Source organism: Strongylocentrotus purpuratus, unplaced genomic scaffold (genome assembly GCF_000002235.5).
Source record: "Strongylocentrotus purpuratus isolate Spur 01 unplaced genomic scaffold, Spur_5.0 spur5_scaffold_12, whole genome shotgun sequence".
NCBI lineage: Eukaryota > Metazoa > Echinodermata > Echinoidea > Camarodonta > Strongylocentrotidae > Strongylocentrotus > Strongylocentrotus purpuratus.
The window spans coordinates 18,348,898-18,409,845 of NW_022145597.1; the positions used below are offsets into that span (position 1 = coordinate 18,348,898).

The following is a 60,948-nucleotide window of genomic DNA, read 5'->3' on the forward strand; positions in this document are numbered from 1 at the left end:
ATCAAATTCACAATTATGCCACAAGCGGTGCTTCTGCATTCCACTTACCCCATGCAAGGACAAAGTTTACTCTCGACACTTTAGTTTGCACTGGACCAGGGTTTTGGAACATTCTTAGTCTTGACTCAAGCATTAGCCATTCTGTCAGTACTGTCTTCAAACGTAAACTGAAGTTGTACTTATTGAATAATTCAGATTCAGATCAGATTCAGATCAATTTTATTGGTCCATTTGGAAATTCAGTTGTTGGCATTACATAAGCACATGAACAACATACAATAGACAATAATATACACAAATAGATAATACACAGTAGCAAATGTACACTGACATATTCATATGGAAACACGGATATAAATCGTTTTTACATAGTGGAATGATATAAGAAAATAGAATAAATAAATTGACTTCCAATACTATTGAAAATGTACGATTTCGTAGAATTTGGAAATAGTTTTGTTATTATATTTTATTATTATTATTTTTATCATTATTATCATTATCATTATTATCGTTACCATAATTATTATTGTTACTATTATTATTATTATTATTATTATTGTAATCATCATTATCAACAGTATTTTTACATGTATCATTCTTTGCCACGGTTTTATAGCTGAAAGCTTTCTTCGTTTTTTTTTTTCCTTTATAAATTAAATTACTTAGTTGATTCTTAATATATGCTGTCGTGATTTATATTTGAACTTAATACATTCCTCAATTTACTACTGTATAGCAACTGCCGACTTACATTTTCCTTTTCCGTTCTCGTTTTCTCGCATGTAGCTAGCTTTCAGCTTACAGTGAAAGTATGTCCACTTTTCTCTCCCCCCCCCCCCCCCTCTCTCTCTCTCTCTCTCTCTAATAATAATGATAATAACAATAATATTCAAGCTTTATATAGCGATTATTACAAATGTCTCTAAGCGCCTTACAAATATACTTTTATCCCGGTCATTGGATTCAGTGCTTGCCCGCACACACGTTGTGCAAAATCTCCACTCCATGGGGAGCATTCCAGCCAGGTGTTACTTGACGCTCAAAAACTGTGAGACCAACAATGACGGTCGCATCCTACCGGTACCCATTTAACACCTGTGTGGATAGGAGCAACTGCAGGTTAATATCTTGCCAAAGGATTAGTGCCATGTCGGAATTCGAACCCTCGACCTTCGCATCTCCAGTCAAGCGCCTTAAACCACTCGACCACGACACCCCCCCCCCCCCCCCCCTCTCTCTCTCTCTCTCTCTCTCTCTCTCTCTCTCTCCTCTCCCGCCCCCTCTCTCCATTTCTATATCCCACGTTTATTATCACTCTTATCGCCCCTTTTGTACATAGTCTCTTCTCTCCACCTTTTTTATTACTCAGTTTAACCATGGACCTAACATGTTCAGTGGCGAGTCCGGGAATTTCTTACCGGAGGGGGGGGGGGGCACAAAATCGCTTGGGGTGAAATACATGAAAAATAAATGGGCGAAGCGACAGGGCGAGGCGTCACCAGGGCCCGGGAGCGGAGCGACCAAGCGGGGGTGGGTCTGGGAAGCATTTGCAATTTTAGAACCAAATTAGGCGCATTTTCAGGCACTTCCTGGAGTAATATGACGTAAATTGCTTTCTCCTCCCCTCTCCAAGAGTAGGGATCTATTGCAATTTGAGAACCACATTTGGTAGAATAATGTCCACCGCCACCTCCTGGAAAAAAAAACTCTCTCGAAGCGCGGAAGCTTTCACGTTTCATTAAATTATTAGAAAGAAAGAAGACGATTTGTTGTACCGTTCTCACTTAATCCTTGTCTGAATTAAGTTATCTCCCCCTCCCCCCTCCCGCGCGAAGCGCGGAGGCTTTCACGTTTCATTTGATTATTAGAGAAAGAAGACGATCCGTTGTACTGTTTTCGTTTCTTAATCCTTGTCTGAATTCAGTTTTTCACCTCACCCCACCCCCACACCCCCCCCCCCCCCTTTAGCGACGCCCCTGGTTGTTATCCCATTATTCTTTTAAAAGAAATGCACTTCCTCATGTTCTCGCACCTCTCTTCTATCGTTGTTTAATTCTCTTTCAGGAAGATCTTTTTTTTGGGGGGGGGGGCGGGCTACACGCCTGGCAAGAGAGACCCCATATAATGCACAATGCAAAATTGCGTGCCCCCCGCCCCTTTCCCGGTAAAAAAAACACCTTCTAATAATATCATCCCCCTTTGCCTTGTCCGCTTTTTCTCTGCTCTCTCTTCCGCTTTCTTCCTTTCCCCTCCCTTTTCTCTCCTCCCTCTTTTCTTCCTCTTCTCTTTTCTTCCTCTTCTCTTTTCTTTCTTTTCTCCGGCCTTTTTCTTTCCCCCTCCTTTTTCTCCCTTTTTCTTTTACCCCCTTCCCCATTTTTTTTTTACCGGGGGGGGGGGGCACGTGCCCCCTATGCCCCCTAAATCCGCCACTGGTTTTTATAATCACATGGTTATAGTTGATAGTTATTTGTCTTAATACTTTTTAGCGCCTTTGGCAAACATTTCTTTTATTATTCTATTATATAACCAGGCTGTTTTTGTTGTTGCTGTCTATATGTTATTGTTTTGAGGGACCTGACCTCTACAAGCTAAGCTTTAAGTAGGTCTCCTCGTCTTTGCTTCTTTTGTTTCCTCACTTAAATGCAATATTTGAACTTGATCCTCATAAGTGTTCCTTTCATAATTATACTCTACATGTTATAAATAAATTTGTTAAATTGTATTACATTCATGTTGGAAGAAAGACAAATAAACTTGTACTTGAACATGAGCAATATTTTGTTGGACAGCGCGTTATTCAATACCCCTAAAAGGCCTTGTGGAGCCACGATTTTGGGCGGGAGTCAAGATAAGTCTGTAGGTAAAAAAATCTGTACTTGTTCTTCTCTTGCTTATCTAGAACAGAAAGGTCAAATATGATTTTAATGAGTCGTAAGGAGTAAGAATGGAGAATTCTTGGCGCGTTTCACAATTTTTTTTCTAGATAACGAGTCATTTTAATTAAATTATGAAATATGATTTCAGACCACTCCTCTTTTGTTAGCATTGTTTCCAGTCTTTCTGTCAGTTTGACTTTATACTCCTCCTCTTTCACACACTCTCAATCCCACCTCTCTCTCTTTCTCTCTCTTTCTCTCTCTCTCTCTCTCCCTCTCTCTTAATAGATATCTGTTTCACCCTTTCCCGGCCGCGTTATTTTCTTCTGCGGCAAACATTGGGGTTTAAAAAAAAAAAAAGAGGGCTTGATTTAACCCTCACCCTAAACCTAAACTTTCCCATAGGCTCAACACGCACCTAACCCCAATCTGTGCCTCAGAAAAAAATAACGCTTCCCGGCCATAATTATTTCACCCTAATTCCCCTCACATTCATTTTCACACACCCACGTACACCGAACGTTTTATATCCACGCTCTCTTTTTTTCTTCTTCTTTTCGCGCTCTCCTTTTGTTTTCCTTCTTTCTCTCTCGGTCACCTTTTCTTCACTTTCTTTTCCCTCTCTTTCGCACACACCGTTTCTACGTCACTTCTTATTTTCTCCCACCCCCTCCCTCCTCTCTCTCTATTTTACTTGCACATGTAATCTTTTTTCTACTTTTCTCTAATCTCAAGAAGAAAAAAAACCCAAGACAGGCATCACAAAATCTTATTTTTGCATGTTTTATTTCACTGATAACCTGTGGTGTGCAATACTTTATTCTCATCGTCTAAATGCACAATATAGATAATAAACACTTATTAAGAGCATATTATATAAATTCTCACGAAATTTCAGGCTCCTCCAGTGTAGATAACTTACAAGAAATTAAAGAACTTCATCTAGCATTTTAAATATGATCGCAGAAAAAACAAGACGAGTTAAAAATATAAAAGGTAAATAAAATACTATAGTATTCATAAGAAATTAGGAGGATTCTTAATTGACTTGTATGTCACTTATCCATTTACAAGAGAGTAGATATAGTAGTGAATAATGGCGGGAGCATTTCTTATTTTTGTTTCTTCACTGTGTTTGTGAACCACCAAAAGTATATGGCTCGTATTCATCTGTCCCTTGAAAAGGACGTTTTTAAACCGAGTCCCTGTGGGAGAGGACCTTGTATGATCCGTCACAAAGTTGCCAATTTGTGTTTAATCGATTGCAACTTCAAAACATCCTAACTTTCTTATATATATTCGGATCTGGCTCAAACTTTTACTGATCTGTTTCTCATACTTTTCTGCTTCTATTAAAACCAGGTTTGTATCAGGGTTTCCTTCCCCTTTAAACCTACAGGAATAAGAGAATACAGCAGTTAGAGGGGTAACGATGAAATTTTCTTAACTTCCTCAGATGCTGCACAACATTTAAAGCACAATATCCATCCCAGTTTTTACGTTTTTGCTGTCTCAAAGAATCGTACATAATACCTCATATAATTATGTAGAAAAATATCTAGCGTAGATTATCTTAACCAACTCCTTGAAATTGAGAAGCTTTTGAAGTATCAGTAATATTTCATGCTCATATGAAGCCAATTTGCGTCCGAAAATGATTAACTGAGCCACACAACTTCCAGTTGTAAGAAAACTTGACCACAAATGTGAAATAGAAGTAACGACTACGAAGAAAGATCTAACACAAAAGAAAATTCCCATTTCTGAACAAAAAGTATGTATGAAATATTAATCTTCACATACATACATGATACAAAAGTATACCCTTAAAAATGTCACGAATAAATCAATCTAAGTTTATATAAGTGTAGGAGCTGAAATTTAATGTTCTATATACATATCATATTATTATGTCACAAGAATTAACATTCCAGTACTATGCATCTTGCCCAATGAGGCCCTGTTCAGACCCAGCACGGTAAACCATCTTTAAAAAAAAAGAAGTGAGAATGGGGGGGGGGGAAGAGGGGGGGGGGGGGGGGTGATCATATACTCTCATGACACTAGTCTACTGCTTCTCATATATCTCTTTATTTTAAAAGAGATGAAGGTACAACAATTGGGGCTTTGTTGCATGCTTATTAAGTGTACATACGTTTGATCTTGTTAACCCAGGCAAGCAACATGATTGGTATAATTTTCCTGCAGGCTCTGCAATTATCATTACCTCAGCTATTAATCGCCAGGCGCCCATTTCACACATGGGTGGAGAGTGGCAAATTAGGATTAATGCCTTGCTACAGGACATAAGTGCCGGGCTGGGTTTTGAACCCTCAACCCTTAGATTAAGGGTCAAGTGAATGAACCACTATACCATGGCACCCCCACATCAGTTTCTTCACCCAACTAGTCATTCATTTTCACAGATTAATTTATACGTTTTGAGATGGTTTACTGCGCCAGGTCGAACAGGGCTCAAGATTAAATTTCTTAAAGGTTAGTGTTCTAAAACACAATGCTTTGTAGTATCTATTAATATAAAAAAATTACTATTTTCCTTTTCTCTTTATACAAACCATTGGTGGGCATGCTAATATTTTACAGGCCCACTCTTTTCCCTCGTTGCGAGAGAAACGTACAAAATGACGTAAATATAGTACAGTACAACTGAACAAGTCTTGCTGATAAGTGAAGAATGGTTGAGCGTTTCGCTGTTCTGCACAGATGTAACATGTCATGTCCAACACATTTGAAATCAATCATATTATAAACTTTATATATTCTAAGTATCTTAATAAAGAACAATTGAAATCAGAAACTGTCTTTTACCAACAAGTACCCTTAGAGTCTGTATAAATACAAAATATATCTCATAAAATTAAGAAAAATTATGACTGAGTTACAAAGAGCATCCAGGCTTTAGGGCAACTTTCCTGCAAAACGTAGCTACGATCTGGCCTCCATAAAATACGGCACTTTCTGTGTAATCAATTTTGTTTTAAGAAAAAGACAAAGACGTCTTAACTGTACATGTACATCTTTCAAACTTGTTAATCATTAATAACATAGAACAGTTTTTCTTTTTTGGTGGCCATTTGACTATTATTCAGTCTTGTTTAGTAACACTATTTGTAAAGAAAAGGCTTTTGATTCGTCGGTTTTGAAGAAGAAAATGCTTGAGTAACCAAGGAACCTACGGCTTAAGATCCTATCAGAGGGATAGAAAGGGAGGAGGAATATAATTATAGTGCTTGACAAGGCAGACTCATACTGAACACAGATACTGCATAAATGGCATAGCAAAGAGAGAATTTGGCAATTGTTAACTATTATTCATCAAGTAAATATGGAAATATATCTAGCATTTCGGTAAGATGCACTTTCTCGTTTCAAAATCGTCTCTCTTTGTCTATCTTGTTTCAAATTGTCTCTTTGCCTATGTCCATTCAGAGGAGTTTCTACAAGTCTGCACGAGTGCACTCTCTCACAAAAAACTTTGTTAGTATTGTGAGGCGGGACTTTACAAAAAAAATTGATGTTTGCCTTGAAGAGTATAACAATATTAAAATAACAAAGAAAATGAAAAAGAATAAAGATATTCCAATAGATCCCTGGTTTGCTCAATTAGAAAATGACAAATTGGAAAAATTTGGGTTGCTTATTAGAGACAGGTCGATGTGTTGGACCCTTCTAAACTGAAAAACTGTGGTTGGAAAAGCATTTTTCGCTGCTAGGCTTCCAATATTAGTCTGCCGATAGCCAGAGTCGGCAGGGCAACTACCACGTACGTGTATCCTTTCAGACAGAGTTAACAACTTTTCGCATCTGAATGGATAAAAATGATGCTCATTGAGCTTCATGTGACCTTTGAAAATTAAAATGTTGCACATAAGCTTGGGTACGCCAAGTAATTCTGTTCATGTCATGTTGTCTGCTGAGAGCCAGAAGGGCGTTAACTCCATGAAAGGCCAATGCCCTTCTGTTCCCGACCAGACGATATATAAATGCATCAACAATTCACGGAATTGCAGGCTTATATCAGACAGCTAACAAAATATTGTGAACATTATAAACAAGTGTGTGACGCATTAAATACAGTTTCCCTATTTTTCCTTGCACGTGAGTAAAATTAAAGAAAGTGCACATTAACTTAGAGTGGCAAATATGATAAGCAAGTAGTTTCCGAGCTGCTACGAGTATTATACAAAACATTCATGTGTATTGTCTGTTGTGAGTCGTCACTAAATAACATGAACAATGGCGGTTTGATGTGTACAAGACGAAAACGTAAGAAGAAGACCGCACCAAAGCACAAAACGAAAGGAATCAGAGAAATGTTGAAGACTACACATGTCTCGTCATATTTTATAGAGTCCCGATCAAAGCCTTGAACGATGGATTTCGATGAATCATTGGATTGTCTCGTCGAACTTGTCGTATTTTGCGATTGAGTGTCTTACGAACATCTCTAAAAGAGTTAATTTGATGTGTACGCAGACAACAAAAAACGGTATCAAATCAAAGTGGAAGGAGATCAAAGATGCACCATTAACCGCTCGTGTCAAAAGTTTGTTGAGTAAAACTTGCCGTACTTTGCGCTGGAGTGTCTTTGGATGTCTTGAGCATTGGAGAACTGATATGATGATGCGAAATTAAAGTAGACCGTATCAACCACACGTGAAGGAGATTGGACAAATGTTAAAGGTCGCCCTCATCGTAATTCTGTCTTGTCTATAAACTTGCCATATTTCGCGGTGGAGTGTTTTTTTCGAACGTCAAGCAATAACGTGATGTGTACATGAAAAGAAAAAAAAAATAGATGGTATAGATGAAACATAAGGGAAGGAGATCAGAGACACGTCACAGACTGCCCATGTCATAAGTTCGTCTCCTCCTTGTCGTATTTTGCGATGGAGTGCCTAACGGAAGTCTCGAGCCGCCGCCGGGCTTTGCGCTCATCGTCCAGATCGCATTTGAGTCGTTTGGTTTCATCCATGAGGTCCTTGACTTGGTCTCGGAGGGCGTAGACGGTATCTACAAGGGTTCTGGGGTGAAAAAGATGAGAACAAAATGGTGAATGATTGCTCCTAGGAAACTATCCTGTACTATCCGAATTCCTAAATTTAACCCTGGACCAAACACTAAACCTAGCTGCGACACCACACCTAGCTAATCAAGCTAGTATCTCACTGGGCTGCGACAGCTTGGGACTAGTCGCAGACTCAAAGTTTCAGGGGAAATGTGAATTAGTGACAATTTTCACTAGGAATCACACTGAATTGCAAAAACTCCCGGCAAAAATTGCCTGGGGCTCGCATATACAGACCAGTTTTGCCCCTTCTAAATCAATCTGCAACTGGTATGGCATAGCTACATTATGAATGCTACAAAGTCTAAACATTTATTGAGTAATTATAAACATATGTTAGAGAAAGAATAGTCTAAATAATAATATGTTCATTTATAGCTTACATTCATACATTTATCTTCATACTGATTTCTAGTTGTTTTTTAAACATAATCTGTGTATAATCTCAACCATGCTTCAGCCTAATAACTCCTATGCAATACATTCATAACTTTAATTGTTCAAAATGCAAGATATCAAAACAGTCATGATGCCGAGCTGAAACAAGGGACATGCTTTAACAGGATGATAAATAGAAATTTGCTTGTAAAAGAATTTGCAAGCAAGACAAATAATTAACATATTCACTAGAAAATGAAAGTTGCATATGAGGCAAATGATAAACATTGGATGAAAAGAAATTGCATGCAGATGCAGTTTCAGAAGTCTAGTAAACATATCCATATGATGTGATAAACAGAATAAAATGATACAAGTACTAAGATCATGAAGTGATGCAATAAAATTCAGCACATAATTACTTTCATTAGGAGGTTTTGAAAACGACAAGTCCAGGAAATTTGTTGGCAGGACATGTGCATTTTCTCTTTTCTTTACTTATATTAGTAAAATGTACATTTACATATTATTTCTGGCTTTTATAGGTCCATAATGCATAAATCCATCCTATCATTACAACAATGAAATGTACCTAAGTATAGCAAAGATTGATTAGTGTGCTAAAATAAGGTGCTGGAATAAAATGTTATTACTTTGTTTTGTTTTTTGTTCACATTTAAAAAAAGTTTTCTTTATGTACAGTGTAGGTAATTTGTTTTGCTGGGGGGGGGGGGGGGGGGGGGGGAGAAGGGGTGTTATTGTGTTATCTTATCATTCATAACATCTATTTGTAACATTCATTCAAGCAGTACTGTATGTGTAAATCTAAAGTAGTGTCAGTAGATCACCCTGCCTTTAAAGTCCCTCTGCACTAGTTTGGCCAGGAGGGATTAAATCTCCCTGCATGGCCACGGACAGGTGGTTATCTCATCAAATCAGCTCTCAATTAACATAAGAAAAAGGGGGTCATGGGGTACCGCTTAGGCATTGTTTGCTATATAGAGGGCGCAAGTAGCTATAAGTAGTGCAGTGGGGCTCTAAAGTGGAAAACAAATAGCAGGGCATTGAGGTTCTAGACATCAATTAGAGAATGTTAAATTGGTTGAGAAGCATGGGAACATTAGACAGGAAACATGACTGTTCTCAAGTTCAGCCAATCAATTACAGTGAAACCTGTATGTACAGACCACACAAGGGCGATATTTGTTAACAAGTGGTAGTTATGAGAAGGTAGTCTGTATGTACATGTAAGATTACCTTCGCACAGGTATTAATGAAAAACACTTTTCAAGGGAGCAAGCAATCTGGTCTTGTAAATCAAGTGGAGTAAAACCTTTTTATAAAGATCACTACTTCTACTCCTACTACTACGACTACTAGTAGTACTACTACTGCTACTAATGATAATGATAATTAATAGAATAAGAATAATCAGAAGAACAAACAAAAATATGAACAAATAAATTAATTACTTCATAAATGAATTCAAATTTCAATGCTTGCATTCGACATTGTAGAGTTGCCAATTTTTAGTATGACATATCAAGGATTCTCTTAATTAGATTTGGACTAATTGAATTCACAATCAGATTAGATTTTGAGCTTCAAAATGTATTATTGCAAACTTGAAAAACTATTATTTCACAATAATTTTGTTTTTTTTTTGGGGGGGGGCAGTATATCCTATTTAAGGTCATGCCACATATATCTTACAGCTACACAGGACGTTGAATTATCTTACATTTCCGAGTGCAAATCTTTTAGAATCTCTTGAACATAGCAATGTTTGGTTATTTCATGAATGTCTGGGAGGAAAACCCATATTTGGGAAAAATCAACAGAAGGGAAATTAATGATTGGAGGGGAGAGGGTAAATTTTTTTCTCCCTAAATTTAAAGTGTAGCAATCACCTACAAAATAGTTTGTGGTTTGTATTTTATTATCATTTAAATTCATTTATTCTTAGTTTTCCAGCTACATTGCTTTATTTGCTTTCCTCAAGAAAACTGTCCTGGCTCTCAGAGAACACAATATACAAAATATATTTGCATACAAGCAAAAAAGGTGTAAGCAGGACTTCTTGGCTGGTCACTTAAATCATTTCACCTCACTATTTTTTCTATACTCCAAGATTCTGCAATTATTGTAGTACAAATTAGAATCTGAAGGACTAATGCAGCGGAAAGCCAAAAGAGTTGGAACAATCAAAACAGCTGGAAAAAGCAAAGTACTGGGAAGAACGTCTAGAATGGATAAAAATAAATCTGGCTTGTTTGTCTCAGAGCGAGCAAATAAAGGTCAACGATGTCAATGTACAGCTATTCTTGAATGCTTGCCTGTTTTGGTCATTTTTTATAAGAAGGCAGTTTGCTCAGAAACTGACATGCATACAATATACAAGCAAACTAAAAGAGTTCTTAATTTACTCAGAGGCAAATTGGGGGTGGGGGAGGGGGATCTGGACCATCTCTCCCCAATTTGGGGGGGCTTGTCAAGACATTAGGGCAATTTTTTCTTAGGAAAGTCAAGTACCGGTAGATAACCAAGTATATTACAAGCACACTTAATGACTTTTTAACTGATACTGGTCTACAAGAGTATCGTATCGCATAAGTGTACTCAGGGGCATACTGGGGGGGGGGGGGGGGGTGTTCATGGGGGTCTGGACCCTCTCCCCTATTTTTGTATTTTTGTAGTTGTTGCTTCATATTAATGATAGGAAATTCTGGATATTTGAGTACATTATATGAAAACACTTCCATGCTGTAACATGTAGTTTAAGGTTCTACCAACCTTAACATTTAGAAGGCGAGCTTTAAGGTTTGTAGAAGCTTAAACTACATGTTATAATTATCCCAACCAATGAAAGTTTTCTGTATTACTTCTACGCTGTCTAAGTGTCTATAAAGGTGTGACTCATCTACAGGACTATTACCTCATAATTAAGGTATAATCCAGGAGATCACTAGGGTCAATACACCCCCCCCCCCTTTTTTTTTGGGGGGGGGGTACTTATTAAATTTTCTTTTTGGATGTGCCCCTGTGTACTGGATATAAACAATTTGATGGAATACATTAAGCAAAATTATGAACAGAAAATGGAAAAGGCTGTCACTTTCGATTGGTTTAATGTAATGATAAATCAAGGCATTGTCCTATTATCCAAGACCCTTGCATTAATCGTATATCAAAACTAAATTAAATAGGTTCTATAAAAAAGAAATCACAGGAAAAACTTGTTGAAAGTGCATTAAATACAAAGAACAATAACATGCAGAAGATAAGGCTATTTACATGACATTGAGTGGGGAAAAGTGGGCATATTTCCAGGCTACTTTTGCTTTCTATAAACAATGCAAATAAATAAGCAATTAAAGGGCCTTCTAGACAAGGCAACTTGAGTAAGAAGATTCCAACTCCATCAAATAGATTTTGAGTCATTTACAAAGAGAAAAAGAACGATATTTAAAGAAAGGATGTTTTAATCTCTAGGAAGCCTTTTATAATATACACTTTTATTCTTTATAACTCACAAAGTATTTTGATGGGGTTGGGCTCTTTTCCCTCTTATGTTCATGAATTCAACATAAATTCATGTCACACAGCATATTGTCTACTGAGAGCGGAATTGATGTCAACTTGATATAAAGAAGATGATCCTTTACTCGCAGATGTGAATGCAAGGATGCAATACTGGTCCTTCGGTAAGCATGCAAACAATCTTTACAAAATTTATCACACGATGCGAGTGTTTGCGACTTGCAGTGAAAGCATGCAAAAAGAATAGTCAACAAACAATCTTGCACAACTAAGTGACAGGTTATCCCATAGATACTGATGTGAACATGAGAGAATGCACCAACGCTAACCCTGACCATAACCTGAACAATGCAGCGTATGAACTGGTGATATTCTCGAAAGCGAACTAACTAGTCCATGGTTTAATCCTCCAACTAAGTATGGAATGCCAAGTGTCCATATGAATATATTTTTGAATAATTTGATATGTCCCTAAATTATCATGATAACATAATTATATCAGTTATATTTTTGTTTATTGAATATAATATTACCAGTACATTTTATTTTAATTTAGTGACAGTTTAAATTATTCAAAAACATACTCATATGGACACTTGGCATTCCAATACTTAGTCGGTGGATTAAACCATGGACTAAAGTTAGTCTGCTTTCAAGAATACCACCCAAGGACATCGATGTAACATGCTTCTCTCCGTTATACATCAGAATCTACAGGATCACCAAACGACAAGGCATTCACAAAACAGCGAGCAAGGAGGAGACAAAACGCACTTCGTCATTCTGCACAAGGAAAGGATAGGGAGTGGGGGAGCCATACAACGAGTCGAGCAAGCCTTACCGAAGAAAGGGAGGGGGCGCTACACTCTCAGCACCCCGTTCAACGCACTCAGCCCCCCACTCAGCTTATAGGCCGTCATTTTTTTCATCTGGTGAATGGGCCACAGTTTCGGGGGTCTACGCCACATCAAACCATACCATACGATCAAAGGGCAAATTGATTTTTTTTTATTTATTTATTTTTTTTTTTGGGGGGGGGGGGGTCACAGATGGAGGAAGGGCAGATGATATAGTTTTGTTCCGGTGATGGGGGGGGGGGGGGGGAGGGGGCACGGTGCAGAAAAAAGAGATGACAGAAAGCCAAAAAGGGGGAGAGAGATAAATCAAGTTAATTAATCATACAGAGAGACAATACACAGAGGAGATATAGATGATATTATGATCAAATATGAACATAGGATTGAGTAAGTACATACATACATGTATACATTTATTATACAGCCACACAACATTCTGCAAGTTGGTTTTGTTAGAACATGACATGATGTTGCCATAGGATATGTTATGCATCCTTTATTAACACATAAACACTTTTTTTTTCTTCTTTACATTACATTAACAATGATTTAACTTGGCCCCTCTAATTTGAACTGTTTAACGATCATGTAAATCAAAGGAATCTAGAAAGCAATGTAGAACTGTTAAGCTGCCATTTTTGTCAAGATTTTCTTTGTGAACAATTTGGGACTATGAACCATTGACCATGTTCTGAGATTTCTCAGCCTTTTAGAGTTAAAAAAATAACATCGCTCAGCAATGGTTGGTTTTTGAAAAGATACGAGTGGCATTAGTAATAAAACACAAGCTGTTAAAATTGCGAAAGTAGCATTTTTTTAAAACACATGTAACAAAGAAAGTATAACTTTTCGGCATCAGGGATTAGCTTTTGAAAGTTTGTTAGTAGCATTGCTGTGGCAGCTGGGCAATAGTGGGTTAATAAAGCAATACTAGTTTGTAATAAAAGACTTTGTCAGGAGTGGGGGGAGGCAGATGTGACATATACATGTTTACGAATACAAAACAACACACCAAGGATCGTTATAGCAATGATATAATGTACGTACAGGTACATTTATAAAATACATACAATCATGAGAACATTGAGATCACAAATGTTATTGAATATATAGTGTAAAACGTTCTCTCAGAAATTTTGTTTAATTTTCCACATTTTCAGTCTTTGAATACAAAATTAATTAGAAATGTTCTAGCCATGTCATTAAATTGACCTGTTAACAATTTTTGCTGCATATTTATACAAAAATAAAAATGTTTCATTCATTAATATTTTGCAAACATGATGCATACATGTAGCCTTTTTCCTCCACTTCAAAGCAAATAATACGAATTTGAATAATACAAATTTGAATTTATTCATTTTAGAAGTATATTGGAATATTGAAGAAAAGGCGAATATTTTGCATACAGTACATGATGAAACGATAACCATAAATATCACAATGATCTTGATAATGTTCATGATATTGGGTATATGCATGAGTGATGATAACAAATGAAGAAATAACAATGATAAGTCAGAGAACATAAAGAGAAATTACACTACCGTAGAAAATAATACCAAGGAAAAGAGGAGGGGGGGGGATGTCTGCTACTTGTGCGTCATGAATAATTTCACATGAATATGAATATGAATATTAGCTATTAAAAAGAGAGAATTGAAGTGCATATAAGAATACAAAAATGATTCTGAAATTGATTTTCTAAAATGAAATGGTTTTGTTGCAAAGTGAGAAAGAGCATGGAAATCTAAATGTAAAAAGGGGGAGTCTGGGGAAGAAAAAGAAGACATTTTTTTTTCATTCTTAATATGATTTTCAAGAATAAAATTTTATTTACTTCAAAGATTAGAGGTAAATAGCTACCACCAAATATAAGAATATGAGATGGGGAAGGAAAAGGTGAAGATAATTGTGTTACGGCTTAGGAAGTGAAGGTGCAAATCAGAAAGCAAAAGGTGGTTTTGAAGTTGATTAAAAAACTAACTAAAAGATAAGAATATTAGAAGGGGTCAAAAATGATGTGAAGATTTAAAAAAAAAAAAGAGATCGTCGGGACTCACTTTTCTTCTACTACCGTCTCGCTTCCTTTTGTCTCCTCCACCATTATCTTCTCATCCTCGGCCAGAAACACGTGAGGCGCCGCCTCCAAGGGAACTATTGCCATGGTAACAGGGTGGTGGAGGAGAAGAGAAAATCGAAAATAAATTGAAAATAAAAAAAAATAATGAATAAACAGAAAACTTGAAGGGGGAAGGAGTCGGTGGGTGGGTGTGACAATGTTAGAATGCTTTCCGTTCAAAATTTAAGAAAGATCACTTCAAAAGTGCTTGAAAAGAATCGTGTCTTTTGATAAAAAAGAAAATCTATCAAAACCTTAAGTTTATCACATGACAAAAAGTCACTTGGTATGAAAAAGCATTTTCTATGAATCGAACGGTAAACAGGGAGAGAAAAAGAACTGAAATATGACCCTGCTTTTCAGTAAATTCACGTTAGTAATTGAAATCATGAAAGGAACTTTAATACCCCATCACCTTTGCTACAGAATGCCTATCAAAACAAAAAAAGATGAAAGTCAGACAGTATAACAAATAAAAAACTGTGACATTTTCCATGATTCCAGCAACTGAAGCTATATCATACAGCTCTTTTACATACACCATGTAATTTCATATAGAAAATACCCCCTTTGCGTATTAGCAGCAGTAATACTTATTTTATGCCCTTTCCTAAAATATCACTCCAAGTAAATACATGTACCTGCATTTTAACCCTCAACCAAGTAACGCAGAGTTACAATAATTTTTTATAGATATAAGAGCGTATATATTTCTGATCTTCTTTTCTTAACTTGTGAAACAGATAGGAAATAGGAGAGAAGGAAATGATTAAACCATCACATAAAACTATAACAAAAAATGACAGCAAAGCCATGCCTTGAGAGCTGGCACAGACATGTACACATGTTTGTCAATAGAGGGGGTTGTTTATAATGGTTTGAGCATGGAAAAGGGGGAGCAGGTAATTAAGGTTAGTGATAATCCATGAATGAGAAGGGAAAAGAATGGTTAACTTGTGATTACTGAGGAAACACAGAATGAAGCAAAGCAAGGGGGGGGGGGTGTTAATATCACATCAAATCACTTTCTTCATGCCACAATTGTACTCTAATACCAACCACTATTCACACAAAAACCTGTATTAATTAGTGACAAGTAAATATCCATTTATCTAATATGTCTTGACCTAAATTGCCATTAAATTTATACACTTAATGTTTACAAAATGACAATTAATTGATAACATTTCTTATAATGCGAACATTAGCTAATGATTATGCACAGACATTTGCGAGGAGGCATACTTTAACAAGTTATGATTGTGTGCCATGTCATCTGGTTTGAGCCGAAATAATGTTAACTCATAACGCACAGAGATAATGCCCTTCTGGCTCCGAACAGACAATACAAGCATTTCTATGTTGAGAAATTTTTCAGTTTGAGTGAATGTTAATATTTTTACAAAGTTTTACTTGCAATTTAATGATCGAAATAACGATTAAGAACCACTAACTGATTAAATGGAGTACTCTAGATTCAAAACAATTCGTCTTCCAGGACTTAAGATTAACACCAATAATGTCTGCATTTACATCAAATACTTCTCCATCCCAAGGGTGCTTGAGGTGCCTACAAAGGCCTACTACAGTTAAACCTGTCTATAGCAACCGCCCAAGGGAGACACAAAAAGCGGTCCGAGTAGACAGGTGGTCTTTGTAGACAGGTTTCTTTAGTACATGTTTCAATGAGAAACCATTTTCAACGGAAACAAAAAATGTGGTCTTTGTAGACAGGTGGTCACTAAAGCAGGTTTGACTGTATGTTACTACTGGGCCCTGGCATTAGCCAAGCTGCCCACAGGCGAGGCACTGTAGCCATTCAAGTTTTGCTTCCTATCACCTACACCTGGATGGTGAGTGGCAAATGCAGATTAATGTCTTGGCAAAGGACATCCGTGCTGAAGAAGGACTTGAATCACAAACCTTCTGATCCTCAATCCCGACATGCTAAAAGGCTATATTTCACTCAATTGGTTAAAGGGATAGTTGAGTTCTGTTTTCAGACCGCAAATGCCTTCAAAGTGCATGGTTATTGCTCTTATACTTATTTATGACATTTATAGTGCCCTTTTAGAACCTGAAACTGCTATAAAGTTAATTTTAGACCCCAAAATGTGTGAAATTAAGCTAATACGATCATACCAGAGTCAGCTCCACTTTAAAAAAAACATGGTGACCGTAAATTAATTATTTAATTAAAAATAACGATACATGAGCCGGCTAATTGTGGGTAATATAAGCAACACGAAAATGCCAACAAAAAAGCCAACATCGGCATTGGCTTAAAATACGACGTAAAAGGCGTTATTTCGTTGTTTTCAACGGTTATTTCCAATTTTTCAAAATATCTAATATTTGTGGTGGTACAAAAGTATTAGAAATCGTTATATTTCAGCCGTCTCTGAACCGATTTTGATCAAACAAAGATGATTTTGTCATTTAAATATTATGTTCTTTCAAATTTGACACTCAGTTTTTCATTACCTCACAAAAAATTATTTTGTGTAGCGCCCTCTGCAACAGAACTCAACTATCCCTTTAAACAAATTCCAGCTGGAGAAGCCTGCTTGTATGTTTTGTGAAATGAAACCATGCCAAATTGAAAAGTGATATTAATCTGTGCACTTGCCATGCAAAATAGCAGGAAATAGGCACTTGAATTTAATCTGAAAACCATAAACAAACCATTAATGGTTTCATCCCTGCTCTACAGCAACATTCATGAATTACGACATGTTCTAATGAATTAAATATCAGGAGATGATTAACATTTTCCCCATCCTGTCATATCCTATTTTGTTCTTGAATCTACTTCAAACTTAAAATTGATATGGTAATCAACGCGGTTATAAATCTGATTTATGAGTCAACCAAATGACGAAAAGATATATCCAGCTTATGTTATCCAGCAGTAATAATGAACAAGTCATATATAACAAGGAAATAGTTGCTCTGATTAATTGGGGTTCCATTTTGGTATACTACTTTCAAGATATGAGCTCCAAATCAAATTAATTTTTAAAAGAAATATTGCAAGGTTTAAAGCCTATCTGCACTAGTTTGGCCAGGGGATTAGACCTCCCTACAAGGTTACCGACAGGTGGTTATCTCATCAAATCAGCTCTCAATTAACATAAGCAAAAGGGGACCATGGGAACCAACAGGCGCAAGTAGCTTATACATGTAAGTAGTGGAGTGGGGCTTTAAATTAACTCTCAAATAATAAAAGCAACTGGTGATGACCATGTATGTGCTCGCTCAGAAAAAGGCCTGTACACAAACTTAAGTCCAACTTGGGTTCTGTGCGCGAACGTACTCCTTATTTTATTCATATTAATTAAAACGGGTGACATTTTTAAAGTTGATTTTACACATTGTAGCTGTGAAGTTATTTGTTAAGGTAATTAATTTGTACACTTTAAATAAGGAAGTAGGGGAAGGCGGTTACAACCTAATGTTGTCTACTTGGAAAAAGAAAGGTTCTAATCTGTGTCTATAATATCAACTTAAAATCATACTTGTTTACATTGAACTGTATTACATGTATAGAGAATGCAGCTTAGTTACATAGGGACTCTAACTACATAACTGATACCAGCTTCGTACAATCTGCTGACAGTTAGAAGGGCATACATGTAAATACAGTTTCAAATACATGAGTTAGCACTTTTCTGCCTCTCGCTTCAGAGACAATATGATTAGTGTTCTCAAAGGAGGGACTGATTGCAACCCTAACGTTAGATCTTTGACGGAATGAATGTCACCCTTCTACTACCAGAAAACCTGAAAACCTACAAAATAATAATAATAATATTTAGCTTTTATATAGTGCTTAATACAAATGTCTCTAAGCGCTTTAAAAATATACTATTACCCCGGTCATTGGATTCAGTGCTCACTCGCACACACTGTGTGCACAATCTCCACTCCCTGGGGAGCATTCCAGCCAGGCGTTACTTGACGCTCAAAAACTGTTTGACCAACAAAGACGGTCGCATCCTACCGGGTACCCATTTGACACCTGGGTGAAGAGTAGCAAGTGCAGGTTAATATCTTGCCAAAGGATATTAGTGCCGTGTCGGGATTCGAACCCTCGACCTTCGCATTTCCAGTCAAGCGCCTTAAACCACTCGACCACGACACAAAAACCTGTACGAACCCTGCACCACAGAGCATCCAGGTCGGGGATAGGCTCTTCTTGAGTTGCTGACATTACGGGAGCCGGCACTAGTGAAGCAGGCCTCGATCACTTTCAATATTCTGTCATCTATCTCCAACACCAGACTGGCGATTTTCTAAATCTAACCTAAAACCTAATCACACTCTAACCTAGGCCATTAAACAAAATGAGGCCCGGAGAAAACATCACCATTCATCACACAACCAGAAAACCTGAAAACTTACAGAACCTGCATCAACCCCGCACCCAAGAGCTTCAACACACAAAAAAGGGGGGAAATAAGGATAGAAGAAGGTGGGGGTCTACCTGAGTTGCTGGCATTACGGGAGCCGGCGCTTGTGCAGTAGGCCTCGATCACTTTCAATATTCTGTTATCCTCCTCCAACACTTGGCTGTCCAGTTTCTGGATGATAGCCGCTTCGACATTCTTGTCGCCTTTTCCCTTGTCTGTGGGTAAAAAGAATAGGGATTTGAAGAAAAAAAACGGATTAATGAACGAGCCTTACCTCTATTGGCAAACAGAAATTGTATTCGCGTTGGTAATACAGTCAAACCTGTATATCAAGACCACCGATGGGACACTTTTTAGACAGGTTTTACAACACACATTTCTCTCAAGGACAAGGGGGGACAAAATGCATGACCACTATAGAAAGGTGGCCTTTATGGAGAGGTTTTCACTAAGACAGGTTTGACTGAATTTGAGATAGCCAGATAAGATTCAGTTGACACCAATACTTCAGTCACACTGTCAGACCAACTCAAAGCTTACTCCAAAGCAACTGATGTTTGGTCATTAGGAGTAATGTGATTTTTTGGTTCAGACCTTAGTTGGTCTGGAGTCTTTGTCGTTGATATGAATGGGGTATAAACCAGCTGGTAACAAAGCCTAGCTTCACCTAATAAGAGTGTTATTTTTCGTGCACATTGTTCCATTAGTTTCTGTTTATATTTCCAGATTTTGGCATTTTGTTCAAACTTGCAGTTTTTTCTGAGTGCAAGAAGAAGCACGTCTGTTTTCCATGCTGGTTATCTTTTACTGGTAGTGTTCCCCCCCCCCCCCCAAATAAAATTAACTAACTGGACATCATGTCAAAGACGGAAAGTTGATGCTAAACATGGACATTTAAAGTGACTGTGCTTTTAAGGTCAACTTAAAGGGATGTGGTAACTTTGTCTTAGATCCTTTAGAAATAATCCTTGATTTAGCTCATGCTGCAATGATAATTATAAACCTTTAGGTCAGTCAGAAATTCCATGACTTTTACAAGCTGATCGCCTGTCTGATTATCAAGATATTAATGATTGGAATTACAAATTTTGAAAACCGTTCGCCAAACGGTTTTCATAACACTACAGTCTATTGGGAAAAACGAGTATGGTAAAACCGGTCACTCAAAGATTTTTACTTTGTTGAGGCTCTTCTTGATCATTTTGAAGCGCTATTTTTTTTAGGGCTTCAATATTACACCATATCATGGACACGGGTAACATGTAGGACCGTGTATCTCAGATTTAACATTGCTAAGCGATCCCTTTAAGTTGGACTTGAACTATGGCAGGCCATTTATGCCACTGGTTGCTCTCATCATTAGTCTCTCAATCATGATCTTTAGATAATATTTTCCCTTCAATAATAAACTATAAACAAATGTAAATTGTGAAGATTTGTGACCATGATTTGTACGTCCCTTGAGAAACCAATGCAACGAATGGTCAGAGAAACTAGTGGCATCAATGGTCTACCATAGTTAAGTCCACTTTAAGTTGATCTTAGTCTTTGTGAAACACGCCCCTGGTCAGTTAGTCTTATCAGACAGACCTTCCCCCTCACCTTTCTTCTTCGTCAGATTGCGCCTCTTCCCCCTGGGGCTCTTCCCGCTGCCCTCCTTGCGAGCCCAGATGGTCATGGGGTTGATGGGCGGGGCCGGGCGGAGGCAGGTGATGACGTTGCCGTGCCTCATCGCCATGGGGACTGGGGAGGCAAGGTCGCGGCAATTTGCTAGGATGGGGCTGTTGGAGGTGATGTGGTTGGAGTCCGGGAGGGAGTTTGGCGCTCCTGGTTTGCCTGCAGCCTGAAGAGAGATAGAGCAAAAAGTATAAAGGAACATGTTCAAAAGGCAATGATATAAAAATATGAATGATAATATTCTGGGTTTATACAGTGCGTAATACATGCACAATGTCTATAAGTATTTTACAGCTCAGGGGGAGTGTTTCACAAAGACGAGATTGACTTTAAGTTGGACTCAACTAGTGCTGTAGTCAAACGTTTAACCGTCCGGTATCCGACCGCCCATGGCGGATTCCGTTTTCAATTGGACGGTTTCGTTTTCCCGTTTTTTTTTTTTTTTAATAATTTTTTTTTTTTTTAATTTTTTTTTTTTTTTTTTTTTTTTTTTTTTTAAAGTTTTGATTTATGCCCCTCCACCTGGCAATGTCTCCCAGCTCAGTAATCGGTGTGATGACTTACCACTTGGAAACTAGAACAACACTCCAATTTGTCTGTCATCTTGGTTTGAAAGTAGTCTTTGTAATAGATCTCAATATATATTCATCCAAGTTTAACACATGGTGTACCACAAGGTTCTATCCTAGGTCCTCTACTGTTTTTAATTTACTTTAATGATCTTACACATTATGCTAAAACGACATTGTTAATATTATTTGTGACTAGTTCACAAGCACAAATCGCCGCCTTCAGTTAAATCACCTTCCTGCTTTTTCACACGGCCAAAAAAAAAAAAAAAAAAAAAAAAAAAAAATGATTTTTTTTTTTTTTTTTTTTTTAATTTATTTTTTTATTTTTATTTTTTTAATAATAAATCGTTTAACCGAAAACCGTCCGGTTTTGACAGGCGGTTAAACGGAATTGGAGATATCCGTGATGTTACAGCACTAGACTCAACTATGGCAGGCGATTCATGCCACGGTTTGCTCTCGCCATTTACAGGCATTGGTCTCTCAAGGGACGTACAAATCATGGTCACAAATCTACAGAATTTAATTTTGTTGACAATTCATTATTGAAGGAAAAAATAGTATCTAAAGATCATACTGGTGAGAGCGACTAGTGGCATGAACAGCCTGCCATATAGTTAAGTCCAACTTAAAGTCGATCTTAGTCTTTGTGAAACACCCCCCTTGTATATCATTATCCCAGTCATCAGATTCAGGATTGCCCACGCATAATGAATGCACATTCTCCACTCTATAGGAAGCATTCAAAGTTTTTTTCAGTCTCCCTCCCTCCCCTTTCGAACCGATCAAGCGAGCCAATAAAAAGGTTTTAAAAAAATAAATAATAACTGTAAGTCTCATCTAAATCTCACAAGAATCAATTAATATAAAACATTTGTCTTTTTGGTACAAAATCATTTTTGTTCCGATATTTATAAGTGGTCTTTTGTTGTAGTGGCCATAGCTGCTCGAGAAAGATAGTTACCCAGCCGGAAGTTGCTTGATTGGTCAGACATATCATGAAGCTCCAGAATATTTCCTTCTCATAGACATTGTACGTGAGAGGGGACTATCTGGAGCGAGATGATTTAACCTATGACCCATCTTACGTGCACGTACATGGTAGTGGTCATCTACACAGGTTGGAAAATCATCACTTCCTCTATGCCACTAAACAATAGGATTGTTGAGGAACAACCAGGGCCCGTTGCACAAAACTTACCATTGATGATAACTTTTCCATCAATGGTAACTACCATGGAAACCTTGATTTTGATTGGCTGTCGAGCCATGTTACCATCAACGGTAAGTTTTTATGCAACAGGCCCATGTCATGCCGACCTGCATATTCAAGTCCAATTTTACAAGTACCAACTTTCTTTACAGAACATTTTTTTTTCTTGAATAAAGATAAGATTTAAGCTTGTTCAGATATGGCACGGTAAACCACCACAAAATGGCCACTGCTGGTTTTTTTACGCGTCTATGAATGGCAACTGCGTGCAACAAGAACTTGCACGTACTAACTGAGCTCTGTGTTATACAATACAGAAATGTTGAAGCGTATTACACTTCACATCATCATTTAAAAAAAGCATGCTGCAGTTTTGCCGCGTCATGTCTGAACATGCCTAAATGATTAACCCAATGGACTTCATGGGAAGTTTGCCATCATCGCAGGGTTGACAATCAAAGGACAGGGACCCTTTTCACAAATCCTTTTTTCTATGACAAATGACAAAAACCAGTGACAAATATGCTGACAACCAATCAGAAGCAAGGATTTCAGTAGCTTATAACAAAAACTGTCATTTGTCACTGATGACAAGTTTGTGAAACGCCCCCCACTTCAAAGAACTTGAAATTCTACAGACAAGAACACTTACCGGAGGCACAGGTGGGGGTGACCCACACAGCCCGGGCGACGGCATCGGCGTTGAGTTCTTCTGCGGAACTCGAGAGGGTGCCACCTCGATGGCGTCGAACAGCTGCTCTCGATCCAGGACCGCCGGGCAGATTATCTTGGTCTTCTCGAGGCCCTGTGCGCTCAGCTCAAAGGCCCCCTGCTCCTTCTCCGTGTCCGGTAACCTGTTGACCCTCACCGATGTGACAGGATACCTTCCCTGCAAGTGGTAGTAGTAAAAAAAAAAATAAAGAAAACATTGAGATACTTTGGACATATCAACAGAATGAATAAAAAAAGATACCCCCACATCTTTCTCGAACGGAAATGTCCATGGCAAACGCTCGAGGGGAAGACCAGCCAAGAGATAGACAGACTGCATCAAGGCGGACTGCAACAACAGACACCTTGACTCCCTGACTAAAGCCACTAGGCTGACAGAAGATAGGAAGGTGTGGCAAGCCATAGTGAAACAGAAGCCATCATACATCCCAGTGATGGTGTGTAAGGCTTAAGTCAAGTAAGTCAAGTGGTAGTCAGAGACGAGGAGGAGAACAAATGTTCAGAATTCAGTGAAAAGTAGGTGACATGCAAAGTATGTAAAAACCATATTGTTGTCCCACATATAGAGATTCATCGGTGCTTCAGAGTCCCATCAGTTTCACTCTAAGTATGCCACACAAATGATTTCCCTGTTCAGTATTGTATTTTTCCTGGGATAGACTTACCAAAAAGTTCAAGATTATTCAATTGTTTCCAGAGCACGATTAATTTATACCAGTGTTAAAAGGGTTGTCATGGAGCTAGACCAGAAATGGGTAATTTTGTAAGACTATTGTGTTGGAAAAAGCAATCTTTCCGTCATTGGCGCCTTTGTTTCGTGCAAAATTGCACGTGTTGCCAACGAGTGACCGTTCAGAGAGGCGAAGAACGCAAGTGTTAAGAAAGTCAGACTCTGGTTTTAAAACTATATGTAATGACTCAGGTTCACTTATCATCATAGGTGACTGGCCTTAAAAGATACTATGTCCCTTTTGCAGCCAACATCAGATTTTATAGAACTTTGCAGGAATTATGAATTTGTCACGTATATCCTATCTGTGAAATTTAAACATTAGCAGTGTTTTAGTATTCAAATTATGCAAGGAAACCTGTTTACCTTCTAGACTTCACTGTCAGACACTATTGAGTGACTGACTGGCTTTTTTTCTTCTTTGGCAATAACATACATGAAAAGAGTTGTAAAGGGTACATGAGCATTTGTCTAAATCAATAACCCACTTCTTGTGAAGGCCAAGATTAAACAGATTGAATGTTTGCGCGGCATAAAACGTATGACCATTCGGTACAATTGTCTGAAAATCAAGACTATTACTTTCGGGCTCTATAGCCCTAAAGTCGATTTGACAACTAATTATATAATATTGACTGGCCTTGAGGGGTATATCAGAAATATTGACCAAGCTCAGATCATATTGCCCCGAGTCGAAAGACGAGGGCAATATGGTCTTAGCGCGGTCAATATTTCTGATATCCCCCGAAAGTAAAGCCAGTCAATATTTTTATTGTTATCCAAATCAGACATCTAGAGCAAATACAGACATCCACCATGACATTCTCAAGAACTGAACAAACTTTGTCAAACCAACACTGAGCATCCAGTGCTTGACAAAATTTCCGATACACTACAAACAGTGTGTATTTGGTGTGATTATTACGTCACAATAGAGTGCGCGCAAAGTGCGCAGGTTCTCGTACGCATAATATTAATAGATGCGCAATGAAAATGCGAGACAGTGGAAAATACCAAGGTATATTTTCACTCGTCTCTCCACGCAAAGTCAATACGCGCAGGGAGACCAAGGAAAATACAAAGAATATACCCCTCCGTTCCCACTGCTAGTGAAAACTAGGGCAATACGGTTTTGTAAATGACCAGCTCAGATGTCTGATACGGGTAATAATAGTCGTTATTTTCCACTTGAAGACATTTTCAAGCCCCACCTTTTATAGGGAAGTTCTAAATTAGTATTATCTTTCAAATGCAGTTGGAATTTAACTTTTTCATATTTTTGGCCTGCAAATGGGACATAGTACTTTTAAAAGATACTATGTCCCTTTTGCAGCCAACATCAAATTTTATAGAACTTTGCAGGAATTATGAATATGTCATGTATATCCTATCTGTGAAATTTAAACATTAGCAGTGTTTTAGTATTCAAATTATGCAAGGAAACCTGTTTACCTTCTAGACTTCACATTCAGACACTATTAAATGACTGACTGACACCTTTCTTTCTTTGGTAATAACATACATAAAATGAGCTGTAACAGGTACATGAGCATTTGTCTACACCAATAACCCACTACTTGTAATGGTCAAAATTAAACTGATTGAATCTTTGTGCACCACAAAACGTACAACCATTTGGTAAAAGGGTCTGAAAATCAGACTATTACTTCGGCGACTGCAATCATTTAAGTCACTTCGACAACTAATGGTCGTTATTTTCCCACTAAAAGCCATTTTCAAGCCCTTTCGTTTTGAGGGAAGTTCTAAATTAGTATTTGTCTTTCAAATGCCGTTGGAATTTGACCTTTTCATTTTCTGGCCTGCAAATGTGACAAAGTACCTCAGTCTGGGCTTGTAAAATGTTTGAAACTACCTTGAGGTGTGAGGTCTTACCAAGAAGATGAATCCGTTCATTCCGGACGTTGGAGAGAGCATGATGAAACATTGATGGAAGACCAGGAAGAACCGTTCACATTTGGCTCCATCGATGTAAACGGCACCCTGCGTCATCTCTATCACCTCACCAAGATGATGGATTTCCTGGACAGAGGATAAAGAGGATAAAGATGGTAAAGGTGATGAAATAGATACATGTAGTGCGCCTTAAATTTAGAAATATTCTTTGGTTATTATTATTGATTTGGCGTCACCTGTGCCTGGGAGTCGAAAGGCAAACAGAATCACTGTAACCCTCAGGTATCTCCTCCCCCATTTAACTGATTTGGGGAGGGGGGGGGGGGTGCAGGTGGACCACAACACCGGAGTTTCCCCCTACTCTTATACGAATAGCGCAGAGGGTTCTTAATGTGCAAAGGTGGTGATTCTACTCCCACCCCCCCCCCACTCAGTGTTATTTAGGGTACGCGTATGCATGTTCCCTTCCTTTGAAAGCAACCCCCTAAGTCCGGTGGGTAAAGTCAATACAGGCCTTTGCGTGGAAAGTACCCTTTTACCAGAAATTTGGGGAACCTGAATGCGGTCCCTCCGTTCATATATCTGTTCTACACGGGGGCTCCATTTAACGTCCTACCTGAGGAATACAGTGTTTTCCACTTAACATAGCCCCTGTACATGAAACAACGGGAGGGGCACGTTAACATACAATGCAGGCTAATCCTGCTGAGGAAGGTGCTTGAATTAACTATAGAATACTGAAAGAACTTGGGCGGAATAAAGCTAGAGAGATGAGAATATTTCAGGAGTTGACTTGAGTGAAAACTCTAGTGTCACAGTACATCAAAGCGTCTCAATATTACTATCATCAATTTTATGATTTCCTACAGTTTCACAGGTTACAGTGGTATGCGTAAGCGAGTGTAAATGGATGCTAACAATGAACCTAGAGTACCAGATTTGTACTCAAAGAAAATGAAAATGTAATTTTACAAACATATTCAACATTATGGAGGACAAGTGTTGAAAAGTATCACCCTGGAAAAAAATGTTGATTATGTTTTTTTTTTTAAAGTATAATTAATTTTGTGATATAAGTACAACTCACATGTTTTTTCTTTGTTATGAACATAATTATATGGATTATTCAGTTAATAAATGATGGGAAAAAAGAAGAAAATAAGAAGAAAAAGATTTGTACTTACATCTCCCTCCCAGCCCTGGATAGGACCAGTCATGATATCAAGCTCTATCTCCTTCCGTTTCCTCATTGCTTGGCAATATGTCTGTACAAGAGTGATATATAGATACATAATTACAATGATAATAATGATAATGATAATAACAATATTATAGTGCTTAAAGATAAAGACCAGTTTTGGTCATGCGATTGCATTGTGAAAGAAACATTGTGGAATCGATCAGAAAAGGGTGATCATCTAGCATATAAGTATTGGTGTGTACTGCAAGGTTCTGGAATTATCAAAATGATAAGAAATTTGGCCCAGTCTTGGTAAAGTTTCAAGCACTGTACACAGAAAGATGTATATGGGACAACGCGACACGTGCATGACACGTGCGCAATATCTATCAGGTCCAAATAGATATAATAATTAACCAAATATATCAATTAGTGGGCGGTTTCTCAGCAAAATTTGTATCATCACGTATTAGTCGAAACATATTCTTTCACATGATTGGTAATAAGAGCTTCCATTTCATTTTTTGAGAGGGGGCGTTTCCAAAACGGGTCTTCACCTTTAATACTGATGCTTCGAAGTGCTGTACTATTATATCAAAATATGAGCAAACTAAAGTACTTTATCATGAGCTAACAACGCCCCCCTCCCCCAACCCCAAAAGAAAAAGAAAGAAAGACAAATTAATACGAACTAACCCAGCGTACTACAAACTCTCAAAACTAGAATCTCAAAACAACTTAAGCACACAGAGTGAGAGATAGGGAGAGGTGGGGGGGGGGGGAAGAAAGAGAGATACTCATGTAGCAATATATTACTATTGTTGATTTACTATTATAGCTAAAATATGAGCAATCTACAGTACTTAAACTCTAGCATGAGCTACAGATGCCCCCTATCTAAATGAAGAAGAAAAAATATAACAAATAATGCGAACTGGCCCAGCCTGCTGCGAACTCTCAAAACTAGAAACTCAAAAAAACTTAAGGACACATAGTGAGAGAAAGATAAATAAAGAGAGAAATAGAGAGAGAGAGAGAGAGAGAGAGAGATGGAGAGAGAGAGAGAGAGAGAGAGGGGGATACTCACAGCAATTTCTTTGTAGACTGAGATGGCTGTTGACATATCAATTTTGTCTGGATGACCAGCCTGAAGATACAAATACAAAGAAACAAAACAAAACAAAGCAAAATATTACAAACAAGAGAAAGAGTACAGTGATCTGTGTCATAAGAATGATTCTCAGTATCAAGGTATATTCTGGTTGGAAATATGTTTACCATTGGTCTGTATTGCGTTGGATTTAGCCTTAGGACATATGAAAAGGGTTGTTTGGGAGAACCAAAGCCATTTTGCAGGTTGAAATGATTTTGGCATAATTTCAATAAAGGCTTGTTCAGATCAAATATGGCAAACTGCTGCGTTTTTTATGATGAAGTAAAGGCTTCACATTCCTATATCTTATAACAAAAAGGATTATGCTAAATTGATTGTAAAACAATAGCTGTGCTTACAAAAAAGACCCTTATGGGTCATTACAAATCTGTGAGTTATATGTAAGATACAGACATGTAAAACATTCTACTACTAAACCTGTTTAATTTTCCAATTATTAGCTTTTTACACCTGTGTTAACCCTCTATTGTTAATTTCTTGAAAGATACACATTTTGGAGGACACATTTGAGAGCATACACCTGCTACTGGATGCACCTGCTATTGCTATATATGCTTTCTATTGGTTTTATCTTAATTCATGTTTGTTATATTGTTGTATTTATGTGACTTGATTTGCCAAATAAAATAATAATAATAATATAATACAAATATATATGCATAATTAGTACCGGTAAATGCCTCTCTAGTTCTTTGAGGACTGCTGTGTACTTTTCCATCTTTCTGAAAGGGCTGCTCAGTCCCGTCGTTAAGAACATGATCCCGGGGCTGGGGGCGCCTTTACTCTCCATAAATCTACTCAGCTCATCACTGGAAAAGAGAACGGAAACAAATATTTTTCATTTAATTAATCTTTAACTTATTAATTAATGAATTAATTCATTCATTCAATCGTTCAATCATTTATCACAATATTCAAATAATCATACCTAAAAAGGTCGATGATATCAACACTTTATGCACATGTTATGACCTTTACTTTAATAGGGATCTAAAGATTCATACAAGTTATTCATGTCATGAATAATAAAGGACCCAAGAGACTCCCCTGTGGAACAACAACATTTATGGGTTGTAATGATGACATAGATGTACATGTTTGTTTACTTTCATCACCTTGGAGCGAAACCTGATATTGTGACGGTTTCCAAATTAAAAGGGCATGTGATATCGCATGATATATGCTCCGACACCAATTATTTTGCTGTTAATATCAAACCCTAAATTAATCCAAAACTTTTTAGCCTGGACCAAATCCTATACTTAATTATACTTAACCCTAACCCTAATCTAAAAACCTAGGATAAGAAAGAGGAGAAAGAGAGGGTAGAGAGAATGAGATAAAGTGAAACAGAAAATGTGAGTGAGAGAGAGAGAAGTAAGGGAATATTGCAGCCATACTAACATAGACAGAATTTTTAAAAAAACATGCAGAAAACAAAACATACTTCAATACAACCTTTACTTATCCAAATATTTTGATAGTGTATCTCATTCAATGTTGGCACGATCTATATATTTTTCAACATATCAAAACTCAGTTCCTCCTCTTATATAGTAATGATTTACATAAAACATAACAATATTAGAGCATAAAAATATCCACTACAAAATCTCTTTGCTGTATGACAAATTTGCAAATGGCCGACATGATTTTTACTTCCTGGTTTTCAAGGTTTCAAATGGCTTTGATATGGGGAAGTTGATTAGATCATATCATAGCCCTCGAACGTGACATATGCCTCCACAAATATTGATTCATATGCTATATTAACTTTTGTTGTACAAACAAGAAGTCAGCAAATGACGAATTATGGCCAATTTGAATTCTTGATCGAATACTTGAAGATCACTTACAGAATCAATCATCGATGAAATAGACTTAACAAAACAACACAACACTTTATTGATTTGCATGATTTGATATAATTTGCATAGCTCTGGGTTATTCTGTACTTGTGAATTATTTGTTAGATTTTAAATGTTTAATAATAATAATGATAATAATAATAGCCTAATAGTCCACTCCAAATTTTATTAAACCGAAACGGAAATTCTTTTGCCCAATTGATCGTGAGCCCGGCAGCCACTGAGCAGCGCCAGTCACATCTAAATGGTATTGCAAATTCTTTTGAGATTTGTATCAGAAAGGGATCATCGAGTGCACAGTGGGCTCATGACAGAATGCTAGAGATAACAACTGTTCTGCTTTCCTAAAAAGATATTACATGGTACTTGATCTACAAATAAGCCCTAAAACAAAAATAAAGAAGGCACTTGGACTTCGCCTTGTGATCTACAATCTACGCCCTCGCAATCATTGATTTGTTATATGAATACCAAATGTCAGAACAGATAATGTTGGTTACACTTCTGAGATGAACAATTTGTAGCAGGACAGTTGATTATTTTCAAGAACCCAAAACAGTAGTCAGCATTTTCTTGCACTCATATGCAGAGAAACTCAAGAGTGATCTGAAGAAGGCATACTCTCTTTGATAAGCAATGCAACTAATATCTTTCTTGCTCATATTTGCTAATAGTTAGCACCTCACATGTGTTCTGTTTAATAATACTAATACCCTTTTAGAAGGTTAGTACAGTAGGTTTAGTACAGGGTCCTATATCAAGTTCTCTTCTATAGCTTTGGAAGATTCCATGCAGTGTGTCCTGTCTGATATGTCTCTTTTATTCATCTATTTCATTAAAAATATCTCAATATGACCATTGACTAACGACAGGGAAAGTGAAAGTACATGTATCATTACTTATTGATCAAATCAAGAGACCGTTCAAATTTTGATAAAACAATGAATAAAAGTTGCATGTTGCAAAGGACACCTTGCATGTAATCGCTTCTTGAAGGGGTGCATACACAAGATCAAGATCAAGATTAAGCCGGGTGATAATATAATTGCAGGGCCCTCAAGGAAAACAATATTAAAGACAAAGACCAGTTCTGGTCATGCGATTGCATTGTGAAAGAAACATTGTGAAATCGATCAGAAAAGGCTGATCATCTAGCATATAAGTAACGGTGTGTACTGCAAGGTTATGGAATCATCAAAATGATAAGAAATTTGGCCCAGTCCTGGTAAAGTAACAAGAACTGTACACAGAAAGATGTATATGGGACTACGCACACGTGCACGACACGTGCGTTATATCTATCAGGTCCAAATAGTTATAATAATTTACCAAATATATCAGTTAGTAGGCGGTTTCTCAGCAAAATTTGTATGATCACGTATTAGTCAAAGCATATTCTTTCACATGTTTGGTAATAAGAGCTTCCATTTCATTTTTTGATAGGGGGCGTTTCCAAAACTGGTCTTTACCTTTAATACTGATGAGGCTACCCTGGGTAAACAAGACATATTATTATCTTCATTATCATTATGATTATTAAGCGACCAAAGGCTAACTCTGTCATGCAACTGACTAGCTTTTCACTCTTGGGCACGGTAGCTTGAATACATTTTACCTGCTCTAACATGTACATGATAAAAAGTCTAGAACTTACCCGTTTTCGCTTAATACTGCTCCAGCCCGTGGATGATTAGCACAGTAGATTGAGTACAAGGTCCTATATTGAGTTGAAACTTTCATGAAACAAGCCCCTATCCGCCTGTGCTTCCCTTCCAGCCTACCGCAGAGAGAAAAAGGGAAAAATTTGTTTTCGTTTGTTTGCTTGTTTTGTCTGAAGTTGTCCTTGATACGAAGGGAAAAAGGACACCGAGAAGTCGGTGTCGTGTTCGACGAACGATAATCCGCCCGTCGCCCTCTCCCTAGGCTTCTGGTAAAGCCCGGTGCGGTAATCTACACGTCTCTGGAAGATCGTTAATTATCGAGTTTCGATGACTAATTGGATGATGGTGTTGTGTTTCTTTTGAGCTAATTATGAGGCTTTGTAAAAGTAAGAGCTAGTGATTTCAGCCTGAAATTAATAAAGGGTGATTTAGAGTAGAGATAGGCAGGGTAGCTTCCCATTTTAGCCCAACTTACTATGGATTTACTCATGAAATTGGTTTATTTTGCCACAGTGGATTTTTTGGTGGTTTATTATGTCTTGTGTAAACAAGACTTTATAGGGAAAGAACACAAACTCTAGCTTGAAACAAGTTGGCTTGTTGTATATATGACAAACCATACCTACAAATTTTTGAATATTTTACAAAATCTGATAGAAAGGAAATATTTTATGAAAGTTAGAATTGTGATCGATCAAACACAAATTGGCAACTCCTTTGTCTACCTTGCAAGCAACTCTCCTATTTGTTGTATTCTAAAAAATGTCATGAATTAAAGTTGATCATAATGAAATTAATTTCAGAACATGTCATTTGAGAATGTTCGTTCACTACACTTTGAATGCAAATCCAATGAGCGGTGCTCAAATCCATAAATCTCCTTGAAAAGTTCACTACTTTTGCATCCTTCTTTAATACCAGATTTCCCTCAAACTTTTACTGATCTATTTCTTTTAGTTTACCTCTTTAATCAAAACACTCAATACTAGATTGAGGTTCCCCTTTAAGGACCCACTGTACTGCTTGTAGCTATTTGCTCCCTCTATATAGAAAAACAATGCCTAATCGGTGACCATTGGTCCCCCATGATCCTCTTTTTCTTATGTTGATTGAGAGCCGAGTTGATGAGATAGCCACCTGTCAGTGACCTTCCTGGGTGGTCTAATCCCTCTTAGGAAAACTAGTACAGACGGCCTTTAAAGACTTGTTCACATAAGCAAAGGTAGGTCACAATGGTTTATACCAACTTAAAAAAAAAATAAAAATGCACTTCACATATTTGTATCTTACAAGGCAGATGTAAGTGACCACGCCTTGGACCTTTCACAGCTACCTTTTTCATCCCCACTTGCCATTCATTGATTACACAACAGAAAGAAAACGAAGTGGCAATCTAAGAGGCATATGTGAATGGGACAGAACTGGGGCCTGTTTCATAAAACTTGTTATCTATAACAAATGCTAAATTTCTATGACAAATTTGCTCTCAGCCAATCAGATGCTATGATTTCTGTAGCTTATAACAGTAGCTTGTAACGTGTTATTGATATCAAGTTTCATGAAACTGGGCCCAGTTCGAATAGTTTGGACTTACTTTCCAGCTTCTTCTATCGATTTGGTGAGGTTATGTTGGAAGGTGAGGAGATCGTCTAGGTTGCTGCATAACGTTGACCAGTCCTGTAACGTGAGGCTGTAGAGAGGGAGAGAGAGAGAGAGAGAGAAGGAAAAGGATGAGAAGGTCATTACCTAAATAGTCATACTAAAGATGCCCAAAAACCTAAATAAACGTTTTCTTAAAGCTAGTATGGATAAAATGAACCCCTCAAAAGTTTAACAGAAATTCTACGGGTGAACGGTTTAGGAGTATGAAGGAAAAAATTGATCTAAAAAAAAATTAACCCAGTGCACAGAATATGAGTAAGATTTAATTCTCTTCATGTACATAGAACATATGCTCGAGTCAAAAAGTCCCTTTTAACTTTCATAATATATTGGGATGGAGCCCAAACATTCACATAAAAATACTTTTTTTGTAGTTGGTCCCCATCAAAAGGCTGAATACTGATAAAGGCCCCCTCCCCCCCCCCCCCCAAGAAAAAAAATAACAAAACAATTATGTACGGCTGGAAATAGCCATAAATTAAAATACATGTACAGCATAAAAAACTAAATTATTCATACCCTTACCAAGTTTTGTAATTTTTAAGGTATGTGAATATTAATTTGTCCCGATTTACCAGTTTGTTTCTTGAGAAATTGATATACTACAGCCTACCGGTTCATCTAAAAGTATTTAACAAAGGCCAACCAATCTACCTTTCATTCTTCAGTTATGAAAATTTACAGGGGGTCTAAATAATTCTGATGCATATTCGTGTGGTCCAACGTACCCCTACACGTTGTATCTCTGTCCATTGCTTTTCACTGTCTGTAATTTTAGTGAAATTCAGTTTATACTTTCGATGATTTTCAAATCTTCACAATACATCATACATACACTATTCACGTTCAGAATTACTTTTAGGCATATTTTTCACAACAAAATTTCATGACTGGTGGTTTATCTTTCATAGAATGCAAACATTTTGCCCCCCCCCCCCACATATAAATATTTTGTATTTACTATCTATCAGCATCAAGGTTAATCCTAATCCTACAGCCCCTGTCCAATCCTTCTTAAATCCCCATAGACCTGATCTAAAAAGAGATTATACTCAAATCAAATTCCAGTATTCTGAATATGACAAAAATCTAGGTTGCCAAATACATACATGCATTTTCATGACAAGTAACTCAAAAGAATGTTGAAAAGGGTATTATGACTAATACCAATAAAAAAAAATGAAAAGAATAGAGATACAAATAGTACACCTCTGCACTTCAATAAAATTAGTGATGGAAAGCTTATACAGAGAATTTTCAAATGTATACAGTGTTGGAGAGAATGTTGTGTTACTGTTAAGCTGACATTTTATAGGTGATTTGTTATGGTGAAATAACATTATGCACAAGAAAATTGAAAAAAAGAAAACATAGAGGGTGGGGGAGGGTTGTGTTGGAACTGATAACAATTTCATTTACATATGTAGCATTTTTTTAAAGAAAAGGAGGAAATCAAAATAAACCCTTATTGTATTTCCAAGGATCTGAATAAGGATATCAAGAAGAGAAGTGTTGAAATAAGTTACATGGTGAGAACGGCTTGTGATTATCCTAGGCTAATGGACTGTGATTTCACAAATTTGACCTCTAAAACAAAAGTTTAAAAACAAAAAATTCACTTTGAAACTGAGGAATAGTAATTTTGTTATAAAAAATATTAATCCATCATGTAAAAGAAAAAGGGGGAAAAATAGGAAGTTGATCAATTCCAAACAATTTTCACAGTAATGGAACAAAAAAAAGAAAAAAAAGTTTCTCAATATGAGGGCAATTTGGCATTGATTTACTGACACAAAATATATCCTTAAACATTTAGATTTGCTACTTAGAAATACAAGATCTCTAAACTCGAAAGCTTGATTATGATTAGATGGCCATTAGTGGAGAAAGTGTCCATGAAAGATTTATTTTGATGGCTTTTTTTATTCTATGTCATAGTGAATTTATGATTATGATCTGCGGTAATAAATGGAATTTCATTCCGTTTCCGTGGCATTGCTCTCCAGTCCAACTAATCTCTCCCTATTAATGGGAAAAGTTAATGATGCTAAAGACAAAAATTGCTCCTAATCTGTGATCTGAATTATACAACCCACATAATCTTTCCTAAGTCCTTATCGACGGACTTTAATGTCCTACAGCCCACACAGTCGTTGGACGAGGATGTGTTGTGATGATTATCTAGAAATAGAATCTGTGATCTATTTATCAATTTGCTTCAGGAAAAAGGATGCAGTTTAAGGGATTGTTCAATCAATTAACTTCTTTTCCTCTGACAAAATGCAATAACACTGTATGGTTTCATAAAAGCTGAATTGTTGCAAAGGCAAATTCATATCAAGTTTCCAAGAGAAAATTGATGGTTTTTAGATAAAAATCAGTGGATTTCTTTCTTCGTTTAAAGGCAGTTTAAGTTCTCTTATTCAACATTTTCTATATATAAAAAATTAACCAATTATTAAGTCATATACTATTTATGAGCACACATTAAGCATAATCCTTTTCATGAAACATTGCTACTACGATAGTCTACTACATGAAAATTTAAAAAAAAGACCAACCCCCACATTTATCAGAAATCAATCTCTTCTTTAAGATAGGGTATATAAAGCAAGAGGAAACTCTTTCACCAAAAACAAGAGTCTATATGATAGGTTGTGATAAGGAAAGGGGAAGTAGTTCTATAACACAAGCAAGCAAGTGATTATGTATCGATTCTGTTAAATGATCGCTCTCAGTATCAACTGCAATAAAGTGTACAACAATTTAATAAAGGGTTTCTTTAAGATGATTTACATTTTTCCTTCCAATTCTTTCCTTATCATTCACAGTACAAGAGAGGAGATAATAGAATCACAAGTGTATCTTTGAATTTCATATGTTTTATCTTAACTCCTGTTCTTTCCATTGTAATGGAGATGCTCAATTTTCCCCTTTTTGTGTGCCTTCTTCCATACTCTACTGCACACAGTTACTTCCTTATAAAGTTATTTTGGAATAAAAAGATTTTGCTTTTGTCCTAAAGTGACATTGTAGTGTTTCTTTGAAACCGACCTTTTCATAATCTTTTACAGATTTAAAGCACATGTTTTTAATAATAATCCTTCTACCATCTTTGAAATGACCTAACAAAAGAATAACTTGATACCATCTCTGCATTTTTGTTTAAACATCTATTCAATAAGGTCTCTAAAATCTAAATATGCTATGCATCAAACGCTGTCTCATGATTTGTTCTCTAACAAAGCTCCTCTTTCAAATTGTACTTTTTGAATTTCTGTAAATGTACACAAGGTTGGATTTCCCTTTAAAGACTATGGCCCGATTTCACAAAGGAGGTTTTCGTACGTCATATGACGCGTTTTACACGTTTTTTACAAACCTGTTTTGTAAAGAACAAAAGGAGGTTTGGCGAAACAAAAGGAGGTTTGAGCTCAAACCTTGCTTTGTGAATTCGGGCCAAAGGGTATGGGTAAATGGAAGGGTTAAGTATATAGTTTGGGTCTAAGGTTTGAGAAAGAAATTCCCAAAAGGCCCGTCTTCATCAGCTCAAGTTTGCCAAATAACCCGCTATTTTCAGACTCGGGATATTAACCTGAAACTCCAAATTGCGTCTTCACCAGACCTACATGTATACGCTCATCACAAACTAGCTTGGACGGGCACAAATTAGCCCTATTTTACCAAATAGCGGGATATTTTAGAAACAAGACCAACATTTCTCTGGATATTTTCTCGACCAAATATCCCGCTAATTGCAACTGCGGGGTGATGAAGATGCAAATTAACTGGATATTTTGTGATCGGGATAGTTAAAATAGCTGGTTATTTGGCAAACTTAAGCTAATGAAAACAGGCCTATACTTACATATTTGATGACTCCAGTGGTCTGAGGTACGTTGATATTAACGTTTGTAATTCAGATGTGAGCTGCTTTTCTGTTTCTAGGAGGGATTCTATAACCTGTAGATGGTAAAAATAACAGAACACATTTATCATTAGGGAAAATGAAAATTTTTGATGTTTTTTTATTACAGAGCAAGCTTGCAAGTTACGTCACAGAGTTGCCAATTTGTGTTTGATTGATTGCAAATTAAATATTCATAAGTTTCTTGATTTTAATCAGAATTTGCTCAAACTTTCACTGACCATTCCTATCAAATTCATGACTATTGTTTTATACATTGCCTAATTTTGAATTACTTTCAACATCTTACATGTAGTTTCTGATTCTTCTGGTTTCACTATTGCAAGCTTTTCAAAATGCACATTAACCCCTTTTATGCCATTATGTTGATTACAAAAACTTAACCTCATAATGCAGTTTAAAGTGATAAATTATGCTTTTAAAACTTGATTCATGGTTAAATTGGGCATTAAAAATAATCCATACAAGTACTCTTTGCAAAGAGTGTACCAGTTTCGCTTTCGAGAATGAAAGCAGTGCCTTTTTAGCATCACACATTGTTATTCAAAATTCCTGTTTCATGGGCAGGATTTGCCACCACAGTACAGAAGGAGTTCAGGATTAAAATCCTCTTTAAAGGCATCGTTTAACAATGTTAAATCTGAGATACATGATCCTACATGTTATCAGTGTCTGTGATATGGTGTAATATTGAAGCCCTAAACAAATTGCGCTTCAAAATGATCATGAAGTGCCTCAAAAAAGTTAAAAATTTTGAGTGACCGGTTTTACATACTCATTTTCCCCAATAGACTGTAGGAAAACAAAAAATGAAATTTCGATTTCCAATCATAAACATCTTGATAATCAGACAGACGATCGACTTGTAAAAGTCATGGGATTCCTGACTGACCTAATGGTTTATAACTATGATTGCAGCATGAGCTAAATCCTGGATTTTGTTTAGAATCTGAGACAAAGATACCCCATCCCTTTAATAACCAAGTCTGGTAACGTCATAAAAAATAAGGAAATACATTACCTCTGTATGGTACTTGAGTTTGTCTATAGGTTGGTCTGTTCCTAGTGTGACATCATTTACTATTTTGGTCTCTGATGGTTCATCTGTGCATGGAAAAATAGAAAATAAAATGGAAACAAAACAAGAGATTACCATCTGATAATGTAATGATCAAATTGTAAGTTTGTATGTAACTTCTGCATGTTCTTATCTGTAAAACTATCACAATTCAGCAATCTCCCTGCAAAAGTATGTTTGAATAAATCTTGAATCTTAAACATGAATTTAATTTCATAGATAGCACAGGGATATTGTTTTGTGTCAATCAGGAAGGTGCAAATGGATGCATTAATTTGGTATATTCCATGAGGAATATTTCACCATTGTGGTCTCTGCTGGTTCATCTATACATGGAGAAAAAAATGAAAGGACATTTATGAAATTAACATACATATACAATACTTAAATATCCATTCATTGAGTAAAGATGCTGATTTATGTAGAAGGTAGAAGGAGGCGAATGGATGCACTATATTGTCATAATTCTAATATAATAATTTCTTATTCTTGTCTCTGATGGTTAATCTATATACTGTACGTTGCAGGGCTTAAATTAATCCAAGGCCACCAAGGCCATGGCCGTGGATGCCCTTTTGATTGGCCTGAATGCCCCTCTCATTGGCCTTGGAGATTTTTTGTGCCCTTTCCAATTCTTCCAATTTGTGCTGTAATATAGGAATGTGCCCTACAGAAAAGTGGCCTTGCCCTAAAAATATTGAAATTTAAGGCCTGACGTTGTATGCATTGTATGTGACTGTACTAAGAACTTATTGTGATATAGGATTATTTTCAAACAATTTGACAGTGAAATAAGAAGGAAACAACTGCACAGAATGTAGGATTGATAGTATCTTGCTCAAGGCTCAAATTAATTTTTTGTCCACGGGGGCTCTTCCAAAAAAAAAAGAGCCCCCGTGAGCCCTCTCACGGGGGCTCTTTTAGTACCGACGGGGGCTCTTTTTTAATACAAATTTGTATTGAATTGGTACCCATGAAACTCCTAAATTCCTTGGTATTTTATCATTATCATTTATTTAAGTCGGCATTTTCCCTCTTAGAAATTTACTTGTTACATACGTGTTATTGACTTTTATCTCCGTGATGACATTCTCTCCATTTCTTCCCGCTCTGCACACAATGTCCTCCTCATTATTCGGAGCAACCTTATTTACATTCTTTCTTTACTTTTAGTTTTTACCATATCCTTCCAAAACACAGGGGCGGATCTAGCTTTTTGCTAAGGGTGGGGGGGGGGTAACCCAAATACGATGTGGAGCATCGTCCACGAGCCGCGTAGCGGCGAGGCGATTTTTGTTGTTGCTATTTTGAACCCCCGTTTTCCTGGCATCTACAAACATGCGGAGCATCGTCGAGGAGCCGCGAAGCGGCGAGGTGATTTTTTGGCGCTATTTTGAACCCCCGTTAATTAGTGATATTTTCCTGGCATCTACTGACATCTACTAATACTGTGTAGGTCTGGACACAATGACACATGATAGCATTTTTCTATGCACATCACATTTTCACTTGGCAGCCCACGGGGGGAGGGGGGGTGGTTATATAAACCCCCTAAACCGCCTAGATCCGCCCCTGCAACATCTTTGGTGATCTTCTTCTCAATATTGATTTACTGGTCGAGTTACATTATTTGCTAATCTTTTAGAATAACCAGATTTTAGAGGATTCACACTTTTCACAACGAAAAACTTCTCCATGTTTCAGTCCTTGCGCGATCGTCTCCAGCTCCAGCAGATATTGGGCGTCAGCAGCGTGCACACCGGTACTACCGGCGCAGTATAGCCACTGCTGACGGCCGCACTACAGCTGCACTGCGAGCTCTGTTGTTTGTATCGGTAATACTCATAGAGATGGGAGAGAAAGCGCCATCTAATTAGTTCCATTTTATTGGTTTAAGGTTTGAAAATTGATACTCAATATTGTGTTAAAGTTATATCAGAAAAGATAATCTTTATTTTATAATTCCACGGGGGCGATTTTTAATTTTGCAATCGCCCCCGTGAACCATCTGACGGGGGCGATTGTGGAGCTCACGGGGGCGAATCGCCCACCGCCCCCGTGTATTTTGAGTGTTGATCTTGCTACATGGGTGTACATGTATTTATCTATTAAAATCAAAGAAATATGACAACAAAATTAAAGGGCCATATCAAAAACTGTTCATGGGCTTTAATACTGTGCATGTAGCTGCTTAAAACTGTAGGTGCTCAATACTTTAATATATTGTGACACAAGATGAGAGGCTTTACTACTACCACAAGTTTTCGTCATACAACAGGTTTGTAACTAACGACGGCTCACGGCGCAAACATGTTAAGTGATTATACAGATAGGGATAGATGTCGGTGTAATAATGAGGCCGGAGGGGACCCTTCTTCATCCTAGTAGTTTGCAACCACAAACCCCTGTCAGTTATAAAGTGCCAAATAAGGTCTGGATTATGAGACTATTTATGTACTGCACTCCATAGGCCTCTGTACTGCAGATGCTCCTCGCAGTCAGAAGGCCTGTTTTCATCAGCTAGAGTTTGCCAAATAACTCGCTATTTTAACTATCCCGATCGCATATTAGCCAGTTAATTTGCGTCATCATCAGGCTGCAGTTGCAATTAGCGGGATATTTGGTTGAGAAAATATATCCAGAGAAATTTTGGTCTTGTTTCCAAAATAGCCCGCTATTTGGGAAATATATCGGGCTGATTTGCACTAGTTTGTTTCGGTCTGGTGAGGACACAATTTCAAGCTCCGGAAAAATATCCTGAGTCTGAAATTAGCAGATTATTTTGCAACTTCGGTCTGATGAAAACAGGCCTTATAGAGTCTGTATCCGGAAACTATCTTCACTCTACAAAGACAGAAGGTATTGGACTTTGTAAAGTGATATGTCCAGTTTGAAATGCTATCAGGGTCAATGATGAGATATTTTGCATTGAAGACAATGAAGAAGGATGCATGGTGAGGCAGAGAGTGGGTCCTCATATCAGGGATGCAATTAGATAACTTGGGTTCTACCCAAAATGTGGTATTTCTAAGGGGGCAGAAATAGCTAGAAATAGACATCTAAAGTTAGGTAGGTATATATTGTACATAGAACGATGTCAAACTTGTTATTAAAGAGAGAGAGAGTACCCCTCCCCTCATAACAACCAAGAGAGAGAGAGAGAGAGAGAGAGAGAGGGAGAGGGGGGAGGGGGCACTGACTGAGTAGTAGAGTTTAACACCATCCAGCCCCTTCCCTGAAATGGCTTGTGTGAAGAAAAAAAAGAGGGGAATAGAGGCAGAGAGACATAGAGGAAGAAATATATATGTTCACCATCTCAACTAAACGTGTCAGATTAGGAGCAATAAAGAGGTTAGAGGGGATAGTAGCAGAGATAAAAGATGAAAGTACTCTATGAAGGAAGAAAGTGGGTGAAGGAAACACCCCTACGATTGAGGAAATGAAAAGTGGGAAGTTATTGAGGGATGCAGCAACAGGGAGGTACATGTAATACAAAATTGAGAGACAAGAATGGATTTTCCAGAACAGAGAGCTTTCAACACCCTCCAAACCCCCTCCCCCAAAAAGGATTGGGTAAAAGTAAAGTGAGAGAAAGAGAAAAAGAGGGAGAAAGATATATACTATCTAAACTATACATGTATAGGAGCAATAGAGAGGGGTTAAAGGGATAGTACCAGAGATAACAGAAGAAAGTGATCTATGAAAAAATAAAGTGGGTGAAGGAAACACCCTTACGCTGGAGGAAATGAAAAGTGGGAAGTTATTGAGGGATGCAGCAACAGGGAGGTATATGTAATACAAAACTGAGAGACAAGAATGGATTTTCCAGAACAGAGAGCTTTCAACACCCTCCAAACCCCCTCCCCCAAAAAGGATTGGGTAAAAGTAAAGTGAGAGAAAGAAAAAGAGGGGGAAGAGAGACATAGAGGGAGAAAAATATATACTATCTAAACTGTACAGACTGAATAGGAGCAATAAAGGGAGTTTAAGGGGTAGTAGCAGAGATAAAAGAAGATAGTGCTCTATGAAAAAATAAAGTGGGTAAAGGAAACACCCCTATGATGGAGGAAATGAAAAGTGGGAAGTTATTAAGGATGCAGCAACAGGCAGCTTTCAACACCCTTCGGCCACCTCCCCCAAAAAGGATTGTGTGAAAGTAAAGTGAGAGAAAGAGAAAAGGAGTGGGAAGAGAGACATAGAGGAAGTAAGATACTATCAAAACATATACAATGTACATGACTGAATAGAGCAATAAAGGGGGTTAGAGGGGATAGTAGCAGAGATAAAAGAAGAAAGTGCTCTATGAAAGAAGAAAGTGGGTGAAGGAAACACCCTTACGATGGAGGAAATGAAAAGTGGGAACTTATCGGAGGATGCAGCAAAACAGGGTGGTAAATCAGGGTTGGCAAGCAAGTGTGGATTACCAAGAGCAAAGACAGCCTACAATTACATGGGGAAAAAACCTCCAAAGATTACAAACCACATATCAAATACTAAGAGTATCCTCTACATTAGAAAAGACATACATGTATGTTTGACTGTTGACAACACATTCCCATAAAAAGTAGACATGCCAATACATCATTTACATTATGAATATTTTCTAAACGTTGTTTGGTACCTGACCATCGATTGATTTTATTACTGACAGATATTGATATACACCCTGTAGGCCCTTAAATTAATGTGTTTTCATAGAACTCCTGACAAGCATATATTCAATTTGTTTTACAAGTGAGAGGTTGGATGGAATAAAACTTGCATAAACAGGTTGTCATGTCAGGCAAGCATCTAACAAGCATATAAGTTGTTGAAAGCAAATGTATGTATGTATGTAATATGAATATATTTCAGCTTACATAACAAAGCAAGAAGTAACAATGTCATCCCTAATTCCGCCTCACTTTAAATACTTTCTTCCCAATTCTATAAGTTGAAACTAAGGAAAACGTAACGTCTTTCGGATGATGGCGTTAAAGGTCGGTCCCCAACGTAAATAGTCATATTTGATTGATACAAGTCTGTAAAAGCCCAATTACACACACATATAACAAAATTATATTAATCTGACTTACAAGTACTCTTCGGTTTTCTGTCATAAACATAGTCAAACGACGCAGCTCTGTCCCTCTGCTTGAACATGGCGCGTTTCGCACCGCAGCAGCACATGCACATAACGACCATCATACGTATCCTCGAACTGGTGAAGGAACAACTCAAAGGGATCGCATCAGTATCATCCCTACTAGATATCCAAGCCATGATCCAAATGAAAAGCTCTGCTAGGGTGCATCATCAACAGCAACAGATTCTGAGAGACAACGGTGCTAGCGGCAGTTGGTGATGCAATTATTGCAGAATCGTTAACATTGCTGGGTAATTATTGTAGCGTGGTTGAAGAATGCACACCAAGCATCCGATCCCTGTCCCCACCGAGGCTCCCGTGCTACATGTATGTCATCCAGTTTGATACTAGTGATGCTAAATTGCTAATCATCGGTGTATTAAACATGGCATCATCAAAGTCCGTTCAGAAATTGGGGCCAGCAATCAGCCAGTCACAAATGTGACAGAATGTCGATGATGATGAAATGTCTAGAGCATGCAACACTTCTCTCGCAAGATTAACGCTTGGATTAATCCGCTCCGAACAAGATACTTTCGACGCCCCGATGACAGTGCGCCAACGAGCGAGCCCTTCTAAATTTGGGGTGCTGGCGATCGAGCCGAAAAACTCCCAGGCAGTCACAGAAGAAAAGAGTTGTGAGGAAAAAAATGACAGGAACTGGGTGTCCCCTAGCCCGCCGACGAGGCACGATTAGTCATGTCACGGAGTATCACATCGTGAGTCTCTCTCTGCTGGATTTTGAACCCGGCAGCCTTAAAGGAACGTGGGCCAGCCGACGATGTGACGTCAGGCAATTACCCGTCAAAGCGTGAAGATAGCGCCCTTTCGCAGCGCTATTCCACCTGTTGTGTTGTTGTGACGCCTAATCTTGTACAAGAATAAATCAATTTCAAATTTGTCACTGAAGGCAGGATGGGAAATTAACCATCTGCATGTGGCACTCTTGTTTTTCCTCTCACCCTTGTTCACAATCAAAACACAGATAGGATCAGTTTGTTCCCAAGAAGATTAAAACAATCTGATAATTGCATTGGATTGAGAAGGGAAAAATATAACCACTGTATTTCAATTTAAATTATTTATATGCGCCTTGAGCTCTAGAGATGGATAAGTTGCGCTTTATAAATATTGTTATCATTATTTTTGTTTATATTCAATTTTTCATTGTTTACATGTATATCAATTTAAAATTATTTTCTGGTATTTCTACATTTCTTATGGGCTTCTTTTCAAGAACAAGACAATTTCATTTGACAGAATCTCTAAATCTCACTTACATGTAATGGCTAATGTTTTACAACAATTTTAGGCCTCCTTCAATCAAACTTTAAAATAAGGTATTCGATGAATATTTGTTGGCATAAAACTTTATTATGCAGTGTATAATGAATCAGCTAGTTTTAAATATACATACTACAGGTTCAAAACTGATTAAATTAATTGTAAATCCAGTTAACTATTTCTCCCTTCACTCTCATTTTTATGAATCATCCCCTATCAATAGATTGCCTTTTGTAGGTTTATATAACCAGAGGTTATCGGATTTGTAGGTTGGTCTTCACCATGAGTGTTAATCCGTTAATCCATTAATCCATCTTAATGACTACAGGTGGCGGGAAGGGGGGGGGCAGAGAAGCATACACATTCATTGGATTATATCAATCTACATACGTAATTCTAAATTGTTTGGGGAGGGTCCACTCCAGGAACAATACCCAAGATCTCAATCTTTTACATCGCTAATGAGCCCCCATTATACCTGAAACTCATGTTTATAGTAATACATGTACCAGATAGTTCAAATTATAGTTATGATTAACTAGAGTTAAGTTATTAATCCTCCATTACATTAATGCAGTCCCCTAGGATATGACTTGAGGCATTCCAGTGGGTCCCCTGGTTGCTTCAACTATGTATGGGGGGGGGGGCACTGGGCTTCCTCCCTTCAAATTCCAGAGCAACCTGTATCTCTCATACACCAAATGTGAAATTGTCAAGTTTATTCTTAAATCCATTTTTTGGCGGGAACCTTTAATGGCACCATGTTGTTTGTTTGGAGCTCCACAATGGAATCAGAACTGGAAAAAACATATGATGAGAATCATGAGACACTAGACCAAGATGAGAGACATGGGTGTGTTCACACAAAAGACTTCACCAATCCATAAGAATTCTACATGTATGTCCCCAAAACTAAGAGAAGTAAATTTATTCCTTCAAGCAGGTTTTATACAAAGATGCTTTTTTAGGTTTGGAATTGGGGAGGGGGGGGGGGGGTGTCCAGCCAGGCATCTTTATTAGATTTCCAAACCAGAACTAAATCTTGCAGAGATTGGTTAAGGTATGAACAGGGCAAGACATGTCAATTAACATGAAGAGTCATTTAATCTTAGGTGGGCACATTAGATCCAACTACATGTCAGATGCAGATTAGATCAATGTAGGAACACTGCCAGACAGGTAAACAGAACTTGCCAATGCTTGGGAGTATCAATCAGTTAAAAAAAAACACAGAGATATCGAATAAACTGAGATGTGAACAGGGTAAGACAAACTTTACTCAAGACAGTCACTTGTCCTTGAAAATCAGCAGCAGATGATCTAGATCTTACAAAGATTTGATCCAGGTCATATATAGATTATATTAGGGTATGAGCACTGCATGACAAGGAAACAAAATGTTCTCATGCTTGGGAAACCCAATTAGATGTACCATAGAGCAGATATATTTATACAGACTAAGCTGAGATATGAGCAAGGGAAGACAGACCACAATCAGACCAGTCATCATTAATTGAGAATGAGAATGAGAATGAGAATAAGACCTGGATCCTATATTACAGATTTTAATAAAAAATATGAACACTGCAAGACAGGTAAACAAAACTTGCCGATGCTCAACAATCCAGTCAAACCTGGAAAAGCATGTAGGCCCATAGACTTAAACCTTGTAACATATGAACAGGGCAAGAACGACCACAATCTCCTCTTTCCAAAATAATCTGTATAAGATCGGGATCTTATACAGATTAACTCAAGGTATAAACAGGGCAAGAAAGACCACCATTTCCTCTTTTAAAAAAAAAATCAGTACAAGATCGGGATCCTATACAGATTAACTCAACATGTGAACGGGGCAAGCCCTAGACAGGTAAACAAGAAAAAGGTGTGCTCTCTCTCTCACGGAAGCGCCCATTCGACAGGAAGGAATGCCCGTGACCCGAGGAAAACCGGGACGGTCTACCTGTTTCTCACCAATCATTCAGGGCGTTCACGCAACGCTCAGTGAAGAAACATGAATGTTTCATTTCCCTGCATGCCACGTTCGATCAGTCATATTCTAATTGTTGGCAGCACAGCAGGTGTGACACATGCATACAGGTAATTCGATCATCTGAAATGTGCAACACAGGTGTGCCGAACCATGTGTAGTCTAAGGACAATGGAAAATACCCCAACCAGTGTGTAATGTCTTCTTGTTTTGTTTCCTATGAAGATTAACCTTTAACTTGTGAATCATATCTTAAACTCCTTATCAACCTCAAAATACTGCAAAAGAGAGTCAATAATTGTTGTGGTTTATAATTACAATGTATATACAAGAAGGAACTGTATGCACTATGCATGATAGATGATGTCAACTTTTGAATGGATCCTCAAATTTCAAAAATTTCACAAGCAAGCATTAATTAAAAAAGTATTGAAGAAAACTTAACAAGGGACATTACACTTCTGATATGATTTTTTCTCTTTTCCTTTGATTCTTGGTAAAGAATGGGACAGAAAAAGACCAAATACCTTAATCTTTCTCTTGCCAAATAAACAGTTTCCCATTGTAGACACATGCACATGTAATCTAGACTGTGTTAGAACCAGGAAGCAATTTAACAATCGGCTTGTATATTAGTGTATGCTTATAATTTCTACAGTGGAAGTAACATGTACACTGAATGTACTGTACATAACCACAAATGAGAGTAAATTACACTGAAATGCCAAGCGTCTCTTATTCGGGTATGTTCCACTAGTTTCTTCTATTGAAGGAAGTGCATGATCCACATACATGTACATGTACATGTATGTATGTGTACAACATTCTCTTTATGTTATTCATATGTTTGTTCACTGTTTATGTCCCTCTTTGTGTAAAAATTACGAAAGAAAAAGAAAGAAAAAGAAAAGAAAAATGAAACAAGTATTTGACTATTTCTTGTGGAAACAAAAATCAAACAATTTCATTTTTACATTTTCCTCCTCAATTTTTCAATCATAACTGTCAATTTTGCACAATGGGGTAAAAATATGGAGGAAATCCTTACTGGACAAGTCCAAGTTATTAAGTCTCTTTGGTCTTGTGTACATCACATTTAATTCATTTAAAGCTTATCTGCCGTAGTTTACAGGAGGGATTAGACCGCTCTGCTAGGTCACTGGACAGGTGCTTATCTCATCAACTCAGCTCTCAGTTAACATAAGAAAAAGAGGATCATGGGGGACCAATGGTCACCGATTAGGCATTGTTTGTTATATAGAGGGCACAAGTAGCTACAAGTAGTGCAGTGGGCCTTTAAGCCATTCACATTTGATTGTTATATTGATGTACTTTTTGTTTGGATAATAAACTTCAAACTCAACTCGACTCAACTCAACTCAACATCATCAAGTACATGTTTTGTGGGTTATTAAACATAAATTGACATCAATAATGTAGTTTCACTTTATTTGTGGTCTGATAACAGCTCTCGTAGGGATATTAACTTTGTACAATGGTGCTTATACGAGAAGTATACATATCAGATGTGGTCAGTGAAATGTGGAATAGAATATCTTGGGCTTGCCCTACACACACACACAAGACAAATCATCTTGTACAGGAAGTTCTCATAGGAATTAGGAAGTAGAAGAAAAATAAAATGAATAAAATATACAAAACAGAGAACTTTTAACAAATAACAAGGAACTCCCAGATTCATTTAGTTCTCCATCACATCCTGTCTGCCTTTAGTTCCAAGATTTACCAGTTACCCTTTTTCCTGGTTCATTATTTCAAAAGCTTTAAATCATCATTTTTTTTCCTTTCTTTTCAGTGCCTTTTTACGCCCTTTAAAAGAACAATTCTGCCTATTCTGCCTAAGCCAGACTTCAAAGGATATTTCCTAACCTATTTTCATAGAAATTAACCCCCTTCCCTATATATACACCTCTAATATCTCTATAAATCCTGTACCTAGAACAAAGATCTGAATTTTTATTACAAAAAAACGCAAAAACAGTTCTTGAGTAAGACTGGGCATGTGTACCAGTATCCTATGCTCATTTACCCTTTATCAAAGTTGATGTGAGTAAAAGGTGGGAGGGGGAAGCCCCCCCCCCCCCCCCCCCACCCCCATTTCTCTCTCTCCCTCTCTCTCCCTCTCTCTCTCTCTCTCTCTCTCATTTCCCCTTTTCCTTCTTGTCTTTCCTTATAAACTCAAGTTCATATCATGTCATGAATATTTGTGGAATATTAAAACCAATATCACTTCCTGATACTGTATCAAAGAATAAACAGCCCAACACGCCCTTAAACATCTTATAACAAACCATGTCACTCATATTACCGCGAATCTCACGCAATGTGTGTACATACACATGCCACCAGTAACCCGACACAAGCCTCAGATACACTGATGGTAATTTGATATGCCGATATGATACCGCCACAATAGCAAACTGACGATACATGTGTGCTTAATTACAGATCCATGTTTCGGTTTCCATATCCGCAAAGCTGCGGCAGGCAGGGCTGCAGAGTGTACTCGTTAATCACATGTGCAGCCATATGCAAGCTAGTTTGGTGGAACAAACCCTTGTCAGGCGTTACATGTGACAGAGGGTCTGAACTTTGAGACTACCTGTATGTTGAATGCATGGTCTCAGAGACTTGACAAAGTTAGGCTAGACTTGAAGCTAAGGAAATTGTGTTTAAGTGTCTAATTAGAGTCTTTGAGACTACCTGTAAGTAGAATGCATGGTTTGAACACATTGTAGGATCTAAAAAGGCCAGAGACTTGATAAAGATAGGCTAGACTTGTCTTGAAGCTTACGAAATTGTGTTTAAGTGTTAATTTTGGGTGTTTGTGCCTGCACACTAGACACAGTCACTTGTCAGTCGTAACACGTAACAGAGGGTCTCAATTGTAAGACTATGGAGACTGCTCCACATCGGCCCCAGCCTGTACTGTACATGCGACAACCAGAGACTGAAAAAAGTTAGGCTAGGCTCGAGGCTTTGTTAAGTTATGTCTAAGGGTCAATATAGATTTCTGTGTCTCTTCACTAACCACTCGCAGCAATGAAGGAATTGGTCTTGGTCTTGGTCCTAGACCCCAGAAAGCGACCTCACTAAGCAGCACTCTAATAGGTTTGCAGACTCGGACACTTGTCCCTATCACCTCCTGATATTAAAGAACCAACAGCCCAACACACCCTTCAATTTCTTTCAACCAACCCCATATCTGAAACACAGAGTCTGAACAATATACAACTGCCCTGCCCCTGAACAATAGACTTATGCATAAGCTCTGGACTGTAGTTGCCCAATGAGGCAGGATCAGGCTTTTACAATTTGTGAAAAAAAAGAAAGAAAGGAAATAAATCAAAACATGAATGTTGATGGGTGGGACCCCATATGAAGTCTTTCAGATCACACATATGTATTTTCACAAATAGTACAAGTGCAAGTTCAAGAGGTCATATTTGTGGTTTGATCTCAAAGATGCAGATACTTATTAACCAAGCAGACATCACTGCAATGTCTAAAGAAACCATCTTAAGTACAAAGTTCACCAATATCCCGTTGAAATGCGTGTATCAAAATTGAAACATGTTTCAATGGAATGCTGGTCAACTTGTGTTTTAGACGGTTCCATGAAACTATGCCCTTTATCCCTTCCAGTGGTGCAGTTGCATGGGAGCATGTGCTTCCCACCAAATTGTGAAAAAGGACAAAAAAATGAAAAGAAGAAGAACTGAGAGAATTGGAGGAAGAAGGGGAAGAAAATAACATTCCAATACTCTTCAATTACCCAAACTCATCTTCATCATCGATTTTAGTGCCCATTTTCCCCCATGCTGTGGGGTTGGACTTTTCGTTTCCCTTACGGCTTTTCTCCAAACCTTCCGGTCTTCAGCATCCGCATGGGAGCTGTTTCACAAAACCTTTTTTCAATGACAAATGACAAAAATCAGTGACAAATCTGCTGATAACCAATCAGAAGCAATTATTTCACAAGCTTATAACAAAAACTGTCATTTGTCACTGATGACAAGCTTTGTGAAACACCCACCTGGTTGAGGCGGATGCTGAAGAACGAACGGTGAAGAGCTTTGAAATGAAACATATTAAAAAACAAGGGAAACGCTCTTGGCGGTCTCGCCTGCATTACGCAATTCAATATGATGAAAAATTGGGTTGGAACACTATTCATAGGCAGGGTGGCCCATCAGCAGGCCCCCCCCCCCCCCCATGGAGTCCTCTAAATATAATCATCAGAAGAATTATTTACTATAATTTGTATTTTATACCAAGATTAATAACTTAAATGGAATATGAAAAAATAACCAAAAATGATTTTTTTTTTTTTCATTTTAATCCTCACATACTGACCTAAAATGACCTTTGACCTTGACTTTGTGACCTGGAATTCGTGTCATAAGATTTGTGATACTTGATAACCCTTGTGTACAAGTTTCATGGAATTTGAACAAACACATTTGAAATTATGCTAAAAATTCAAAATCTTGATGTTGATGCCACAAAAGAGTCTTTTGTTGACCTGAAATGACCTTTGACCTTGATTTTGTGACCTAAAATTCTGCACAAATGATTGGGAATACTTGATAACCCTTAAGGCCAAGTTTCATTGAATGAGAATTTATACTTTTAAAATTATACTAACAATTCAAAAACTTAATCTTAGGTTAAGTTTTTTATGTTACAAATCGCTGTCACCGTCACCGGAAAAGCGGCGCCTACAGTGTGTCTTGCTTTTTTGCTACGCAGGCGAGACAAAAATGGGGGAGGGGGGGGTTCTGTTTCCAAACGCTACTCACTCTTTGGCTTGATTTCCCTGACGAAGTTGCTCGGGAACCAACCGGACCTGCCGCTCAGCATCCCTTCCCACCAGCCTCCCGGCACCTGGAGGGTGACGGTGATGATGTCACCCTTCTGGAAGTTGAGCTCGTCGTCCTTGCTCCCCTCGAAGTTGTGGCGGGCCCGGTACTGCTTGAGGGGCTCCGACCCCATGGTGATTAGACCCGGCGGCACTTCTGCCATCTTTGATTTGCTTGCTCAACAAGCGAGGGAGCTATTGGTCATGGAAGAAAGACACATATTGCACATTTGAGTTTCTTTTCTAAAATGCATGTTTTAAAAATAGTAAATCATTGTGGTTGTAAAATTGTCGTAGTAGTAGCAAAAGTAGTAGTAGTAGTAGTAGTAGTAGTAGTAGTAGTAGTAGTAGCAGCACAAGAAGGAGGAGGAGAAAGAATGATTGTGATGTTGTCCCCCTTCTGGAAGTTGAGCTCGTCCTCCTTGTTCCCTTCGAAGTTCAAACAGAACCGAAACTGCGGGAGGGGTCCCGACCCCATGGTGATCGAGCCCGGTGGCACCTCGGCCATCTTGGATTGCTTGCTCAACAAGCGAGGGGGCTGTTTTGTATGTGGCAGAACGGACATGGACTGCATGTTTCAGCTACATTTCCAAAATTCATACTTTCAAAGCTACTAGATACACACAGAGAACGAAATAAAGATTCGCCCCTATTTGTGGCCCCTCCAACCAACAGCAATTTTACAAGTGAACCAAAAGAGCACCTGAAGATGTGTAAAGCTTGTCAAGACTTGTGCCCATAATTGGTTTTGATGACATACCTGTTAAAAATGTTATACAAGTACTTGAACCTTGAGCAAAATAGTTAGAGTACACAAACTTGGTGGTGGCTTCTTGTAATTGTATGGAACTTATACCCACCATGCCTTGACACTCCTGGTGCTTTTACGATATTATTCAAATCATAGCTGAGCCGCTTTGGAATTAAGTAACCATTTACACCTGGGTGGAGAGTGGCAAATCTGAATTAATGTCTCGCTAAAGGACATTAGTTCCAGCTGGGATTCGAATTAAAAAATTAACCACTATACCATGACTCCTCCATAAAGTTATTTTGTTCTTCTTCAGCAATATAACAATTGTTCACCAAGAGTAAAAACAGCTCACCTATTTTTGTACTGCTTAGGTTGTCTCTTTTAAGATGATCTTTCTTTTGGAATTAAGAATAAAGTCTGGTTTTCAGTGCCTTCCTTTTCCCCTCCTATGACAATGGCTGATGTGCATCATGAAAAATCTGCATGAAAAGAATATGAGAGAGAGAGAGAGAGAGAGAGAGAGAGAAAGAGAGAGAGAGAAAAAAAAAAGGGTTAACATTTTGAATAATAATAATGGGTTCTTGTATAGCGCTCATATCTGTCAGACTTGACACTCCTGGCACTCCACATTTATTACCCTGGCAATAGAATGGCTGCCATAATGGCGCTCTAGCATCCCAAAGAATTAATTCCTGCCAAGTACCCTTTTAAATCACCTGGGTCGAGTGTGGCAAATGTAGATTAATGTCTTACCAAAGAAATTTGCTTTTCATTTCAGCCTCACAAGAAAATGGACTTGTTGCTTGAACAGAATAATGTTAAAACCATTGAAGATCTTGACAGAAAAGAAACATGTGAGTCGTTGAAATATGAGAGCAGAGCCGATCATTAAACACAAAGTTTCCATCTAATCAAGAACAGTGAAGTACTGCTAGAAATACAATGTAGCTGAAGTAGAAACTCGAGATCTTTTCTTCCTTCGCGACGATACTACCAAAACCAGTTTACAAGATATCAAACACCATTATGGACCAGCTTACAATGGATGAATGATTTTTCATTCTGTAGAAGTGCTCTCGAAACTCCTGATAGGTTTTTTTCCCAAGACTTTGAACCTAGCCATTGTTACTGCTATTCTATCCTCGTGTCATTTGTTATCGTTCAAAATTGCCTCTTGGTTTAAAACGAGAAAAATCTTGAGGTTATTATGGAGTGATTCCAAAAGTGAAAAGCTCATTAATATGTTCCTGCTCATTATCTATCAATGACCATGAAGAGTGATTAAAACAAAACCTAAGAGATAGTCAGTTGAAAGCTACATTTGTTGAAGGGCATAATAGTGTCAAAGAATACAGTTACCGGTAATGTACACTTAACTCTGCATATAAGTCAAATCTATCGGGACAGCAAAGATTACATGTACTTTGATAAGTCAAAGTGTCACAAGTATAAGGAAGTTATCTTTTTCTTTAATTTTTTTTTTTTTTTTTTTTTTTTGGGGGGGGGGGGGGGGGGGGGGTTGTCAGCTTTTGACAGAGTAGGGAGCATCTGATTGGTCCTATTAATAGGAAAATATACAGCATTCTATAATGCCTTTTGGGAAATTACTGCAGCAAGTCCCATATAAACAGAGAAAGTGGAAACTACATGTGTATGCAAAGTGGTACAGTAGATTCAAGCACCAAATGATAGGAGGCCCTCTTGTGGCTATGGCAAGAAAGGAACTTTCACAGCATTACTGCATAGTACATGTATGTATAAAGAGCAAATTAGAAAGGGCTTTAAAAAAGCTAGGGTATGTTAAATTATATATCTTAATGTCCTTTTGGCTCCAAACAGGAAATAAAATCAATGCACATGAAATATATATTAAAAATATGAATAAATTATTAAGCAAATCATAATAACAGAACAATAAGTCTCCCCACTCTCATGCAGGAGCAGACACTAACAGTAACATTCTTTAATAAAAACAAAATCTACTTCAGAATCTCTCTCTTATTTTCTACATGTATCTCTACAAAAATATCTGTATCTTTATGTATAATGTTGGACTGTTGGCTCATTTGACATTCAAAACAAACTGGAAAAATCACACTTTTCCATCTGTATCTGAAATAACTACAATACAATTTGAAGTAATACATACAACTGTACATGTACATGTACATGACTCTTTGATCATTCCCTTTAAGCTTACATTCCTACATGTACGTGTATGTTCCCATTGAGAAATAAGAGCAAGAGATCATGTTCTGTTTGTATTTTCTATGACCCTGCTATCATGACCAGGATGAAAGTCTAATGTATTTACTTGGCACAGCCCAATGTAATACATTGTTCACTTAGATCCAACACATAGAAATACTAGAAACTCAATGGGGTTATGTACATTTTGTTGCATGTACCGGTAGTACAATTGTATACAATTCAATCATACTACATAACCTACATGTACATGTATCAAGTGATTTGTTTGCCCCCCCCCCCCTTCCTTTATCTGATGTCCATTGTACAGTGTAATTCATATATTTTCTTTCTCTCTTGCAATCAAAATGTTAACTTCACTTGATTTAGAGTTCATTTCTGTTGAATGACAGATGAATCCATCAATAAATTAGAATTCAAATTATCATAAATATTTTATAGTTTGTTAATGAGTATATTTTCAGTTTTATTGATAAAATATGAATCAAATTCGATGCTGCTTTGGAACCAGGTGATCAAGTTCAGCAATTGAATAACTTACAGAATTTGACAGTATTAGAAACATTATAAATAAACAAACCAAAACAAAAAATAATTCAAAACATCTCTTTTTATTGGAACATTAAAATAAGATTTCTTTCTATTTTAAACCAGAGTTGTGATTGCTTTATGTACAAGTAATTTGTTATTGATATTGAGTATCAATCACATTCTCTTAAGAAAGAGTTGTGATCGATATAAATTGCAAATGAATTAAAATGAATCGCAACTCTTAATATCATAAGATTAAAGACAGGGCCTTAGTACTGTTCAAGACTTTCATAAATCAATCAGTAAGTCACTCACATCTACAGTTGTACATGTACATCAGAATCCAATTCAAAATCAAAATCAAGATCAAAATCAAGTTTACAATCAAAATCAACGATCAATGCTACATACATGTACATGTATACATGCACATGTAGTGATTGCTAATCAATATGTAATTTTCACTACAAAACTCCAATTCCAAAATTAAAAAGGAAATCAGACTATGACTATTCTCCCACAGATAATATGATCCACTTAAAACTACAGCTTCTCCTAAAATAGAACGCTCGCAATGAAATCATAACAGACCTGTTATACCCACAGTCTATTATTAGAACACAGGGAGATATTTATACCCCACAAACTATGACGAGACCTATTAAGTCACTACAAAAATGCTGAATCAATCATACATGTATGATCATCATTCTATGATTTTCTATTATGATTCATGGCAAAGAACTTGGCTAAGATAAGGTTGTTGAGAGTCAGGAGAGTGTCTCTATGATACATTACATGTAGTGCCTTCCTTGCTCCCATCAAAGAAGTTGTTAGGCCAAATAACAAAATAAAAAGTGTTTCTCAATTCTCATATATGACCTTTTTTTTTTAAAGGAGGAGGTGTCAATTTAATACCCTCCACTCCAGTATTTCTAAAACCTAAAAAGCATACTTGTTATATTGGTTGCCAAAGAAGAAGAATGTGTTGTTTTTTTTATGTCGCATTTCAAAACCGTAGGCCCCCTCAATGTGCTTTACATTTTACAAGTTATATTACACAACTGTACATATGTAATAACTTTTTTTATCAAAAAGATAGGTTTTTAGTTTCTTACACACTTTGACGTCTGTCATGGAGCGTAGCAATTCCTGTATTACAGGAAGTAGTATCCATAAGGCTTACTGCCTGAATACCCTTCATTTCTATTTTTTTTTGTTTATTTATTTAGCTATTTTTGTTGACTTTTTTAGCTTCTACCAAAAGCAATATTCATCATTCAGGTACATGTACCATTTCCAATAGAAAACCGAATGGTATCGTGCAAGAGATGCACTCTCATGTGTTTTTAGTCCACTGTGGTTCAGCAAAAAAAGGGGGGCATTGTGGGCATACAATGTACACCCTCTCCTCCTACTTTGCTATCTAATGATACAATACAAAACAGAAGAGAAAAATAGATTTTAAAAAGGGGGAAGGAAAGGAACAACAAAAGAAAACAAAACCCCAATTGGAAATTGAAATGTCTCAAAAAACTTGGCACTATCGATTGTGTACGTGCTTGTACACTGTAGTGCATGTACATGTAGATCCACTTTTAAAAGAATACCCCCTGCCCCCCCCCCCCCCCCCCCCCCCTGGTATTTTTTAGTTCATTCTGTAAAAGTTGCTACAATGTACATGTATTTTGTTAACCATGTAAAAATAATGGAAATTAATACATTTTGGATACCTTTATTCTAAATTTCACATCTACAATGTGAAAACTACAATACAATTGGGATGGCTTAGACAAATCTGAAACTTACCAAATGTACATGTACATGTACTGTACATGTTCATGTACTGTTGGTCTGTGCTATTTGCAAGCAGGTACAAGTTAAATGCAGCCTATCCGAAATACTTTTTAACTTTAAAATGTCACTCCAGAGAGTCCAGACAGTTTGCTCCACTTCATGTACAGTCACTACAGTATATGCAGCCTTAATGTACATGTACGGTACGTGAAAATACCGTTTACATATTCTTAAAGTTTAAAAAACAAACGAAAGAACCCTCAAAACTATCTCTTCACTCCCAGGTACAGAGTACAAGTATGTTAATCATAAATAATTGATATAGTTTTGCTTTTGATACTATCACATGTACCTTAACAAGCATTTTACATTTACTTCCTTGTTGGAGATAATGTAATACAGACAGAGAAGGGTGTGAATGACTGAATATTACTCGGTTTAGAAACCAATTAATTTTTTGAAAGTAATCATAAGGTTCCTGAAAGTGCGACACAAGAGTTGAGAGTGGAGGACACTCAAAACAGAGATATTAAACAGAGAGACAATATAAATACTACATGTACATGTGTGTACAGTTGATCAAGATTCAAGAATGGGAACAAGAAACGTGTTTGTATGCTGAACTTGTCTGTGTCCTGGAAACAAACAACTTTTAGTTTCGACTGGATCAACTGGATTCCTGGATAAAAATGCAGTTACTTCTGCTGAATAGTCTCCAGGGCCCAGTCTTACAAAGAGTTGTAATTCATCCAAATCAATCACAAGTCCTCCAATCAATCACAAGTTTGCAGTCTCCTATCTCTTACATTGTACAATGTATGTACTTGTACATACTGTACTTGCAATTGATATCAATCACAAATAAGTTGTGATTGATATCAACTCTTTGATAGATGGGATCCAGGTTTATCTTCTGCTTTATGTACTTACAGACACAGAGTAATATCAATTTCTTTATCTATTCTCCCCCCCCCCCTTTTTTTTTTCTGGGGGGGGGGGGGGAGGTTCTCAACTTTAGGCATTGTGACAGGGTGTTGTGCCAAAGAGATATTAATTTACTATTCTAATGGATGAGCATATTTGACTGAGCATACTTCAATTTTTCATTTTTGTTTGCTATGAATGCAATCATTCCTTTAAAAATGTTTTCCAATTACATGTATACTGGTGCCTCCCCAACGATGCTATGCAATGCCGCTCCCACACCCATCCCCCCCCCCCCCCCCACACCCCAGTCAATATGTTATGATGCACAAATTGCACATCTTGAATAGCATTGCATTTTTACGAAATGTGAGCATAAGCTTCAAATTTGGAATATTTTCATATTTAATTATTTGGAAATCCTACAATAATAATCAGCATATTACCAGTACCGGTAATTAAAATCATCATGGGAGTGTCGTGGTCGAGTGGTTAAAGGCGCTTGACTGGAGATGCGAAGGTCGAGGGTTCAAATCCAGACATGGCACTAATATCCTTTGGCAAGATAATAACGTGCACTTGCTACTCTCCACCCAGGTGTTAAATGGGTACCGGCCGTCATTGTTGGTCAAACAGTTTTTGAGCGTCAAGTAACGCCTGGCTGGAATGCTCCCCAAAGATCCCAGGGATGGGCAAGCACTGAATCCAATGACCGGGGTAATAATATATTTTTGTATAAAGCACATAGAGACATTTGTATTAAGCGCTATATAAAAGCTGAATATTATTATTATTATTATTATTATTATTATTATTATTATTATTATTATCCCCAGTTAGTTTAACTGGGGATGATATTAATTACTGGTACATGTACATGTACATGTACAGTATATGCGTCAGTGACACACACACAAAACCAACAAAATCAACGATCCAAATTGATAATGTCATCAAATCAATCATTAAATAAAATGTCAAATTGAATGTTTACAACATGATCATTTTAATATGATCAATGCACTCATCACTTGACATCAGCTCATACTCATAGCCATAATTACTATAGATCTAAGCCTACTCGTTCTGAAAAATATTAGCGAGGAGAGCTGAGCATATCACTGCAGCTCCAGACCAATCAAATCAAAACGACGTATCCGTGCAAGACAATTTGAAAACTGTAATACCTCAAATATCATAGACAGACAAGTGACAAATAATAGCAAGTGCTACAACCCCATTAGAGCACAAACTGAAAACTAAAGGCCAAGGAGCTCATTCTTCCCATCTACCAACATTGAATGGAACCATTTGGACGAAAACACCATAAACTCCACATCAACCAGCACATTCAGGAAGGCCACTGACAGAGCCTTTTAAGTACCCCCGCGCCCTCTCTCTCTACCGATGCGTTTATGCCCAGTAGGGCCCTGCATCGTACACATCCAGATCCAGATCCATATGCATGATCATGAATATGATTGTCGGTCAAAATTTGTTCTTTCTTTTCTGCTCCATCAAAAATAGAGATCCAAGTCAAACAGCCATTGGCATTTTACATCGCCCCGAGCATTACAAATACAATTACATGTACATTATTCAATTCATTGCCTTATAAATGCCACAACACAATGTCGCACAAGTTTTACGCACAAGTCATCATCATCCTCACCAGTCACACCACTGCCACCTTTCTGAATTAGGGTGACACTTCTATCTAGACTCAGATTTAAACTCCATTCAACTTCAAGATGAACATGACTAGTCTAAATAGTCTAAATCATATGAAACACAACACAACAGACAGTGAACTGAAACTTTAAAAATAAAGAATGAGCATAAATTAGATATATAATTTCTTAAAAAGTTTATATTTACAACAAAATTATTTACCTGTCTATACTTTGTCCATCTAAGATAAACGGTTCTGTCATCGAGTGGTCTTTCATTCTTCAAGTGCCTGCCAATTTCTAATCAATCTTTCCTATCTTCTTCCGGAAGTAAAACACACAATAATTCCATTACAAAATGGCCGCAATCGGAACGTTCGGAGAATAAAATCTATCCGGTTTGCAAAGTTATATTTAGGGTTCCCGATATCCAATCCAAATTTTACTTGGATAATCCGATAACGAATAGTTTTAGGTATTTAACATTGTGATCTTATGGTTGTTAAAAGTTGAGAAATGGTTGAAAATCAGCTGTGAACCGGTAGTGGTCGTCAACACTGCGTTAGCACACCTTCCCTGTATGAAGTCAAATTGTGTACAAAATTCCCATTGAAAGAATGGACTAACGCCTTTGGAGAAAGCGATAATACCAAGACGGGATACCAGTCTAAAAAGTGGTACCTGTGTGAAAACATGGTCTGATCTAAATAAGTAAATACAATGTGAAAATTCATAAAATCTTACTTAAATTTTGTTTTAATGTTCGATAAAACTTTCAGTCGTTGACTCCCAGCTAGAAAGTTTCCGGACTCTCTTATGAGTTTTCACATTCCATCTCTCTCTCTCTCCCTCTAGCTAATTCTTAGCTCTCTGTACTGGTGGTATCATATTTGTTTCTATCCGTCTAGGTATGATCTCTCTCTCTCTCTCTCTCTCTCTCTCTCTCTCTCTCTCTCTCTCTCTCTCTATCAGAGGCGGTCCTCCCGGGGGCAGGGGACACAGTGCCCCACAATTTCTCAAATACCTCAAAAGTGCCCTTTTTTTTACATAGGAAAGTGCCCCTTTAACTTTGGAAAGTCCCCCTATCAATCTGTAAAAGTGCCCCTTCCCCTTTTCA

General features: G+C 37.4%; 1 protein-coding gene across 4 annotated transcripts; it reads right to left on the reverse strand.

The window, feature by feature from the left end:
• Positions 1-3,646: 3,646 nt before the first annotated feature.
• LOC578870 (rho guanine nucleotide exchange factor 7) lies at positions 3,647-60,371 on the reverse strand. 4 transcript variants are annotated; one of them, XM_011678814.2, is made up of 17 exons: positions 60,055-60,371; positions 53,054-53,180; positions 51,889-52,142; positions 38,610-38,692; positions 37,529-37,623; positions 33,593-33,688; positions 31,992-32,114; positions 29,140-29,278; positions 28,383-28,442; positions 27,300-27,380; positions 26,095-26,241; positions 23,392-23,628; positions 20,880-21,120; positions 19,352-19,492; positions 14,807-14,900; positions 12,728-12,843; positions 7,814-7,924 (listed from the first exon to the last, which is right to left on the reverse strand). In XM_011678814.2, exons 3-16 carry the CDS (start codon positions 52,109-52,111, stop codon positions 12,747-12,749), a joined length of 1,857 nt encoding a protein of 618 aa, XP_011677116.1. In that variant the 5' UTR covers positions 52,112-52,142; positions 53,054-53,180; positions 60,055-60,371; the 3' UTR covers positions 7,814-7,924; positions 12,728-12,746. The 4 variants fall into 4 exon arrangements, with proteins under 4 accessions (XP_003726562.1, XP_030837848.1, XP_003726563.1 ...); XM_003726514.3 differs by lacking the exon at positions 12,728-12,843 and having other exon boundaries at positions 3,647-7,924; XM_003726515.3 differs by lacking the exons at positions 12,728-12,843; positions 14,807-14,900 and having other exon boundaries at positions 7,808-7,924.
• Between the last annotated feature and the right edge of the window lie 577 nt (positions 60,372-60,948).

Bases quoted from the DNA above. Each gene is read 5' to 3' on its own strand.
- LOC578870 (XM_003726514.3), bottom strand. From the start codon at position 52,111: ATGGCAGAAGTGCCGCCGGGTCTAATCACCATGGGGTCGGAGCCCCTC. The intron at 26,242-27,299 runs GTAAGTACAAAT...TCCTCTGTCCAG, and splicing joins TCCAGGGCTGGGAGGGAGAT to GAAATCCATCATCTTGGTGA. The intron at 7,925-14,806 runs GTGAGTCCCGAC...TTTTCACCCCAG, and splicing joins GAGACGGTAGTAGAAGAAAA to AACCCTTGTAGATACCGTCT.